Source organism: Lytechinus pictus, chromosome 3 (genome assembly GCF_037042905.1).
Source record: "Lytechinus pictus isolate F3 Inbred chromosome 3, Lp3.0, whole genome shotgun sequence".
NCBI lineage: Eukaryota > Metazoa > Echinodermata > Echinoidea > Temnopleuroida > Toxopneustidae > Lytechinus > Lytechinus pictus.
In genome coordinates, this window is record NC_087247.1 from 16274725 (window position 1) to 16339565 (window position 64841).

Here is a 64841-nt window from a genome sequence, read left to right on the forward strand (position 1 = left end):
TGTATTCTGTAAAGTTCTCAAAATATCCCTTTTCAGGTTTGATTGTCAAAACCTATCAGCCAGCGCTGCGCGCTCGCATTTTGATTGGTGAGTAACGTAAATCTCAATAATTTCCTCTATAATGATAAGCAATTCTAAAACAAACTATTCAAAATCCCCCTTTCATGACATTGCGATTTGCGCTCTCATTAATTTGTTACAAATATATTAACCCATGCACCCTATTCATAATTACAAAGTGCTTAAAATGTCCAGTTTTCAGGAATTTAACAAATATCGAGCTGTCATTCGGCTTATTTGATTAATGAATACAAAAATAACATTCTCATGAATTCCTTATAATCAAATTGTCTTTTTTTCAGAATGGAATATCTCGCGCTTAGGAAGAAGAATAGAAATAAGTCATCATTTTCATCTGATAAAAAAAAGTCCTTAGAATGTCCAGGTCCTAGCTCAAAATAAAAATATTCATTTAGTAAGAGTGATATCCACTTCACAATTTTCCTATATAGTGCTTGAATTAGTGCTTAAATTAACCCTTTTTCAGATAGGAATATCAAATATTTTCTGCTCGCGCTTCGCGCTCACATTATTGATTTAGGATACCCAATTACCCATTCTTTTCATGATTTACAAAACATGAATAGAGTGACCCGTTTTTAGGTCTATTCTTTTTCGCTCACGCTTTGCGCTCGTATTGTTTAGTTATATGCCTATCCTGCCCATGATTATAAACTATGCTTAGAATTTCCATTTTTTTTAGGTTGGAATGTAAAAAATATTCAGCTCGCGCTTCGCGCTCGCTTTATTTGATTATTGAATATGTATCGCTTTATGGCTAACTACAAACAGTCCTCAACAAGTCCCTTTACGATCAGATAAGTATATATGCATTTTGTTCAGGATCGCAAACATTGCCCAGAATGTTCGATTTTCAGGACAAATACATGAAATTCCCAGAAAATTGGCTCGCACTATTTAAATATGGCTCATGAGATTACTACGTTTTAAAAGAATGACTGTTACGAAGAAACAAACAGAAATCATTTTTGAGTGGCCGATCGGGGAAAATATGGGTGAATTTTTTATTCGCCCCCTCCCCCTTATTGGCAAAAGCTGGATCCACCCCTGAAATTAGGCCTACTCCAGCACCCCCAGTCAAAATATCGTTCCCAGTGCCCTGTAATACGGCTCTTTGTATTGGTTTATTTGACCATGCAGATAATTACAAGTTAGCAACGAGACCTAGAGCTTTGAGACCTCATTAATACCTTGGTCACATTTGCTCTACGGCGGCCGTACGGCGGCCGTAGATACCTGAATTCGAGAGATTTCTGCGGCGGCCGCAGAAAATCTGCGGTGGCCGCAGGGTCGACGTACGGCGGATTCCTACTTTTTACAGACCGTAGGGGTGGCCGTAGAATTTTAACTCGGAGTTATAACATTTTTTCTTTTCTACGCTCGCCGTAGAAATTAGACTAGCCGTAGGCATGGCGTAGAACGGTCTACGGCGGCCGTACGTCGAGCGTACGGTGGCCGTGCGGCTGCCCTCGTGTTTTTCTTCCCTCCTTTCCCCTTCTCCTTTTGTGTTATCTGCTCGGGAGCCACCAGGCGCGTATTTAGAATTTTGCACCTCGGGGGCCCGAGCTATAATTTTGGCCCATATGCATGTGTACTTTTCAGAAAAAAAAATGGCGACCCCTCCTCGTCAGGCAAACAGGTGCCTTAAATGCATGTTGAATTATCTTATTTCATAATCACATGAAAAGGGGCAACTGCAGACCAATTTTTTAATAATGACTTGATAAAAAGTAATCTATCCATGAATATGATGTAATTTAAAGAACAAATGTGACCAGGAAGCACAGATATTGCCCTTTCACCAGCGGCTAACTTGGGTGAAATATGACGTTATTATCATTATCATTATTATTAGTATTATCATGGGGAGTTAAATGCTGATTTTTGTTGTTTCCTAGGGTGTAGTTCTTACTTAAGACTAACGCGTTTATTAACATCTTAACTTTATTTATACAAACAAGTTTACATGGTTAAGGGAGATTTATTTCATAAGTCCAAATAAATAATGCGAACGCGATTTTTTGATAGCTTGTGTATAGACCTGAAAATAGAATATTCTGAGAAGTTTTGTAAGCATGATCAGGATGGGTATCTCTCTATCTGTCAGGGCGAGCTGAAAATTGTCTATATTCCAAAATGACCCAAAGTTTGGAAATTCTAAGCATTATTGGTAATCATGAACAGGATGGGCACTTGAAAATTATTCGATCCGAGCGCGAAGCGCGAGTTGAACCTTTTTTTAATTCCGTTCCAAAACTAGACATTCTACGCAATGTAGGTAATCATTAGGTAATCATTAACAGGATGTCCATCTAACTAATCATTCGATGCGAGCGCGAAGCGCGAATCACCCCAAAGGTCGATTTGCCCCCCCCCCCCTTCCTAGGTCGAACATTACTGATCGTATAATATTCAGATCAGTGTCAAACATTAATTTGGCGACCCCCCCCCTTCCTAGGTCGAACATCAATTTGGCCCCCCCCCCCCCCACACTTGTATTACTCCCCCTTTCTCTTCTCTCCTTTTCTCTTCTTCTTGTTTCCTTCTCTCTTTCTTTTCTCCCTTTTCTCTTTCTCTTCTTTCCCCCTCCTTTTTTTTATCTCCCTTTTCTTTCCATTTCTTTCCTCCCTCTTTTTGGCGCCCCCTTTTTGCCTACCCGGGGGTCCGGGCCCCGAACCCCCCCCCCCCCTCCCTCCCAACCAGAATACGCGCATGGGCATGGTGCGACACTTTGAAAACTTTCTGAAATGAAATGTCTAATGTAAAATATCATGATGAGTGTGACAAGCAATTCATGGTATACTCACTGTCTAGTCCCCCTACGGCCGCCGTGAGGGCGCCTTGCGGCCACCTTGCGTCTGCCGTAGTATTTGTCAAAAACCTACGGCCAGCGCAGGGTCGCCCTAGGGCGACCGTACGTCAGGATTTCAAGGACATACGTCAGCCGCAGATTTTTTTTCTCCATAAATTAAAAAATACGCCGTGCGGCGACCGTAACATATGTGACCGCTAGAGTAAGTGGCCGTGGAAATTCTGAGGCGACCGTAGAATTGCTACTCGCCGTAGAAATTTTAGAATCTACGGCGGCCGTAGCAAATGTGACCAAGGTATAAGTCACTCACTTGTCGACTCCGTTCAATATATATATATATATAAAGGGAGAAACATTTTGGTTTCTATTAAAATAGACCTGTCGCCGGGATATGTAGACTCCTATGGCGGGCCAAGTGTCCGCCAGTATATTCCGTCGAATTCACGCCATTCCGTACACAAAATGTGTTTTTATTCAGACAAAAATAATTTTGTCATTACGCAGTGTAATAATGTTAACGAATTTTATTTTGTACATAACGAAATGAATTTCATCGAGACGAAATTCATTTCGTACCGTACGAAATGAATTTTGCGAGAACGAAATAGATTGCGCTGACGAAATGAACTTCCTGTGGTACGAAAAGTTTGTCGTTGCGATGCGAAGATCTATTTTGTAACCGAAATGAATTTTCCACCGGATACTTGGCGCGCCAAGTGTCCGATGGAAAATTCATTTCGTTTACAGAATCGGACACTTGGCGCGCTAAGTCCGCCAAGTGTCCAAAAAATTAGTTTCGTGTTCGAAACACAGAAATAAAAGGAAGGGAGTTGTACAGAAACTAAATCAATTGGAGACGGAAGAGTAGGCTATTCTCTATCAGCTACAGCTAAAGATGTGCTGGCACAGCGAAGCCTATCACCGGGGGGGGGGGGTGCCGAAGTCAACCATTTTTCATTTCATCTTGAGAGGTGGTAAAGAACAAGGCCTCAAAATAAGTGTCTTCCAAACCATAAAAGGGAAGATGATGAGCAATCAATTTATTTGGTTCTTTCTTTGAATCTGATCAGGAGATATGCGTACTATCTATCCTCAGTGAGAGTTGGGTCAGTTAAAGTGTCATTTCTTGACATTACAAACACCAAATGGGGCTAAATAACAGTTGGCCAATGTATCCAGAGTTAGAAATAAGCAGTTTCACCCTATGTTAATTTTTGTGTTACAGGTCACAAGTGGGTGTTCCATAAATCTGTTTGTAAAAGACTTTATGCATGACTGGTGACCATTTCTTCTTGGTACATGATAATAATTTGTTTCATTCCCTTAAGTGTTGAAATTAGAAGACATCAAACTTCAACAATGTCATTTTCTCTACAGGGGTTTAAATTCTCATATTTCACAAAAATTTCGTGATTCATTTACACATGTTTCCAACATGCATCATTTTGATACCCGCTCAAATAATCAAATATTCATCCCCAAACATAGAAAAATAATCTTCCCACACAACATTCGTTATACTGGCCCCAAAATATGGAACGAAATTCCGGATTACATAAAAAAAATCTCTATCGACAACCAGCTCTAAGTATAAAACGAAAAAATTGCTTCTGTCGTTTTATAAACAAAAAATAAACAAGATCGATTTCGAGCGGATTTTCAGGTCTCTCGCCCCACCTGCGACCTGGCCAAATTAACCAAAATTGAGCAAAATAAGTATTTTCCAAAATTGCCCCCCAAACCAGCCGTCTTCGCTCCGAGGGGTCTTCTAGCATCCAAATGGGTCAACATAACAAAAATAAACAAGATCTATTTCGAACGGATTTTCGGGTCTCTCACCTCACCCGCGACCTGGCCAAATTTACCAAAATTGAGCTTTCCAAAATTGCCCCGGAAACCCCCCCCAAACCAGCCGTCTTCGCTCCGAGGGGTCTTCTAGCATCCAAATGGGTCAATATACAAAAAATAAACAAGATCAATTTCGAACAGATTTTCGGGTCTCTCGCCCCACCTGCGACCTGGCCAAATAAACCAAAATTGAGCAAAATAAGTATTTTCCAAAATTGCCCCCCAAACCAGCCGTCTTCGCTCCGAGGGGTCTTCTAGCATCCAAATGGGTCAACATAACAAAAATAAACAAGATCTATTTCGAACGGATTTTCGGGTCTCTCACCTCACCCGCGACCTGGCCAAATTTACCAAAATTGAGCTTTCCAAAATTGCCCCGGAAACCCCCCCCCCCCCAAACCAGCCGTCTTCGCTCCGAGGGGTCTTCTAGCATCCAAATGGGTCAATATACAAAAAATAAACGATCGATTTCGAACAGATTTTCGGGTCTCTCGCCCCACCCGGGACCTTGCCAAATTAACCAAAATTTTGCAAAATAAGTATTTTCCAAAATTGCCCCCGAAACCCCCCCCCCCATGCAAACCAGCCGTCTTCGCTCCGAGGGGTCTTCTACATGAATGTTTGCTCTTTTTTAGAATTTTTAGTGTATGCAACAGCTTCTCTTCATGCAAGGCAATTCATACCATTAGTAATGGCAGGGATAGAAAGGGGTTTTTTTTCTTGCAAATTTAAATTATACACAGCTACGTGTGTTAAAGTATAGATGTCTACACTACCCCTGCCTGCCTGTCTGTCACTTCCTCTCTCTTCTCTTCATTGTTATCCCTTCCACCCCCCCCTTCTCTAGCCTCATTCCACCACCCCATCTACCCTCGTCTCCTCCCCTAGCTCTTCTTTCTTTCCCAATTTCCTTATTTTCTCTTCATTTTCCCCTCTCAATTTATTTCTCCCTCTTTCCCTTTACATCTTCTTCACCAACTTCAGTTTCCTCTTCCCCTTTTCCTTCTTCTGCAGTATCTCTTTCACCAGTCTTCATTTTTTTGTCTCTCCCTTCCTTTTTTCCCTCATTCCTATTGCTTTCTTCCTCATCAAATCCTCCTCTCTTTCTTCCTCCACATCCCATTCTCCCTCCTTTTCCCCTCTTCCTCCATGTCTCCCTCAATCTTCTTCCTACATCTTTTGTCCCTCTTCTCTCCCTCCTCCCCTCTTTTTCCTCTATCCCCTCATCCTCTCTTCACTCTCCTTATTTCACCTAATCTATTCCCACTTCACTTCTCGTCCTCCCATCATTCCTTCCAACCATCATCTTTCCCACCATTCTCTTTACACATGCATGTGATTTTATTGACTCCATCTCAACCTGTCATTCCTTCCCTGTTCATCAGTAATATCAAACATACTCATCGTGTAGCGTCAAAGCTCGAAGCGGGCTTCTGCTGGATCAACAACTACAACATGAACCCGTTTGGTCTTCCGTTCGGCGGTTACAAGCAGTCCGGCCTCGGTTATGAGAATGCCTTGGATACGATCAACCATTTCACCCAGGTCAAGAGTGTCTATATTGAGATGGGTGATAAAGACTGCCCTTACTAAATTACTGATATATTGCCAAGCCCACTTCACTTATTACAACTCAATGATTCCATGATGGTAGCTCAAGCAACAATGGCTCCTTTGGAAAATCTGCACATCATTTAGACAAAATCGGAAGCCAAGGGGCATTTCATGAAAAGTTCCAGTCCATGATTTTTCACTGACTACATTGCCCTTAGCCAATCAAATGGAAGGATTTTCAGTAGCTTATAACAATAGTCATTGAAAATTAATGACTATTTGTCTCATGAAATTCTCCCCATATTCGTATACCAACCTTATCCTTAATGGGCTATCAAGAAAACAAGACAAGACTGGAAAGCCCTTTTGTAACATAAACTCTGCATTTACATGTACATGTCTTCTTAAGAAAAAAGAATTGTTGCAGGAGCATTAGCCAATAAAAGGTCACCAAACCCCAGTACTTAGAACATAGACATAAGTATACTATAACCACGTTCTCACTCAGCCCAGCTCGCGAGTCATACCCGCGAGGCGAATCTAACTCACCTTTTTTCCCAATGTGAACGGAAATTATCAGCCCCGCGAGGCGAGTCTGACTCCCCTTTTCTGCAACAGCAAATAGGATCAGACCCGCGAGCTGGGGGAGACAGCAATATTTTGCAGTGTGGACAGAAAGCCGAGTCTACCCTAGCCTCTTGTCGAGGCCCTGGCGGCTGCTTCCCGAGTGAAGCGAGGGATTTCCTAATTCGCGAAGCGAATTAGGCCTGGCGCGAGCCTGTCTCGCGGCGCTCTGCTTCGCTATATCCCTTGCTTAGCCATGTTCGCTCGGAAAGCAACCGACAGGGCCTCGACAAGAGGCTAAGTCTACCCCGGCAATTGATTGCGACTTCCGGTTTATCTCGCACGCTTTATTCGAGTTTTGTTTTTCTACGCACGCAGTCCGTCCAGAGTACACTCTATTTTTTAGGTACCTCTATTTTTTGCAGTTTTCAGTCGTGGTTAATTTTCAAGGCAAGCACGCGCCAGAGTTTGTTTATATGTTTATTGCGGAGGATTGTGGGTAAGTGGCCCGGGTAAGTGGCGGAGCAGACGCGTGAGGTGAGTCTGCTCCGCGAGCTGGGGCTAAATGTGCACGCGAGGGAGAAGACCCCACGAGCCGAGGATGACTCGCGAGGATGCGCGAGCTGGGAGTAAGTGAGAACGCGGTATATAGAGTCTTATAGTTATGTAATCTTCATTATTGTTGATCATTTTATTATATATTTTTTAGTGTAACAAGTTTCAGTGAATGATAGTAACCACATGTTTAAACTTATCAATTTAAAGTTTATTTGCATATTTTTTATTAACTCTCCTGAGATAATCATACTCTCTTCAATTCAATAAAATTGAAGTGTTTCTGTCCACTGGTACTATGGTGCAGCCTGGGACTTACACGGGCCTAATAACAACTGGCAGGCAAAAGAAATTCATTCGAGCCAACCCAATTCTCAATTTGTAAATTTGATATTGCCGATTAACAATAATGAATGAATATGACTGACAATCTAACACTGATTCTAGGGAGGGTACCTACTGATCTTCCTTTTTCCAAATTGAAATGATATATCACCACTTTGGAACTATATTTTACTGGCGGAAGAATTAGGGCCATTTTACTCTCTCAAGTGAGGAATTTGATCCTGTCAGGTTTAGTCTTCATAAATGCCGAATTATTTTAAAATGAGCTGGTCGACGTACCCTTGTCAGACATATATCCAATTAACACTCAACCCTCGAATTTCCTCCATATTTGTTATGATTTATGTTTAAAGTGCCACTTTAACACACAAGTATATGGGAGATTATTTAGGCCTGTGATCCCTACGTGAGGATGATTGTGACGTAGCAACTCCGCAAAGAACACGGATGGATAAATGTCATCAAGAAAAAAAAATCAAAATAAGTACTTTTGGGGGTATGAATAATTTTGAAACTGGTCAAAAAGTGATCATGACAACAATCTAATAATGCAAATGAGATGATATATGGCATCATCGCAAATTCATAGCCGAGTACTGATACTACTACCATTCCAGGGAAGAGATTTCGCAAAACTATCATTCGTGAGTGAAAACCATAATAAAAATACAATTTTCTTGGGAGTAAGAGCAATTTTGTTGATATTTGCAGATACTGGTATTTCAAGTACATCACTTAGTGTACCCCTCCTCCAGAGTGAATCAGATTTGGATCATGGTTTTATATAATTGCCTTACAAAGCATGTATCAATTCAAGCATTTCATGCTTAACCTTCATTTAACACAGTGGCTGGTATTCTGATAACCCTGGTCATCTTCTTTATTCATAGCTAAGATAATACACAATGAATTCATTAAAATTCATTACATATTTGTACTTTCCTATTTTTCTAATTTCTCAACACAATCAGAATACCCCCCCCCCCCAATGTCTTTATGGTGAGAAAATGTTGACTAAATGCACCAGTAATAATTACCCGGAGTAAAGGAATCCAACTAAAATCAGACAGATACTTTTTTTTTGGTTTCATGGGAACATCATTTTATATAATAAACTACATAGGCGCATTGTAATTTCATGCAAACTATGGTATAATTCTGTCTTTCTAGGTCGTCATATGAAATAGACCAGTCACAAATTGAATTAAATCTGACCGATAAAAAAGTCCTGCATTTGAAGAAAAAAAATGTATTTATGGTTATAACAGTTGCTTATAAATGTTATTATTATCATTATCATTATTATTATAAATGGTGGAATTAATACCATTAATAATAATAATAACATTCAGATTCATTTTGTTCAGACTTCATAACATACCATTTCATCATTTTTTCATTTTTAATGAAGAATCTAATTCATTACTGTAGTAATCTTTGGATGATGATGAGCATTGTAGTAATCAAATGTCCTATAGCAGCAAGCTACATGTATAAACACACTGACATGACCACATTCAAAACGTACACTCATCAGCCACCTCCTGAAACCCTTTCTGTATATTGGTATCATTATGCTATTCACAATTATAGTGTTGTCAACCAGACTTAGTCATTTCTTTTTAACAAATGGGGTAGACAAAGAAAACAAGGTTCTTGCCTAATATCACGATCAATAAAATATTCAATACGATCTTTTGAACCCTTGATTACCTTTGACCTTATCCACATGAAAACATGTTTATTTGTACAATGTGTAAACACAAATAATGCAGAAATAAATAAATGAGAACAATTTGAACAAAAACTTGACCTTTTGACCACTAGGTGACTTTTGATCCCATCATCCTCATGAACACACATGTGCTATTACCCAAGTGTGATCAAAATTGATTTAGAAATAAGGAAATTAGAGCAAGGCGAACAAAAACTTCAAAACAGAATGGATATGACCTCATATCATTTGACGCCTAAATGACCTTTGACCTCCTCATTCTCATGGGCTTGCAAATGTACCAAGTATGAATTTAAGTCATGCAGAAATAAAGAAATGAGAACAAGTTGAACAAAAACATTTTTGTAACAGACCAACAGGAAAAGCGATCACTCGGACTCTGCCGAACTTCATTCAGGCGAGACAACAAAAAGAGGATCCCAAAATAATATTTTTGGAGGTGGAAATGATTTTAATAGATGTGTCATGTTTGATCCAAATCGGTTTACATTTCCTGATAAAATGATGGCTGTAAGGTGCCAATTAAAGGACAGAGCAAGATGATGGGGAAATAATTCATCACTAATGAAAATGCTGACTTTAAGAAGTGCATGAATTCAGAAAGTTTACTTTTACTTATCAATAATTCCCAACTCTCACATTATTGGTTTGACTTATTTCAAATATTTATATTTCTCTAAGCCATTTTTCCCTTTGGGAAATATATAAGAGTGAATCAATGGGTATCTAAATACCACATATTTCCAAAAGGGTGTTAATTGAACCCTCTCATATCATATGTAACATAATACATAGAGGAAGGGTTCTATTCAATAATATCCACATATTTACAGTGTATGGCTGTACTCTATCAGAATAATACAAATCACACAAGTTTGCATTAAAATTACATGAACTAGATATGGCACATTAATATATGTTCATCATATTCAAAGATTCCTGAGCACCATATTAACTTATCAATACTATTTACAACACATGTAAAAAAATTCATGGAATGAATTCAAAATAAACAACTCAATCTTATCACTTTAATGCTATGAGCTAGTGGTGTATACTAAGAACATTATATCACTGATATCTTACCATGTATGAGCAGGGAATCAATATACTACAAACATTTTGTTCAAATGTACGTAGTTTAATCAGAAATGTAAATTGGCATCTGTGGTTGAAAACCACAGTCTATATATTATCAATTACGCTTCATATTATCAATTACGTTTCAGAAATTTTACTTAACAATTCCTAATCTCACATTATTGGTCTGACTTATTTCAAATCTTTATCTTTCTTTATTGAGAAGGGATCCATGCACATCACACTACATTCCCAATCATCTGGTCCATGGCTAATTTATTTCAATAAACCAATAGATGATCTTCCTGAATAAAACAATAAAACATCCTATAGATATGCATGATTTATACACAACATTTGCATAAATTTCCACCATTGTTAATTGTTTCCATATGCACATAGATTACATTGATGAGGAAACCTAAGTTTACTTGAAATGATCTTTTTCTTAAAAATACAGTGAACTGGTTGTTCATAGCTTGACCAAGCCTGGCTACTTTTAAGGTGCTTGAGCATTAAGGCAAAGGTTAGAAACATAATTAAATTCATTGTATCTTGGGCCTTATTGGAAAAGCACAGTATTAAATGAGAAGTAATAATTGATAATTATTATAATCATGACAGTAATAATAACATTACCATCACTATCACCACTTCTACTACTACTACTACTATCACTACCACCACCACCACCACCACTACTACTACGACTACTATCTACAAATAAAAATTGGAAATGAACTACATTAATTCATTACGCTTCTTATTTTTATGTCCATTATTCACAAAAGTATATTAAAAACATGATTAGCATGTAAAAATGTCGTACCAAAAAAATGAATTGTAGTATTACTGTTTGAAGTGAATAATATAGTAATTAAAAAAATCTACACAAGTATATACATCGTGTACCAGATAAAGAATAATGAAACTAGGATTCTCAATGTTTAATCATAACTCAATCACAAATATGATTAATAAAAGATATAATTTCAAAGCTTATAGTCTCCTCTTTTATCTGATGTTACTCATACAATACCTACTTCATGCATGAGTAAAAAAACATTTTAAGAAAAACTCCCCCCCAAAAAACATTATCATGAAATAAATGTGTTTTCACAGATTGCCTACTGCAGCAACAGCACGGTTAACAAAATACATTATACATGGCTGATTGTCAACAAAACAGAGTGATATAAAATGTAAGTCTGACATTATACATGACTCAACATCAACAAAACAGAATTGATGAAGAACTGTAAGCATTCTTTGTGATTTATGAATAAATTTCGTATAAATTTAATAGCATAAATAATTTTCTGGTCAAAATTTCTAAATTCTGTGTAGAACATTGGTGAACCTCATGTAGCTCTCAGATGGAAAAAAAAATCAAAATCAGTAAACAAATACATATTTTTGTGAGTTTTTAAATATATGCATAAATAAGCATATTTAATGAGTTTCAAAATTCTGTGTTGAAATTTTGTATCCCCACCAAGAGCTTCCATTTAAAGGAAACAAAATTGAAATTTATCAACAAATGAAGGAGAAAAAGCATTTTTGTGATTTATGAATAAATTTTGCATAAATTAGCATAAATAATTTTCTAGTCAAAATTTTACAATTGTGAGTGGAAATATGGTGACTCTCATGTAGCTCTACCAGATGGATAAAAAAAAATCAAAATCAGTCAACACATAAAGAAGCATTTTACGTGAATTTTTAAAAATATGCATAAATTAGCATAAAAATTGTTCTAGACAAAATTCTGTTTACAAGTTTAGTGAACCTCATGAAGCTCTACCAGATGGAAGAAAAAAATATCAAATCGGTCAACAAATCAAGAATAAGAAGCATTTTTTATAAATTTTGAAAAATACGCATGAATTAGCATATTTAATGAGTTTCAAAATTCTGTGTACAAGTTTTGAATCCCCCGCCTAATGCTATCATATAAAGCAAACAGAATTGAAATCAGACTTGAAATGATGAACAAGAAGCATTTTGAAATTCGGTCAACAAATAAAGAAGAGGCATTTTCTGTGATTTATGAATTTCGCATAAATTATCATGAATAATTTTCTACTCAAAATTCAAAATTCTGTGTACAAGTTTGGTGAACCTCATGAAGCTCTACCAGATGGAAAAAAAAATCAAAACCAGTCAACAAATAAAGAAGCATTTTATGCCAATTTTTCAAAATATGCGTAAATTAATTTTGCATAAAATTAGCATAAAAATTGTTCTAGACAAAATTTCAAAATTCTGTGTAGACTTTTGGTGAACCTCTACCAGGTGGAAGCAAAAAAATTATAATCTGTCAACAAATAAAGAAGAAGCATTTTTTGTGAATTTTGAAAAATGTGCATAAATTAGTATATATATATGAGATTCAAAATTCTGTGTAGAAGTTTTGAATCCCCCACCTAGTGCTATCATATAAAGCAAACAGAATTGAAATCGGACTTGAAATGACAAAGAAATTGTGGACGGACGACAGACGCCACGCCACAAGCTAAAAATGTAAGTCTGACATTATACATGGCTGATCGTCAACAAAACAGAACGATATAAAAAGTAAGTCTGACAGCAAATCTGTGTCTTCATTGAATCAAGTTTTGAGACGTGATTTTCTCTTTGAAATTCAGATAACATGATCTACATGTACAAATTATATTTTGAGAGCTTTGCTTCAATTTTCTTTTTTTTCACTTATGCTGAATACTTCATGCATAAAAAGGAGTGGAGATTTTAATAAGTTTTCTTGTGATACTAAACTTGCTAATTAAACTTGTGATTAAATTATGATAAAACTTGTGATTAAATTATGATAAAACATTGATGATTATTAGTTTTATTTATTCATTTATTTTATTTTATTATTTTTTGGGGGATGCAATCTACAAATACATGTAACAACTTGAAAACCATTATAGTGATAGGTGAATTTAAAAAGATCAGGGTCCCGTCTAACAAAGAGATACGATTGATCCGATCAACCACAACTATGGAAAGCCAGCAACATCAACATCTAAAATGAATTATTGTTCAAAATACTTTCTAGATATGATGTATATTTATACATCCATCATTTTATTGAAAATTCAATGTGCTTCTCTTTGTTTACAGTGACATTGTGTAAATTTCCTGCAGAAAAAATTATGACATAGATGGATTTCCATACAGTTGAGATTCATCAAATCAATTGTAATTCTTTGTATTAAAGACGGGGCCCACTTGTGCTTCTTTTGTTCTTTCATTTGTTCTAAGGTCAAAAGGGAGGATTTACACCATCTACAATGAACATTGTTTACAGAAAAAAAATTTGCAATAAATCTATAGCAAAAATTTTTTTTGAAAGCGCAACTCACGTGGTTCCCAAATTCCACAAGATCAGGTAAATAGATTTCTGACCCAAAATTGCTCAAAAACGTGATTTCATGTACAAATCCAATACAAATTCTGTATGTAGCCAGAATTCATAAATGTATCATTATTATTCACTTTTTTGAGTAAAAGCAATATCATAACTAAAATAGTGTCAGCATCGAAAAAAACAATAAAAAACAAAACATAAGAAAAAACAAGGAAATACTTTTGCGATATCTTCTAAAGTACATTTGATGAGAATCCTGCGTAGTGTCTTTGAAAAGAAAATTAGCAGTCTTGGGGCTGTATTGAGGTAATTAGAGCAAATTTTTACTTTACGCCTGAATTAGCATAATTAAGTCTTATCATTTTGGAAACATTATCCACACAACCTTGTAGATTACATTACAACCTACCGCAATACACATTTTTGTACGGCTCACGTGATCAGCTGCTAATAAAAGGATGTGATTTTTTTTAAATCAAATTGAGTAAGAGAGAGTGAGGTGAGGGATTGCAAATATTGTTAAGTAGTATATAGGCAGTGAGTTGCACATTTTCAAAAAGAAATTAATTTGTGTCAAATATGAAACACAGACAGTAAAACAACATGGATGCAGAATGGAACGGGCAATTTGCTTAAAGAATCTATCAAAATGTCTAGATGACGGTGTTGTGTGCATGTTACTATGGCAACCATTGATTCTAGCGTTGGGTGGAGTAAATAGTGTCTAATTTCAGGCAAATTTCCTCATCAGTCCGTCTGTATTATAGTATCAAAAATATATCTCCTGAAATAACGGACAAGTCCTCTTAACTATGCTGAGTGATTGCCAACATATTTGATTGCTGTTGCTGATTGAGACAAGTATCTTCAAGTACAGGTTTATCAAGCAATGATTTTAGGTGACATGCAAATTTAAGTCTTATATTTTATCCTGAATGCAGACTGCTGACTTTAATCCCAGATCCAAGGCATGTACTTCAAGATAGCAAAACCTTTTTATTATTGATGATGGTAGGATCCTGAAGGGTTATTTAAAGTCATTCAGCACATTACATACTTCCAGACATACAAACAATTAATGAATCGTCTACTTTCCATTTGAATTACAATTTAAAGCCAGTCTTTAACTTGGTAAAAGGTCAGTAATATGAATTAGACTCCAGTATCATTTAACATTCTAATATTACCAAAGTGTAGCAGTCATTAATGTGTTAACGCCCATTAAATTCTAATTTTTTTGTCCATTGGGGTTTGAATGTAGAATCTAGTGCCCTCTCTCAGCTATGTTTTTATTTTTATTGAAAACAGCACTTTGAAAATCAACATCACAGAGTTAGTAATCGGATATTAGAAAGTTACTGATAAAGATCATATCCTGATATTTCAACCCATTTCATTCTTCAGGAGGGGTTGTATTTAAAAAAGACATAAATAAAAAGATGTTTAATTTTGATAGGGCACTCAATCAAATTAAATTTTGATGTAAAATCAGTAGATTTATTCAATAAAACACAATTTTAGTTCAAATCATAACCATTTTGAGGCACAATATGATCTAGTAATGAAGTGGAATAGTGGCATTCATTTTGGGGGGACTTACCAAAACTACCATAACTAAAGATTGGCTATAAGAAGGTTTTTTTTCTTCAAGATGGCGGACATCCAGATCTAATCACTGTTGATGATAGTGGTAGGTACCATCCCTAGATGTGGGTGTGTTAGGGTTGAAGCATACATGTAAACCTGAGCATCCACAATAACATCCTTCTCCTTCGCCATTTCTACGACAGAAAAAAGGTACCAAGAATTTTCATAATAGAATGTGTACAAACACACACAAAAAATAACAAGTGGAGCGCCTCTGGCAGTCTCACCTGCATCACACGATTTCAATATACATGTAGCAGCATTGCTGACTTTGAAAACTACTATAAATAATTATTCACAAAAAACACCATTCATATAATGATACAATACTACGTTCATTGACAATAAATGACATTTGACCTTGATTATGCGACCTAAGACTTGTCAGTGATACTTGATTACCCCTGTATCCACAGTTTATAAACTATATCTATAAACTTTTAAAGTTATGACAGCAATTTAATAATTACCTCCAAAATGGACAAAGTTCAATGACCTTTGACTTTAGTCATGTGACCTTAAACTCGCATGAGATGTTCAGTGATACTTGATTACTCTTATGTCCGAGTTTTATGAACTAGATCCATACACTTTCAGAGTTATGATGGTTATTCAACAAATACTCCCAACATGGCCAAAGTCCATTGGCCTTTGACCTTGGTCATGTGACCTAAAACTCGCACAGGATGTTCAGTGATACTTAATTACTCTTATGTCCAAGTTTTATGAACTAGACCAATACACTTACAGAGTTATGATGGTAATTTAACAAATACCCCGAACATGGCCAAAGTTCATTGACCTTAAATGACCTTTGACCTTGGTCATGTTACCTGAAACTCGCACAAGATGTTCAGTGATACTTGATTACTCTTATGTCCAAGTTTCATGAATCAGATCCATAAACATTCAAAGTTATGATGGTAATTGAACAGATACCCCCAACATGGCCAAAGTTCATTGACCTTTGACCATGGTCATGTGACATGAAACTCAGGCAGGATGTTCAGTAATACTTGATTACCCTTATGTCCAAGTTTCATGAACTAGGTCCATATACTTTTTAAGTTATGATGACATTTCAAAACTTAACCTTGGTTAAGATTTCAATGTTGACGACGCTGCCGTCGGAAAAGCGGTGCCTATAGTCTCGCTCTATGCAGGCGAGACAAAAATGGAATGGTTGGTATGTCTGTAAATGTGTTATTGAATTGAATGTTACTCTATCTATTGCATAAACTTGGTATGTAATCAACTTTTTCAGATCATAAACACACTTTCATCTCATTATAAATTAGGATCTATTTGAAATTTTGGACAGGCAATGTAGAGATACCATTTTGGTTAAATAATTACCACATGATTGTTCTGTTCGGTGTTCCTCGCCATTTATTTTCATATTTTCAGTGTCTATTTTGCGACATAGTTCTGTGAAGCAAACCTCAAAGAGCATCAAGAATGAAGATGGGCTTCGAAAGATTTACGACCTAATGACCAGGTAAGAAAGGGTAAAACGTACTGCTATGAATGACCTTACCTTGTAATCTATGAAGCAAACTGGTATAAGAAGAGCACTGCTATGAATGATCTTACCTTGTAATCTATGAAGCAATCTGGTATAAGATGAGCACTGCTATGAATGATCTTACCTTGTAATCTATGAAGCAATCTGGTATAAGATGAGCACTGCTATGAATGATAGCTTACCTTGTAATCTATGAAGCAAACTGGTATAAGAAGAGCACTGCTATGAATGACCTTACCTTGTAATAATAATATAATATATGTATATTTACCCAGGGAAACCGCTTCAGTTCTGAAAACTGTTCTTCCAGCGGGCCCTGCTATAATTATCTATGAAGCAAACTGGTATAAGATGAGCACTGCTATGAATGATCTTACCTTGTAATCTATGAAGCAGTTCATTGACTGGTATAAGAAGAACTTCAACAAATTCATCATTTCCTGTGGAGGGAGAGACAAGAATCATCTTTATCAAATGAGCAAGAACAGAGGGTTTTGTTGTTAGTTTGATGCAGGACTAATCACTAAAACGTATGTAGAAAATGATGAAATTCTTGAAATCGTAATTTTGGCATAAATTGCTAATTCATTTGGAATATATTTTTGTTTCTTTTCTCCAGTGATATGAATATATGTGGGGGGGGGGGGGGACATGAGCACACCTGGCATAAAATTCTTAACAAGTGTAGCGCCTCTGGTAGTCTCAACTGCATCACGCGGTTCAATATAGCAGCAGTGCTGACTTTGAAAAATACTATAAAATAATTATTCACAAAAAACACCATTCATATGATACAATACTATGTTCATTGACAATAAATGACATTTGACCTTGATCATGCAACCTAAGACTTGTCAGTGATACTTGATTACCCCTATATCCACATTCTATTAACTATATCTATACACTTTAAAAGTTATGACAGCAATCTAATAATCACCTCCAAATGGCCAAAGTTCATTTACCTTAAGTGACCTTTGCCTTTGGTCATGTGACCTGAAACTAACACAGGATGTTCAGTGATACTTGATTACTCTTATGTCCAAGTTTTATGAACTAGACCAATACACTTACAGAGTTATGATTGTAAAAAAAAACCAACATGGCCAAAGTTCATTGACCTTAAATGATCTTTGACCTTGGGCATGTGACCTGAAACTCGCACAGAAATGATCAATAATACTTGATTACTTTTATGTCCAAGTTTTATGAATCAGATCCATAAAGTTTTGATGGTACTTAAACAAATACCCCCAACATGGCCAAAGTTCATTGACCTTTGACCTTGGTCATGTGACCTGAAACTTGCACAGGATGTTTAGTGATACTTGATTACTCTTATGTCCATGTTTAATTAACTAGACCAATACACTTACAGAGTTATGATGGTAATTCAATAAATACAATGTACCCCTAACCTGGCCAAAGTTCATTGACCTTAAAGACCTCTGACCTTGGTCGTGACCTGAAACTCGCACAGGATGTTCAGTGATTCTTGATTACTCTTATGTCCAAGTTTCATGAATCAGATCCATAAACATTCAAAGTTATGATGGTAATTCAACAGATACCCCCAACTTGGCCAATATTCATTGATCCTAAACGACACTTGTGACTTGAAACTCAGGTAAGATGTTCAGTAATATTTGATTACACTTATGGCCAAGTTTCATGAACTAGGTCCATACATTTTCTAAGTTATGATGACATTTCAAAAACTTAACCTTTAATAGGTTAAGATTTTGATGTTGATTCCCCCAACATGGTCTAAGTTCATTGACCCTAAATGACCTTTGACCTTGGTCATGTGACCTGAAACTCAGGCAGGATGTTAAGTAATACTTAATCAACCTTATGTCCAAGTTTCATGAACTAGGTCCATATACTTTCTAAGTTATGCTGTCATTTAAAAAACCTAACCTTCGGTTAAGATTTGGTGTTGACGCCGCCGCCGTCGGAAAAGCGGCACCTACAGTCTCACTCTTCTACATGTATGCAGGTGAGACAAAATTGTGAACGAAAAGAGGTAGCAACAAATAGCATCATTTCACAACAAAATACATATCATCTAGCAAACTGTTTTGATAAAGGGATTAAATTTTGATAAATGGTACCAAAATTACACACAAAATCATAACAAGTGGAACGCCTCTGGCAGTCTCGCCTGCATTACGCGATTTAATATAGCAGCAGTGCTAACTTTGAAAACTACTATAAAATAATCATTCACAAAAACACCATTCATATAATGACATAATACCACGTTCATTGACCATAAATGACATTTGAACGGTGACTTAAGACTTGTCAACTACACCCATGTCCACATTTCATTCACTCTATCCATAAACTTTCAAAGTTATGATGGCAATTCAACAATTACCCCAACATGGCCTAAGTTTATTGACCTTAACTGACATTTGACCTTAGTTTTGTGACCTGAAACTCACAGGGGATGTTCAGTGATACTTGATTACTCTTATATCCCAAGTTTTATGAACTAGATCCATAAACTTTCAGAGTTATGATGGTAATTCAACAAATACCCCTAACACGGCCAAAGTTCATTGACCTTTAATGACCTTTGACCATGGTCATGTGACCTGAAACTCGTACATGATGCTCAGTGATACTTGATTACTCTTATGTCCAAGTTTTATGAACTAGATCCATAAACTTTCAGAGTTAGGATGGTAATTTAACAAATACCCCCAACACGGCCAAAGTTCATTGACCTTAAATGACCATTGACCAGGGTCATGTGACCTGAAACTCGTACAGGATGTTCAGTGATACTTGATTAACCTAATGTCCAAGTTTCATGAACTAGATCCGTAAATTTTCAAAGTTATGATAGTAATTCAACAAATACCCCCAACTTGACCAAAGTTCGTTGACCCTAAATGACCTTTGACCTTGGTCATGTGACCTGAAACTCGAGCAGGATGTCCACTAATACTTGATTAACCTTATGCCCAAGTTTCATGAACTAGGTCCATATTCTTTGTAAGTTATGATGTCATTTCAAAAACTTTTAACCTTCGGTTAAGATTTTGAAAATAATGTCATTTCAAAAACTTTTGAAAATGGTGTCATTTCAAAAACTTTTAACCTTTGGTTAAGAATTTGAAAATAATTCTCCTAACATGATCTAAGTTCATTGACCCTAAATGACCTTTGACCTTGGTCATGTGACCTGAAACTCAGGCAGGATATTAAGTAATACTTGATTAACCTTATGTTTAATTTTCATGAACTAGGTCCATATACTTTCTAAGTTATGATGTAATTTCAAAAACTTAACCTTAGGTTAAGATTTGATGTTGACGCCGCCGCCGTCGGAAAAGCGGTGCCTATAGTCTCGCTCTGCTATGCAGGCGAGACAAAAACTAATGCTAACAAAATCAAGAATTCAAAAGGAAAATTAAAAAAATAAATATTGATTAAAATAGAAGAGATGTTACCTGGATGAGCTACTGCACAGTCATTAGCATTGTCATTGCCATCAATCTAGTAAAAAAATAGAACAATAAAAAATTCAATGTCTGAGCCAATCATGCTGGAAAACGGTAAATCACTAATGAACATGTACTACCCATAATCTTGAGAACATTGTAAAAATGTCATTTCACATATGACCATTGCTACACCTGTGATGAAAGTAGAGAATCTATAGATTGCATTTCAGGCTGATGGGAACGTCAAAAATAAATTCAATAACAACTTAAAGGTCAAGTCCACCCCAGGAAAATGCTGATTTGAATAAATAGAGAAAAATCAAACTAGCATAATGCTGAAAATTTCATCAAAATCGGATGTAAAATAAGAAAGTTATGACACTTTAAAGTTTCGCTTATTTTTCTCAAAACAGTGATAATGCACAACTAGGTGAGTCAGTCGATGATGTCCATCACTCACTATTTCTTTTGTTTTTTATTGTTTGAATTATACAATATTTCATTTTTTATAGATTTGACAATAAGGACCAACTTGACTGAACCATATAGTATTAAACAATGCTAATTCCACATGTTCAGGGAAGAATTAATCGTTGTATCACTTGACAATGAGAAAATTAGAATATTTCATATAATACAATACAAAAGAAATAGTGAGTGGATGACATCATCGTCTCCTCATTTGCATACCAGCCAGGATGTGCATTATAACTGTTTCGTGAAATTAAACGAAACTTTAAAATGTCATAACTTTCTTATTTTACATCCAATTTTCATGAAATTTTCAGTGTTATGTTTGTTGGATTTTTCTCTTTTTATTCAAATCAACTTTTTGTTGGGGTGAACTTGTCCTTTAAGTATGGCTAGCCATAAGTAATTCTAATATCACTCTAAATTGCATGAGATAAAATTGAAATAAAACCAATGAGGGGGCAGGTTTAATGTGAGATTATTATAAGTACTTTCATACTTTGCCAAGAGATCATAGAAAATATCAAGTACCTCAAAGTAGGACTTCTAATTCTTGTTGTGTGCAAATAATTTGTAATTTAGGAAAAATTCACGAAAGAGCAGGGTTTATAGGTTGACTGAAGGATACTAAAGAATGTTCAAAAGGAACAGACTCAAAAGTCTAAATTTTTCTTCTCGGTAAAACTTCAATACGCAAGGAAATACTTTTCAGAAAATATAATTGGGATCATTGAAATATCTGATGCATCAATATAATCTCACTTTGTTAAAGCATCTGGAAAAGATTTATAATCCCACTTTGCCTACAATAGTTAGTCATCTAGCTGTCCATAGTCAAGTCAAGAGGCAAGAGCATTAAAAATTATCAAACTTACTTGAACATGAACATAGCTACACATAGATGATGATATGCCTGGGTCTAAAACTGTGCCTATAATAAAAACAAATAAAAAAAAAATCAATGACATTAAGATATCGTATGTTTGATTTTGCCAGCGCCATAATGAGGCTGCGATGAATGCAAGGAATGCTCCCCAGGGAGTGGAAATTGTGCAACTTTTCGTGCGGGATTGAAATGAATCCAATGACCGGGGTAATAATATGCTGTAACGCGCTTTGAGCCATTCTGGGAAAAGCGCTTTATAAAAATAGGCTATTATTATTAATAATAATTATTAAGGGTAAAAGAAATACTTTTAATAATCATCTCAAAAATTTCTCAAAGATACTTCTGTTGAAGACATATTCTGAGCTTTTTCTAAACTATTTTTCTTACTTTTTGAACAGAATACATAAAATTTACTTTTTGTTAACTGGACATTTTATAATCCACATATTACACACTACTTGGAAATGAATGATGCTACACATTCTGAAAATCTGTTTATTCAATGTGCAGAGAACACCTACTATTTTGCATGAAAACAGGTGTTTAGTATAGCCGGGGGGGGGGGGGGAGATGGAGGTGTTTCACAAAGATTTAAGTGTGACTTTAAGTCGCGCTTAGATTACCAGTAGTATGTGGAATGTACGCATTGGTGATATCATGCTAAGAGAACACACGCTACTGGGTATTAATCAAGGCCATTGCTCTGTAAATATCATGTAAGCATTTAAGGTCTGCCAAACCCGTTCAAATATGTTTAGAACACTTTCAGTCCCTGTACATAGTAATATCAGGTAGGTGTTTCACAACTATTCAGAATCAGCAGAAATCAACTCGAATGAAAGAAAAGTGAGGACAAATTTGGGGGGGATTTCAAATTCACCCGACTAGAGTTCAAATACTAGTGCGCATTGGCTCAGTTGGTAGAGCGTCTGCCTCACAATCAGGAGGTCGGGAGTTCAAACCCGGCCACATCAGACCAATGGACATTAAAAGATTGGAGTTGCTGCTACCCTGTTTGGAGCTCAACCATTCAAGGGATAGAGCCAAGTCGATCTCGTTATGCACAGTGGCTGCCAGGCTCACGATCAACTGGGCAAAAGTATTTCTGTTTCAGATTTCTATTTCGAACAATATGTTACAGATTTTGCATACTGTATATTAACCAGGCCACTCATCTCAGTCCCATTAAAGGCAAAATGAAGTGAGATTGAACAGTTGTGCTATGTTCTTAGATATTCCAGGGGTATTCAATCCACAATATACCCTGGTGAATGGGTACCCGGTAGGAAGAAATTCCTTAAATGCTTGAGCGCCTAGGTAGCCCAGATAACCTTGGTTCAGTACAGCGCATCATGATCAGTTTCTTGCAGAAGAATATTACGCCATGGCTGGGATTCGATCCATGACCAGACCTGCCAACCTCTGGGAATGAAAAACTGTATTCTGTGATAAAAAAAATGTATTTTTCCCAAAAAAAGTGTATTTCATAATAAAATGCTTGGCGCACTCGCTCATCGCGGCGCTCAAGCTGCATGCAAGCTAAAATGCGCACTGCTCTTGCAGATGAAAAAAAAACATTAAAACATGTGTATATCTTCACCCTGGTTTGAACAAAATGATTGAAAAAAAAAAACAAGTTACCTGAAATTACATTGATCTAATAACCATATTTGTGCACGTTTTATGAAAAAGAGACATATAGAGATTATTTTTCTCAATAAATTACGATTTAGTTAAAATAAATTAAAAAAACGTACTGGTTGGCAGGTCTGCATGACCCTCTATTTCAAATTCCAGAGACAAAATCAACTGGGCCATGACGTTTTAGGAGAGTATGAGCCGCATAGACAGGGAGGGGGGGGGGGAATTGACCAGCGTTAGGAGTAAAACAATTATTTCATTCTGGCAAATTCTCCTTGATTAGGAATATGTGTAATGGGGCTTAAAACTACAAGTCTAAAGTTGTTCTTAAAGGGAAATGAAACCTATGGAACAAATAGGCTTGTGTCAAAACAGAAAAATCAAAGAATAAGAACAAAGAAAGTTTGAGAAAAATCAGACAAATAATGAGAAAGTTATGAGCATTTGAATATTGCAATCACTAATGCTATGCAGATCCTCACATTTGCAATGCGACAAGGATGTGTGATGTCACATGTGAACAACTTTCCCTTTGATGGACTCTAAAATACCCCCAAAATGTCTCTTTTTGCTTTTTCTTAAGGTGATACAAACTCTTTATCCATGATGTATTTTTTTTAAATTTGTATTACATGCCCTCCTATAGAACGAACACATGATCTACTGATAGATGTGATAAAAGAGGAAGTTTAAGTGAAATATATACTAAAGTAATGGGGAGAGTTGTCCACAAGTGACATCACACATCTTTGTTGCATTGCCAATGTGAGGATCTCCATAGCATTAGTGATCGCAATATTCAAATGCTCATAACTTTCTCATTACTTGTCCGATTTTTCTCAAACTTTCGTTGATCTGTTTTTTTTATTTTTCTGTTTTCACACAAGCTATCTTGTTCCAAAGGTTTCATTCTCCTTTTTGCCTGCATTATGCTATTCAATATAGCAGCAGTGCTGACTTTGAAAAAGACTAGTGAATAATTATTCACACAAAAAAAAACACCATTCATATGATAATAAAACACTATATTCATTTACCTTTAATGACCTTAGACCTTAATCATGTGCTCTAAGACTAAGACTCTTGTGAAACAATAGGCGATACTTGATTACCCTTTCATCCTTGTTTAATGATCTAGATCCACAAACTTTAAAGTTATGACAATTCAACTAATATTCCCCCAACACGGCCAAAGTTCATTGACCGTAAATGACCTTTGACATTGGTCATGTGTTCAATGATACTTGATTACTCTTATATCTATAGTTTTATGAACTAGATCCACAAACTTTCAAGGTTATGATAGAAATTCAACAAATATTCCTGTAGGAGCTATATTTTATCATTTATAAGCTTTAAGTATACGCGGGTTCTTCCAACACAGAACAAGAACAGATGCTTGGCTATCGTCGGCGCTGTCTGATCTTTCATCGGGTAGATATTTGTGTACTTGCTGAAAAGATCAACAACTACCAGTATATAACGGAAGCCTTTTCTGGACGTTGGGAGCTCTGCAACATCGGCAAATACTTTCTGAAGAGGACGCTCTGTGGTGCTCAGTACTTGGGATTTGGCAATCTCATCAACTCACATGCTGCACTAGTTTGGCAATAGTTCACAATATCTCTGTGCATAAATGGCCAGTAACAAGAGGATTTGGCCCTTTGAAGTGTTCTTCGGGTACCAAAATGTCCGGCAGCGGGATCACCATGTAGCTGGTTGAGAACTGTTGAGGCCATGGAGCGTGGTACTACTGCTTGGAATGTAGCTTCACCAAGATTTTTTGTATCTGGCGATAGAGGATGTACTGCATCGTACTGGGAAAAAACTTTGACGAACACGTACACAATCTCCTTGAAGTACTCCAATGCTTCAGAGAAGCCGGACTCAAACTCAAGCCATTTAAGTGTCAGTTCTTTTGTAAGGAAGTTACATACATGTACCTGTGTTATGTCATCAATGCTAACGGCGTACTTCGTGATCCCAACAACATCAACAAAGTAGCATCTTGGCCAAGACCAAAGAACCCTACCAATGTCAGATCCTTCCTTGTACTATACTCCTTCTATCGACGGTCAAAGTCAAAGTTTCAAGTAAAGTGCGGAAGCTAAACGGCAAATTTTTCCTATGGTTCCTTTCAAAGAACAGAGTTACCAAGAAATTAAACAAGTGATAGAGACCCATAAAAACTAAAAACATATACTAGCATTATTAGAAAGACAAAATTTCCCTAAATCATAGTCTCTCAAAATGTAGAATTCTAGACCCTTTTGGAACATTGGAAGGTTCTAATGGCCAAATTGAGGCGGACATTACAGGACCAAAGTAAAAAATATAAAAAGAATAAACTGGGAGGACAGTCACATGTAAGTGAATTCAACTTATCAATCATTGTCCATCTCTCATACATGTATGTCCAAGGATATCCAGAGTTAAACTCAAATCATAGATTAGAGTTTGAATTAACCAGAGTTCAGAATTAGGCCCAAGTTTCATTGAAGCATTTACCTGGAGATACTGATAACACTGTTCCTGTATATCCCGTCTCTTCTTTCAATTCTCTAAGTGCTGTTTCCTCTAAGCTTTCATTTGGCTCAACTAATCCTGCAAATTGAAAGAATAATTACAAGATCATATGAGTAATTTTACAATACTGGGGAGGGAAAGTGTGACATCAGACTAAAAATATAAATTCTGTAATAAAATGCTCTGAACACACTGAGTTATCAACAAACATTCATGAGACATCCATATAACCAGAGGAGACAGTCCAAGCAGTCTCCAATGATATGAATATAATTCATTGTTTTATCTTATGTATGGGTCTCTATTGGCATTTTTATGAATTATACATGGTGTCCACCATAACAAATGTTACCTAAGTTAGAGAATTAGCTTATTTTCTTCATGCAAAAGTTTTTAGTTTGTGCTAACATATAATTATATCCTGCCAGTTAGACGTGGGTATGTTAATTTCTTCACAGATATTTCCTACCTCTGAAAATGCATGAAACATTTGTCACACAGTGTCCAAACGTAGACACCAAATTGAAAGTGGCTGCCACATTAAAAAAAATATATATATTTTTGGAATGATTAATATTCATCTGTTTTATAGACCTTTGTGCTATATATTTCTGTTATGAGTATTTATTTCAGATTACAAATTAACAGAACTAATTTGAAGTAACCAGAATTTATTAAATTTAGTAGATTTTGAAGGCAATTTCTCATTGTTTATCCATTATTCAAGGAGTTCTTCAAATTGAAGAAGTTTTACCAAGGTATCTCATTTGCTAGTCCATATTCTAGCTATGCTGTGGAACATTTGTTACCAAAATACAAGGTGGACACCAAGAGTAACAAATGTTCCACTTTTGGAAATCAGTAATTTGAAACCTTTTGTTGCAATGTATGCGCAATTTTTTTGCTATTCCCTGCATACCTGACATGGTAGCAACATAATTACAATGAGAACAAAATACATATATGAAATATGTTGATAAGTTGCATCACATGTATGCCCTATTTGGGCATGTCACATTTTGGTGTTCTCAAATTGACTATTTTTTGCCACAAAAAGCCTTGTCAAATAAAAATGACCTTGTCTTTAGGCCTAATTGTACTATCTCTACTAGGCCCGTTTCGGAAGTCCATTTTTGATGCACATGTACATGGCATGTTTTTCGGTCGTGTACATGTTGTAAACACAAACAGCCAGCTATGATAACTTGCATTGTCAGAATTTCCACTAATAATTCATGAACTGATAATTACAATACCCACATTTTGTTCACTTGATTTTTCTTTCTCATATACAGCAAATGTAAAGTGTTGAAAAATGACTGTAGATTGCTTTGATATCATAAAATCGCCAATCTCACTCGAAAGTTTGTGCGGGACATCGGAGATGACACTGACATAACCGCCACTCGATCGCTATCGAGGCATGGTCACTACAAACAGTGTACACTCCTTTCCCTGCACAACGGGGTAATCCCCCTAACTGGGCATGCTCCGAGCTCCAGCCTGGCCCGGCTCCCAGCATTATTTTATTTCTAGACATGGCCCTTGTCAATGTATCAATTTTCAGCAGTCTTGTGAGCAATCAAAATGTAGTGAAAAATGTAAATATGTCTACATAGAAATCATTGGTATCAGTGTTGACTGGTAGTCATTCTCTTGCTTTTCATATTTGGTAATTTCTCTTTCGTTCTAATTTATTCTGTTATTTTATGCTCTACCTTCAAAATTCAAATTCACAAATTTGATTCAAATTGTCAACATTGATTATCAAATGAACATAATTCCCAAGGATACCAATAACTTTTACATTAACATGTTTACATATAGTTTGTGCCTGTACATGTTATTTATTACTGTATTGTATCTTGTTCATTACAACAAGTAATATTAAAGGTCAAGTCCACCCCAGCAAAAGTTGATTTGAATAAGTAGAGAAAAATCAAACTAGCATAACACTGAAAATTTCATCGAAATCAGATGTAAAATAAGAAAGTTATGGCATTTTAAATTTTCGCTTATTTTTCACAAAACAGTGATATGCACAACTCGCTGACATGCAAATGAGTCAGTCGATGTTGTCCATCACTCACTATTTCTTTTGTTTTTTATTGTTTGAATTATACAATATTTCATTTTCTTACAGATTTGACCATAGGGACCGACTTGACTGAATCATATAGTACTAAACAATGCTAATTCCACATGTTCAGAGAGGAATGAATCACTGTTTCACTTGACAATGAGAAAATTAGAATATTTCATATTTCATATAATAAAATACAAAAGAAATTGTGAGTGGATGACGTCATCAGTCTCCTCATTTGCATACCAACCAGGATATGCATATAACTGTTTTGTGAAATTAAGCGAAACTTTAAATGCCATAACTTTCTTATTTTACATCCGATTTTGATGAAATTTTCAGTGTTATGCTTGTTGGATTTTTCTGTTTTTATTCAAATTAATTTTTTGTTGGGGTGGACTTGTCCTCTAATGAAAATATTATTTGTTCTTTTGTTAACAGGACCAAAAGAAAGACCACCAAATTGGTGATACATGCGCCACCCTGTATAAATATCAGACATAAATAAATTAATAAAGTTATTACGCATAAGGGATAATAAAGCCACTTTTCTTTCTACCTCTTTGGTTTGGGTCATAACACAGGAAACATGCATTTCTTTGATTGCCACAACTGGAGTTGACTCCTTACTGAACCCACTCTGAAAAAAGGGCGGGTCTACAGACCGCACCATGTGCTGGGCCCTTTGCATAAAAGTTGAGAGTTCATCAAGAGGGGAGAGAGTGAAAGAGACATAGGGAGAGAGAGAGGGTACAGACAGAGAATATATAGAGACACAGTCAGAGAGGGGGAAGAGAGATGGAGGAAGGGAGGGGGAGAGAAAAACAACCTGATCGGCATGGAGAAGGGAAGGGAGAGAGGGAATTACGGGACGGTGGAGACAAGAAAGATAGAATGATAGACGGCGGAGAAAAAGAAGTCAAGGGGAGGAGGGTTTAAAGGGTTGGGTGAGGGATGTAATTAAGATAATAGAGAGGGGGAGAGACGTCAAAACAATGACATCAAAAAAATTACGAGATGTCTTGAGGTCAACAAACTTTAAACCTCCAAAGAACACATTGATGTGAGCTGTACATGAATGCGAGTGAGTGTGTGGCTAAACTTGTGTCCAGAGGGAAATTTAAGCTGATCTTCTTGACTGTTTCACCAGGGAATTACGTACTTCGTGGTTACTTGTGAGTGAGCGCTGTGGCTTCTTGCACAAATACAGAACTTCAGGGTGGGCATGACAGTGGAATTTTAGTGATTAAAAGTTATGCAGCGTATGAGAAATTAGAATTATTGTGAGGCTGTGAGCTTGTTCACTTGTTTACAACACCCAGAGTTTATGCAGATGCTACCATGTACACGGTCATGGAATACCGTACACGTGCACTGACTTGACCGTGCGTGTACATGTGTACCCGAAATGGGCCTAAACTCTTCATCATGGGATCATAAGGATCCCTTAAAAAATTCAACACATTTGACCCTAAAATATATGAAATATCTGTTGGAAAATCTTTCCACTCTCATAAAAATACTTGTATCATTAAAAGGAGTTTAATAGTAAGTACTGGACCAACAGACCAAGTAGAGACAATAAATTAGTTTTCAGAGATTGAACTACCCCCCCCCCCCCCCGCCCTAAAAAAATAAAAATCTTATAAAGCAGATATATTTGGCATACTTACCAGCAGGAAATTCAATAGTATAGCATTTAATAGGTGGCCGAAATTGTTTGACGAGTACTATACAATCATAGTGGAGCAATCTATTGAGAATGGCTATCATAGCAACACCTGCAGTAAAAACAAAACAAAACTAGAATTATCACTGAATAATGATTATTACCCTCGCCCTATGCTGTTACCATGGCAACACAGTTTCAAACATACTTGGAAAATTAGTATTGCATGTCGATCTTGACTTTACCCAAGATGAACGTTTGTGTCAAGTTTCAAAAGTAACGTTTAAAAAAATCTGTTTTTTGCAATAACATGCTGTTACCATGGCAACACATTTTCAAACACATTTAGAAAAGGGAATTGCATGCTCTTACCCAAAGAACAATGTTGGTGCCAACTCTCGTCAAAAACTGGGGAAGTATTTTGATCTGCAAAGAGTTTTCCTGGGGTTTTGGCCATATGTAGTTATTATGGCAACATGATTTTGAACACATGCAAAAAACATGTGTTGCACATCTTTACCTCAAGACCAATGAGAGATTTCAAGTTCTGTGTTTGGTATTGAGAGCATGCAAAGGCTGCTGAATCGTGCTCCAACACCGAGCTAGGTTCAGAAGTACGATACCGATCGCGATATTGATAGCTCATGATGTCATGCCTCTGCACTGCTGATCATCTCAACTTCACGTGAGAAGTCTCGATGATGAAAGTGAAATCGGTGAGAAATCCTATTGTACAGAATGCAAAGGGTAAAATCACTGCAAGAATCAGAAAAAATAAATACCATTTTTCATTAAAATGTATAAAGCTGTAATGATTTACTCATATTAACTATAAAAGCTAATTTAAAAGGATGTTTCATCCTGTTCGCCGCCTGTTTGTGGGCTTCAAATCAACAAAACATGTAAACACCGAACTTAAAATTACAATTTTCCCTGTGGGTAGGTGTTGGTGAAAGGATAAATTACCCGTAGTTCATCAACACTAGCTGTAATGCTCGGTTTAGCAGATGACATTCACCACTAGCACTCAAAACAAACTGCTGAATATATATGTACACCTGTATGTCATATTTTCCATGGTCAATCCCAACATCAGCATCAATTCAAGTATGGTGTCACAACACCAACACCAGATTGTAACACCATACTTGAATCACCCAATGAGTGAGCAAAATTTCATGAGAATTGGTTGAAAACTGATAAAGAAGTTTGAACCGCAGGATTTTTACCCAAATTCAGCCATATAATACTTTGTTACCATGGCAACACGATTCTGACACACGCGAGGAGATGTTTTGCACATCTTTACCTCAAGTACCTCAAGACCAATGTCGGTGCCATATTTTATGAGAATTGGTTAAGAACTGAGGAAGTAGTTCCAACCACAAGATTTTTTTACTTAATTTTGCCATATAATATATCGTTACCACGGCAACACAATATCTGACACACACAAAAAAATGTGTCTCGCACATCTTTACCTGAAAGCCAATGTGTGAGCCAAATTTCAAGAGAATTGGTTGAAAACAGATAAAGTAGTTTGAACCGCAAGATTTTTACCCATTGTTACCATGGCAACACAACTTCCGACACATAAGAAAAATGTGCCTTGCACATCTTTATCCTAAGACCAATGCATGATCAAAATTTCATGAAAATTGGTTAAAAATTTAGGGAATAGTTTGAAGCGCAATATTTGCAACCAACCGAAAGACCACACACTGATTCCTATACAACCCATTCAAACTTTGTTGTATAGGAGAGAAACCCCCAAGGAGAGAAACCCCCATAGTCCGGGTTATAATTGAGCAAGGTGCCACAAGAAAAAGGAGAAATTTTCATATAGTGCTTCTAGACCAGTTTTTTACGCTGAATATGAATATATGAGGTAACCAGGCTGTATCCTGAAAATTAACCCGTGAGGGCGCTTTTTTCAAAATGGCCGCCAAATTTTCAGAACATTTGAATTTTCGTACATAGATTTTGACATAAATATTCCATTGCCACAAAATTAGTGTCATATGAAAGACAAATAAATTTTCTACAATTTGGTACTATTTATAGGGGATAAGTAGGTCATTTGGCTGAGATTTTAAGTAGAAAACTGCATTTTTTGTCATTTTTTCCCCAAAATTGTAAATTTTGCAAATACATGATTTTACATAATTCTGAGAAAAATGAATGAATTACCTTGAAATGTTCCAGAAAACTTTATTGATATACTATTATAATGTGGATGAAATTCCAACTCTGTATCATTCTTCTTAGCAAATTTATAAGGTATCAAACTTGAATACTTCAATTTGAGAAATGTCGCTTTTTGTATGCATTTCCATAGACTAATACGTATAACATGTACTGTACATGTATAATATGTATAATGTATAGTTTAATAAAATTTAAATGCAATTATCTCCGCTATTTAACCACTTGGAGAGTTAAGAGTAGGCTTTTCTCTATCAGCTACATAAAACAAAATGTTGGCACATCAAGGCCTGACCCTCTCATGGGGTGGGGGTGTCGAAGTCACCCCCCCCTTGCCCTTGGCTATATCATGTTGTTGTATATTGCCTATTTGTTGGAAAATCTCTGTTTTTTGGAGCACCCATTGAAGCAAAAACAGGCATTTCTGCTATACAGTACAGTCACTTTGAATTCCTTTGAAACCACTTGGAGAGGAAAGATTATATAGGCTTTGTTCTACCAGCTACATACAAAGTGGCACATCGAAGCCTACCACTCTCGGGGGGGGGGGGGTGGTTTGCTTAATATTGCCAATTTATTTGAAAATTCACAATTTTGGACCTAACATTGAGGCCAAAAATCGTTTGTGCTTTGTTGTACACCCCATTTTATTGATTTGAAACCACTTAGAGAGGAAAGAGTAGAGTTTGTTCTACCAGCTACATATAAATAAGCACTGGCACATTGAACCCTAGCCCTCTCATGGGCTGTCTAAGTCAGCCCCCCCCCCCTCTATATCATGTATATTGCCGATTTATTGGATATTTCTCCATTTTGGATCACCCATTCAGGCAAAAGCGCGTTCCTACTATATAGTACAGCCAATTTTATTTTTTTGCAATGAATTGGAGAGGAAAGATTAGGCTTTGCTCTATCAGCTACATATCAAGAAGTGTTGGCAAATCAAAGCCTATCCCATTCAGAATGTTCAGGGGGCTGTAGAATTTACCCCACCAATTTTCGGTAATTGACTATCTATTGGACAGTCACAATTTGCATCACCCATTGAGGCAAAGGGCGTTTCTACTACATAGTACAGCAAATTTCTTTTCTAGCAATGACTTGGAGAGGAAAGAGTAGGCTTTGCTCTATAAGCTACATATAAAGAAGTGTTGGCAAATCAAAGCGTATCTCCTTCAAGCGGCTGTATAAGTTACCCCACTAATTTTCGGTTTTTGGCTATTTGTTGAAAAGTCACCATTTTGGAGCCCCCATTAAAGGAAAAAGGCGTCTCTGATATATAGTTCTGCCACTTTTATTGCCTTGAAACCACTTAGAGAGGAAAGAATAGGCTTTGCTCTATCAGCTACATAATTTTGTGCTGGCAAATAAAAGCCTACCCCCTTCTGGGGGCTGTCGAAATCACCCCCTCACCCCTTTGCGTTATTACCTATTTATTGGAAATTCACCTTTTTTGAGCCCCCATTGAGGTAAAAAGACATTTCTGATATAAAGTTCTGCCACTTTTACTGCCTTGAAACCAATTAAGGAGGAAAGAATATGCTTTGCTCTACAAAGAAGTGCTGGCACATTGAAGCTTACCTATCTTGGCGGCTGTCAAATCACCCCACCCCTCTTGCATTATTGCCTAATTATTTGAAAATTCACAATTTTTGAGCCCCCATTGAGGCGATATGCACTTCTGCTGTATAAAACACCCAATTTCATTTTCTTAACACCACTTGGAGAGGAAAGAGTAGGTTCCCATCTTTCAGCTATATATAACGAATTGCTGCCATATCGAAACCTGACCCACTTCAGGGGACTATATAGATGTTACCCCACCTTTTTTACGATTTTTTTCCAATTAATTGGAAAACTCGCCATTTTGGAGCCCCATTGAGGCAAAAAAGTGTTTCTGGTATATAGTAGAGCCACTTCTTTATATGTAGCTGTTAGAGGAAAGCCTACTCTTTCCTCTCCAAGTAGTTTCAAGGCGGTAATAGTGGTAGAACTATATATCAGAACCGCCTTTTTGCCTTAATGGGGGCTCCAAAATGGTGAATTTTCCAATAAATAAGCAATAATGAAAAAGGGGTGGGGTGATTTCAACAGCCCTCTGATGGGGATAGGCTTTTATTTGCGAGCATGTCTTTATATGTAGCTGTTAAAGCAAAGCCTAGTTTTTCTCTCCAAGAGTTTTCAAGGGTGAAAAAAGGCAGAAACATAATCAGAAATGACTATCTGCCCCAATGGGGGCTCCAAAGTGGTTATTTTTTCAATAAATAGGCAATAATGCAAAAGGGATGGATGATTTCGACAGCCTCCTGCTGTTTGCCTGCACTTCTTTATATGTGGCTGATAAAGCAAAACTTATTCTTTCCCTTTAAGTGGTTTCAAGGATTTAAAAGTGGCAGAACTATATATCAGAAACGCCTTTTTTCCTCAATGGAGGCTCCAAAATGGTGAATTTCAAGGGGGGGGGGGGGGGTAATTTCGACAGTCCCCTAAAGGGAGTAGGCTTTTATTTGCCAGCACATCTGTTTATGTAGCTGATAAAGCAAAACCTATTCTTTACTCCCTAAGTGGTTTCAAGGCAGTAATAGTGGCAGAACTATATCAGAAATGCCTTTTTGCCTAAATGGGGGCTCCAAAATAGTGAATTTTCCAATAAATAGGCAATAATGCAAAAGGGGTGGGGTGATTTCAACAGCCTCCCGGAGGGGGTAGGCTTTTATTTGCCAGCACTTCTTTATATGTGGCTGATAAAGCAAATCCTATTCTTTCCTCCCTAAGTGGTTTAAAGGCAGTAAAAGTGGCAGAACTATATCAGAAACGCCTTTTTGCCTAAATGGGGGCTCCAAAATGGTGAATTTTTCAATAAATATGCTATAATGCAAAAGGGATGGGGTGATTTCAACAGCATCCCGGAAGGGGTAGGCTTTTCTTTGCCAGCACTTGTTTATATGCAGCTGATAGAGCAAAGCCTACTCTTTCCTCTCCAAGTCATTGCAAGAAAATGAAATTGGCTATATAGTAGAAACGCACTTTTGCCTCAATGGGTGATTCAAAATGGTGTAATTTCCAATAAATAGGCAATATACATGATATAGAGGGGGAGGGGTTGACTTAGACAGCCCCTGAGAGGGATATTTTTCGATGTGCCAGCGCTTCTTAATAATTTGTAGCTGATAGAGCAAAGCCTACGCTTTTCTCTCAAAGTAATTGCAAGAAAATAAAATTGGCTGTATGATATAGAAACGCCCTTATGCCTCAATGGGTGATCCAAAATGGTGAAATTTCCAATAAATAGGCAACATACATGATATAGAGGAGGGGATGACTTAGACAGCCCCTGAGAGGGCTAGGGTTCGATGTGCTAGCGCTTATTTATGTAGCTGGTAGAACAAACTCTACTCTCTCAAATTAATAAAATACTATTTAAGCACAAACGCTTTTTTGCCTCAATGTTGGGTCCAAAATGGTGAATTTCCAAATTCATTGGCAATAAGCAAAAGGGGGAGGGGTGACTTCCCCAGCGCCCTCCCCCCCCCCCCCCCCGAGAGGGGTTGGCTTCGATGTACGTGCCACTTCTTTTGATATAGCTGGTAGAACAAACATGACAAAGCTTACTCTTTTCCTCTCCAAGTGGTTTCAAAGTAATTAAAGTGGCTGTACTGTATAGCAGAAATGCCTTTTGCCTCAATGGGTGCTTCAAAAAATAGTGATTTTTCCAACAAATAGGCAATATACAACAACATGATATAGCCAAGGGCAAGGGGGGGGGTGACTTCGACACCCCCACCCCATGAGAGGGTCAGGCCTTGATGTGCCAACATTTTGTTTTATGTAGCTGATAGAGAAAAGCCTACTCTTAACTCTCCAAGTGGTTAAATAGCGGAGATAATTGCATTTAAATTTTATTAAACTATACATTATACATATTATACATGTACAGTACATGTTATACGTATTAGTCTATGGAAATGCATACAAAAAGCGACATTTCTCAAATTGAAGTATTCAAGTTTGATACCTTATAAATTTGCTAAGAAGAATGATACAGAGTTGGAATTTCATCCACATGATAATAGTATATCAATAAAGTTTTCTGGAACATTTCAAGGTAATTCATTTATTTTTCTCAGAATTATGTAAAATCATGTATTTGCAAAATTTTCAATTTTTGGGAAAAAATGACAAAAAATGCAGTTTTCTACTAAAAATCTCAGCCAAATGACCTACTTATCCCCTATAAATAGTACCAAATTGTAGAAAATTTATTTGTCTTTCATATGACACTAATTTTGTGGCAATGGAATATTTATGTCAAAATCTATGTACGAAAATTCAAATGTTCTGAAAATTTGGCGGCCATTTTGAAAAAAGCGCCCTCACGGGTTAATTTTCAGGATACAGCCTGGTTACCTCATATATTCATATTCAGCGTAAAAAACTGGTCTAGAAGCACTATATGAAAATTTCTCCTTTTTCTTGTGGCACCTTGCTCAATTATAACCCGGACTACCAAGTCGTGGGGCGGATATGACAGAGAGGTCAACTCGATCACTGCAGTTTGTAGTGGCTTGAGCTATAAAGGAGTAAAGCATGCCACGTACAAACAGGATGGCCTTGGCAAAGCAAAACAAGGACAACCTCTCTCCATGTCTAATAAGATGCAAGTGATGCTAACACGCCTACCTATATGGGCCTTGCCTAACATAGCTAATTGCATATCGGTGAACCATTTTACTAAGATTGAGTGAATCGGAGCTTTTAGATATAAATGTATTATAAAAACATAAAACAATCCAACACAACTACAGTGTAGGAATCTTCATTTTCATGTATACAAATATTTACAGGCCATTCATAAGAAGTAAAGGATATAAACCGAACTACTTACTTAGCGGGGGGAATAAATAAGTGATACGCTTTCTATACTTATAGTGACATAACTACATCTCAAAAACAGTGCCAAGAGAAAAAAAAGTGTCTTTAACAAGACAAACATAGACAAAGAGTTTAGAGCGTGATCGATTCATCACGGACGGACATTTGATAGAGTTTGAAGGCTTGTAACAAATTAGGAATAAGATGAACAAGGTTCCTTTGTGTTTTATAGAGAAGGGTAGGACAAAGTATGCAGAATGATGAAAAAAGTTTTTTGCCATGGTTACCTACAAACATAGATATCCAGTAAATGTGCCATATCATGGACAGACATGATAGAAATGTGGTTTTCAGAATTTTTATACATTTTTATTGTTTCTATCTAAACAGCTTAACATTGACCAATAATTGTTAATGCAACTAACACTCAGGTATGTTAGCTTCTATGTTCAGCATATTGAATTCTTAACCAATATCAAACTTCTGACAGAATTGCAAATATTTTCCATCACAGACGGACATCTCGGACGGACACAATTAAAATACATTGGAAGTACCTTGTAAGAAGTTCTTATTACTTTTTTGGGGAACAAATGCTATTGTATTGATGATTAGTACATTTTTTAATATGATTAAACAGTATTAGTTGCACAATCAAGTTGCTACAACTTGATTTAAGTTGTAGCAACTTGATTTCTATGCTAGATGCACAGTATAATCTAGACATATGATTGCTTTAAACACAGCTCTTGTCAAAATCAAATGTAAAGAATGTCCGAATGCATATTGTCTTCTTTTCAAATTATAGAATACTAATAGGTACCAAATCAACATCTAGTTGATCAATGATCATGTTGATACAACTATTTTTATGATATATCATGATGATACATGTTAATACATTTTTAGGCATTAATTTCCAAGAGCAAAGATGTTTTTTAGGTCCATTAACTAAATCCAAAAGATTCAAATGTTGATGATCCTTATGCTTGTTTGGTGGATCAAGTATGTCCACAACACTTGTCAGAGGCTCTCTTCAAATTCATCTTTTGTCCATATTAAAGTGGAGACACCCCATAACATCATCCGTGATTTGATCATGAATTCAAACCTATGACATAACCCCGCCCCCCCCCCTCAGTGTTATTTAGGGTACGCCTATGCTCGTTCCCTCACTTTGAAAGCACCCCCCCCCCTATCTCCTGTCTGCCAAAATTTCTAAACCCCCCTTTCGCGGGCTTTTCCTGCCTTGGAGACCCCCCTAAATCCGGAACACTGCTCAATGTACCCCCTATCTCAGGTGAGCTCTCATTCCAACCCCCTATCTCAGGACAGACAACCCCCCCCCCTTCATCTCAGGTGAGCTCTCATTCCAACCCCCTATCTCAGGACAGACAACCCCCCCCCCCCTAATCTGCAGGTAAGCTGTCATTACAATAGAGGTTCCCTGATGTCATGATGGAGGACAAAACAATAGCAAAACCATGAAAACAATGACTTTTCATAGTTTGATGCACAGGTTTTTATTGTTTGTACTCCAATGTGGCTGCTTGTGAGAACCCTCTATACCTTAGGAAAGATTTTTAAATTTCTCAGGAGTCCAAAGCGAGAGAGAGAAAAAAAAAAAAACCTTTTAAAAGAAATCTCCGGATGAAAAGTCAAATACACCCCCTTTTTTCACAATTCGCGGGCCGGACTTGTCCCGCGAAAAAGTACCCCTTTACCGGACATTTTGGGAACACGCATGCGGTCCCTCCGACCCTGGAGTGGGGGGGCCGGGGACATAACTATTTATATACTGAAAATATACCAGATTGTGACCACATACTATACTTACAGTCACTGGCTCCTTCTTTCTTTGGTTTAGTTGTTCTTTCAGCCACTTCCCAGGTTCTCTCTCTTCCTCTAGGATCCATGTATGTTACTCTCTCTAATGACAACCACTTTTCTTTGTGAATGGTCTGTTAATGGAAACAAAAACATGGGTGACATAAGTCAGACAATATGGCCCTATAGCAATTTAGGCCTGTGCCTTCAATTGAAACGAGGGCTAAGATGAATAATTATTCACAAACGCACCATACATTGATAATAAAATACTAACTGAAATATATGTGCAAAGTGATCGGTGATACTTGACTGCCCGTAGATCTTAAAGTTTCATGCAATAGATCAATATACTTTCAAAGATGTCAAAAACTTAACCTTGTTTATGATTTCAATGCTCATACCCCCACATTGTCAAAGTTTATTGACCCTAAATCATGTGACCTCAAACTCATGCAAGACGATCAGTGATACTTGATTAATCTTATGGCTAAGTTTCATGACTACATGTAGATGGATCTATATTGCAAAGTTACGATGACATCTCAAGAAGAAAGCAATTTGAACAAAAACTTGACCTTTTGATCCCTAGATCCTCATAACACCTATGTGTGTTATTACCCATCATATGAAAGAAGTATGAACATAATTGATGTAAAAATAAAGAAAATAAAGAGCAAGTTGAACAAAAACTCTTAACATTTTTTGTAACAAACAAATGGACTATTAACAGACTAACAGTCAGACCAATGGACTAACAGAAAAAGTGATCAGGAGGTCTCTGCCGAAGTTCGTTCAGGCGAGACAAAAACAATTTCCCAAACTGAAGACCAAAATAGCTTTTTAACACCAAGTAGCAATCAATATCAATCATAAGGAAGACAAACAATAATTTGCCAAACGGAAAACAAAAATAGCTTTAACACTATAAAGTAGCAATCAATATCATTAAGCTGTACTCAGATTGAAAAAAAAATTCTTTAACACACATTTGATTATGCTTTGCTCTAGTTTTCATCGTTTTAGTGAAAAGTAATCAAACTAAGTATGTTAATACAGTATGCCTAATTATGCATCACATATATATTTTGTTTAGAAAATGTGAAGGGAAATAAACCATACATCCTTTTTTTATTCGTATGGCACTCTAACTCAATAAAATTGTTAATATCTATCCATAGCAATGGTACTTCAGAACAAAAATTACGCAAATGAATAAAAGGGATCTAAAAAAGAAACCCTGAACTTACAGGCCTGAATTCCAATAGAGATATTAGCAATAGGGGTTTGAACCAAGGCCTATTCAGACTTTCTGTATTGCTGTGCTTCATTCAGTATGTACACTGAGAAAGGTTCAATAATACTTGTACATGTACAAAAAAATTCCATCTGCATGCCATTGGCAAGGAGCACTAAATCATGGCAACAACCATACATTTAGTGCCCTTTGCCAAAAGTGAGTGGAATGGCTCAGAAAGACCCCTCAAAGAACTCTGAAAGACTGATGGATATTTCTTGTCTTACTGGTCTAGAGATCTTTCAATGGACTTTCTGAGATCTTTTATGCAACAAGTGATCTTTCAGAATTCTTTCCATGGACTTTGCCTGGTCTTTCAATGATCTTTCAATGATCTCTCATGAGTTTTACAGTGATCTCCGCAAAAATCTTGAAAGACTGCTGAAAGAACACTGAAAGACCATTTTCCTGTAAGACCGTTGTAAGACTGTTTTGAACCGTTTCAAAAAGTTTTGGAGCCCATGAAGACCACGAAGACCACTGAAAGATTGGTCAGGACTTGTGTAAGACCTCAAAGACCATTGTAGATTCATCGAGAGACCTCTGAAAGATCAACCAGAATTTATGGTCTTTCAAAGGTCTTTCAGCGGTCTTGTTCTCTGTGGAATGGGGGTTTAAGACTCATGAGAGATCATTGAAAGATCATTGAAGGACCAGGCAAAGTCCTTGGAAAGAATTCTGAAAGATCACTTGTTGCATAAAAGATCTCTGAAAGACCACTGAAAGAAATATCAATCTGTCTTTCAGAGTTCTTTGAGGGGTCTTTCTGGGCCATTCCACAGAGATGACAAATTTCAGTGATCTTGGAGACTGCTGTAAGACCTTGCCAATTTTTGGTCTTTGAAAGGTCCTTCAAATGTCTCCCCTCTGTGGAATGGGGGCTTAAGGCACACATTAACCTTAGGTTAAGATTTTGATGTTGATTCCCCCAACATGATTTAATTTCATTGACCCTAAATGACCTTTGACCTTGATCATGTGACCTGAAACTCAGGCAGGATGTTCAGTAATACTTGATTAACCTTATGGCCAAGTTTCATGAACTAGGTCCATAAGCGATTATGAAGTCATTTAAAAAACTCAACCTTCGGTTTAGATTTGGTGTTGACGCCACCGCAACCGTCTGAAAAACAGCACCTATAGTCTCAATTTGCTATGCAGGTGAGACAAAAAATGAGAGCAAATTGAACAACTTGAAAAAAGGAAGGACTTGACTTTTTGACCCCTAGATGATCTTTGACCACAATATCCTCATCCATACACATGTGGTATTATCCAAGGATCATATGTATCAAGTGTGAACATAATTAATGAAGAAATAAAGGAATATTATCAAGTGGAACAAAACTTGACTTATTGATCCTTAGATGACCTTTGACTCCCATCATCATCAACGGCACACATGTGGTATTGGCCAAGGATCATTTGTGCCAAGTGTGAACGCAATTGATGAAGAAATAGAGGAATAAGCTCAAGTTGAACAAAAACTCACCAAAGTTTCAAAGGGTAGGCAGCTTTGGGGAACCTTCATTTCAGCTATGTGTACCATTGTGTATACATTCATACAGGCCTGCATTCATAGTATCTTACCCATTCCTAAGTCAATGAAATATTCTTATTTGTTTGAGTCATCATTAATACATCCGATTTCAATAAGCATAATTTTATTTTGAATGACAAATTTTGTATCCCAGGTAGAACGATTGATGTGAATTAATTGGCCTTCTTAATAGTGCATAACCCCAGAAAATATAAAATATGATAAGTTATACCTCTTGTTTGAGAAATACACTCTTGGATGGTGATGCATTCTGGTCTGTTGACATTCTTGCAGTAAATATTTTTCCTGTTGTAGTGGTTTGCTCAGATGATAGACCAAAATATGCTCTCCTGCAAAGATACAAATCTAAATTAAATTATTTTCATTCTTATCAACTCTTAAAATTTTTGTTGGTATACATGTAGATAAATACTGCACTGCAACAAATCATCGAAATTCTGACTTGATTCAATTTGGAATTCTTTGACAATTTCTTTCTGAAATAGGTTTTAATTCATATTCTAGGCCAGGAATATTGGTTTTAACATGGAAATTTATGCTAACAGGATAGGACCAGGAATATGTCTAGAATTACTAACTTAAGAATTACAAAGTCCTAAGAAATCCTCCTTGAGTATTATCCACAATCTATTTTTCTATTCAATGGTTTTAAGGGTCAAGTAGGACATTGGGACAAGAAACAAGGAGAGTCAGTGGTCAAGTATGTCCAAACATCCATTATGGCTTCAAAAAATGGAGTCTAAATGGGCCATTCCAGTCAGAACGCAGGTCCCTATGCTAATGAGCAAATATGCCAGATTCATCTAAATCCTCTCATGGCTGAATCCTCATGAATCTTGAGACTTTCTTTCTCTAGGAATTAACCTACTTTATCCTCAAGTCAAATTAAATATCATTGCACAAATGGACAGAGTAACTGTTTCTCTTTCATATTGGTAATTTATTTTGTATAAAATATTTTGATAAATAAGTGAATTTCAGGCCTGAAAATGTGCCTCAAAAGTGAATTTTCTTCCTGTTTTCTTATGCAAATTGTTTTAAGTCTCAAAGATATCTATCACTACAAAGCTGAATTTCTGTACTTTCTCACAACTCTTGGATTGCGGCACCTTTTATTCGGATCAAGATCACACTTTTCCAACCAAGTTAAAAGACAAGATTTTTTACATTTTGGAGTGGTATGAAATCCAGAGTTCTGATTGGCTGGATAAGGCTTCAAAACAATAAGCACGGGTAATTTGATGAGATTACCCCATAAAGAAAACTGTTGGAATTTGAGTGGGTGTGTGGTCTCTTTGACCAATCAGAGTACAGTAAATATTCTTGTTTTCAAGCTGCTTAATGTACTTGGCCAATAAAAAGTGTGATCTTGACCCAATCAAACCAGTTCTTATTTTGAAACCTACACCATTTTAAAGCATACATATTCAGCTTCATCATGATATAAAAATCATTTGGGCTCAAACAAAAATAAAGGGTTAAAATAACAACTTCTGTCAGGTAAAATAATTATATTGTAGCATATCTTAGATCAAAGTTTCACCTACATTACAAAAACTTTAAATAAATTCAAACACATGACCTTAAAGAATGATTCTTCTTCTTTACAGTGATATGAAAATCATGAAATTTGATGTATATTTAGAGCAGCCAATGACCGAACGAAAAAGGTGTTTTGGTCCACATCAAGCTCATTAAATATGCAAAACATCTCTAATCATGAATATCATCTTGGATGAAAGAAGCCACTTTTCGGGGACCTGCCTAGTGACTGATTCTTGTCATCATCATCATCATCCGTGAAAGTACTGTCCAACAGGTTGGTGTATCGTCCTGCTTGTAGAATTGTGCAGGAGTATGTACAGTGCTGTGGAAAATCTATTCTACGTGCGGTTAAATAGTCAGCGGACTTGATTTTCTGCACCTAAGTCTTGAAGCTGGCTACTGAAGTGCAGTTAACTGTAATGGCAGGGAGAATATTCCAGTCTAATGGCATCAGGAATAAAAGTTTTCTGATGAGAAGTAGTGCAAGCATGTGGGACGTGTAACCTCATCTGATGAACATGAAGCGAGGTAGAAGTAGCGGCCTGGTTGAAGTACTGTACCGTTGGTACATCAACACTTGAGTTTACCAGGCGATAAACCATCACCACCTTGCACTGGGCTCTTCTCTTCAAGGGTGGGCCACTGTAGCTGTTGTAGCATATCGTCGCTGCACCATCTCCAGCTTCCTGGTGTTGTCCTTGGTGAAGGGGTCCCAGACTTCACATCCATATTCTAGGACAGGTCTGAAGAGATTTGTAACATAGTACCTAGACGCTTCTTGGGCACGAGTGCAGGTTACATTGCAAAAGGCATGTGGAGAGTTGGCTTTCTTGTAGACCAATAAATGGGTCTATTTCTGTCAGGGATATGCTCCGCTGAGACTTCGTCTGGCTCCACGTCATCCCCTCCGTCAATAGACCAATGACGGCCATTGGGCTCATAACGGTGGAGCAAACAACCGCCGCCTAACTACAGCGTCTATGGAGAAAGGATACACTTTTGCACCCTCCTCAATTACTCCTAAATTTTGCTTTTTGACGGGGTAAAAGGGAAGAAATATTAAAGATAAATTTATATTAAATACATTCAGCTTACCACCTTTCCGAAAAATATGCTGGTAAATAGCAAATTTGATGACAAAACAGATCAGGATCATCATCGCCGTCATCAACGCAGCTACAGCTGAGCGTACGTACGCTCAGCTGTAGCTGGCAGCGATCAAAGAAGAACCTGGCTGATCCCGATCTGTTTGCAAGGAGCCCAGGACTCGTTCGTGTAATATTAGGCAGACATGGGTACTTTCTAAAATGGGGTAGAATGGGGTCGCAATAGCCACTCCAAATAAAAGGGGGAAAATAAATTATGTACTTATATTCTACCTCGATTATAATGGATGATGATCTATCCTGACACAGAATCCTGACATCGAGGCACAAACTGGACCCTAAAAAAGGAAAAGTTAGACCTCTAATAGAGGCTCTGTGTCACGTTCATTCTCGGTATCGATCGGCCATTTTGTTTTCAATTTTGAAGAATGAACGGGACAAAACTTTTCCTTTTTTGAGGGTCCAGCTTTTGCCTCGATGTCAGGATTCTGTGTCACGATAGACCTTCATCCATATAGGTTAGTGCATAATTTATTTTTCCCCTTTTATTTGGGGGGTCATTCCATCTGGATTCACCCAGTGGTTGCACCCGACCGTCTCAGAATTCGTTGTAAATTGGTACACATAAAATTCACCATGGCCCACGCACAAAACAAAAAAAATAGTCCAATTGGTCCGTCCGTTCTCGCGCTACGGCCCGCCCTTTTCTCCTTGTTTTGACAAAAATGGGCGTGACCCTCAACTTTCAATGGCCACTGCGTCGTAACGTGTTGACCAATTTTCATGAAACAGGTACCATTTATTAGAAAATTCAGAGAGGAATCCAAAACATGCATCAAATAATGTATTGGAGCGATTTATAAGGTCATGACCTTTGACCTTTACTTTGAGCTTGAGTTTGACCCCCGGACAAATAATTTTTTAACTTGATTTTCGTGTATGTTAATTATTTGTATGATATTGACAAAATATGTTAAAACCAATGATGATATTTTATGTCTTCACCTTTTAAAACTCTTCCAAAGATACCATGAAATTTCACTCTAGTCCCACATACTAATATTCATGTTAGTAAAAGTGTTTACCAGTTACATGATTTCTTCCAATCTTAAGTTACAGTATGCATGCACATGAAAAGAAATTAAGCTCATCAGTTCACAAATGAAACATTAAACATTTATGCTCATGAATAGGTATCTGTTTAGGCATTTTGATGTTCAGCAATATATATCATATATATATATATATATTCTTGTTAGTAAAGTGTTTACTTTTATCATCAAATTGTTGAGTATATGCCTATTTACTAACAAGAATATATATATATATATATATATGACATATATTGCTGAACATCAAATTGCCTAAACAGATACCTATTCATGAGCATAAATGTTTAATGTTTCATTTGTGAACTGATGAGCTTAATTTCTTTTCATGTGCATGCATACTGTAACTTAAGATTGGAAGAAATCATGTAAATGGTTAACACTTTACTAACATGAATATCAGTATGTAGGACTAGAGTGAAATTTCATGGTATCTTTGGAAGAGTTTTAAAAGGTGAAGAAATAAAATATCATCATTGATTTTAACATATTTTGTCAATATCATACTAATAATTAACATACATGAAAATCAAGTTAAAAAATTATTTGTCCGGGGGTCAAACTCAAGGTCAAAGTAAAGGTCAAAGGTCACGACCTTATAAATTGCTCCAATACATTATTTGATGCATGTTTTGGATTCCTCTCTGAATTTCCTAATAAATGGTACCTGTTTCATGAAAATTGGTCAACACGTTACGACGCAGTGGCCATTGAAAGTTGAGGGTCACGCCCATTTTTGTCAAAACAAGGAGAAAAGGGAGGGCTGTAGCGCGAGAACCGACGGACCAATTGGACTGATTTTTTTTGTTTTGTGCGTGGGCCATGGTGAATTTTATGTGTACCAATTTACAACGAATTCTGAGAGGGTCGGGTGCAAAATTGCACATTCATTGGGTGAATTGGCATGGAATGACCCTGGGGTGCTATTGTGACCACATTCTACCCCATTTTGGAGAGTACCCTCTGCCTAATATTACACGGACGAGTCCTGGGCTCCGGCCCGCTTTGCGGGCTGGAGCTCCCTAGGTTAGCCTACCGCTAGACCAAAAGCTTCGGTATCTGTTATGTTGTTCCGCTGAACTCTGTTGGCTCCACTCACCAATTACAGAGAGAATTTTTTTTATAAAATTCAAATGTTTCAAAACAGACGGCTGCCAGCTGTCTAGCTTACCGCTACCTCAAGTGATTATCGTGCAGGCTCCACTCCACTTCACTACCGCTGCACTACGCTACACCTCCCCAAACATCAAGGTCCAAAACTTGCTCGGATACTCCGAGTGGCAAAGGTGGGAAAAATGCATATTTATTGTAAAATCCTACACCGAAACTAGCTTAAAAATAACAAGAAGCTTGATTTCTCACTCTTCATCCTAATTTCACTCCATACCCATCCTCTGGCTAACCCCAAAATTGGTGATTTAGAGCCAACATCGAGTTCCCCACACGTATAAATAATTCGCTGCCGATTTCAAAACATCGAAAAGACTTTATAACATAATTACTAGACCGAAAGCTGAGTGCGCGTTCAACACAAAACAAATCCGGGTTCGATTCCCAAGTGGTGCGCTAGTGCCCTTTGGTAAGGCATTTATCCTCATTACCAGGTCCCTCGGAGAGGACCTTAAACTGTCGGTCCCCTGGTTGCTTGCTCACAGGCATTCGTGCTTTCTTAGCAGTCAGGTAAAAAACCTCGATATAACGATATATAACAAATGAGATTAGGCTCCGCCTACCGCTATAATTTGAAGACAAAAATAAGCCCTCATTGATATTCATGAGCATGAAGATATTCATAATCCGGCCTTTTCATTGGATAAGAGCATCATTAATACGTGATTTCCCCGATTCCTGGTCATCGGTACTAGTGGTACCATTTAAAAAAAATATTTATTTATTTGACCTCATTACGTCATCTAATTTATTCATTCTGAAACTTTTCTTTCACACAAATAATGGACCTACGGGGGGCACTTTTCTAGGGTAAAAGGGGGCACTGATTCGAGAAAGGGCACTTACAAGAAGGCGAGGGGGCACTTGCTAACACATAAAACGGGCCCTCAGATGAAAGGGGCACAGAACACGTCAGGGGGGGCATTTTTGGTTAAAATTGGCAAACAAGGAAGAGCACTTGGTAACACCTAAAACAGGTCCTCCTCAGGTGAAAGGGACACAGTACATGTTCGTGAGGGGGCATTTTTCTTGCATTAAAAAAAACACTTTTTCAGTGCTTCAAAAAGGAGGGATCGCTGCCCCTGCATACAAAAAATATTTTCTTCCAGTTTAAAGTATTAACATACACATAAGAAAAAAGATAAGCAAAATCCTCTGATAATGTGATATTTTTTCTGGCTAATTAATAAAATTCACCACTAACCAGAGAATGCCTTCATGTCTTTCTTTCATTTGTATTGATATAGTATTGTACAGAGCTAAAATGAAAGGGATTTGGAATTGGCAAAATTCAAAATGAGTTGGAGATCGAGAGAGGGAAAGGATTGATGAGAAGGGGGTTGAAAAGAGATGAGAAAGAAATGGAGGGGCACATACGAAGAGATAATTTAGAGGGGGTAAAAGAGCTAGAATGGTGGGAAGTAGGAACAAAGGAGTGGAAGAGAAATAGGACGAGATTTATGGAAAGCAGGAAACATATAACAAGTGGGAAAAGAAGAAGGAAAATTATGTAGGAGAAAGGTGGCACAAAAGAACTTAAGTGGGAAAATGATTAAATGGAAGAACAGAGTAAGAAATGCTAGAGAATAAGGGGGAAAGGAAACCTTGTATTAAACTTGATAAAATGAGGCCTGTTTCATGAGGAGTTACAAGTATGGTAACTACAATGGTAATCAGAGCTCAAAGTGAGTTTTAGACCTTGATGTTCAGGCAGGTGTATGATGGTGTAGCGTACCCCAGGGAGCTCCCTGGGTTAGGTGTAGCGTAGACCAAAAGCTTCGGTCTCTGTTATGTTGGTTGTTCTGCTGAACTCTGTTGGCTCCAATCACCAAAATACAGAGACCGAAATTCTAGCTCGATCTTAGACCAAAAGCTTCAGTGTCTGTATTTTGGTTGTTCCGCTGAACTACGTTGGCTCCACTTACCAATACATAGACTGAAGAGTTGTTGGCCCGTGGCTATAGACAACGTATAAAGTGAACTAACTTTTTATAGGTCGAGATGTAAAACTGTTTTTAAGCGAAATTTACAGTTTCATGGTTTCCATTATCAGGGAAATATAAACAACTTATATAATTGCGTACCTTGGACCGGAGTTATTGAAAAAATTTCTCTGGATGATTGAGAAATCTTTCATCTAAGACATATTCACCTAAGCTGACGGTTTTTCTTGCAAGTTGCCATCTTGAATGACATCATTATCCTTATTATTACTTTTCAATGTCTCGATATATTGATTGTCGTCTGCTACCTGTGATCGTAGCGGTTTTGCTCGCATATGGAGCAGATCGTATAATATCGAAAGCAATATCGATATCACATTCGTAAATTGTTGACGCCCTCTCCGTTCATTACTTCGTTGGTAGACATCTCATATTTTGGCTGCCATTTCGGGGGTGATTCTCGAGACCAAGACAAGTAAACATCTCATCTGTAAAGTATATTTTCATACCTTTTGATCTATTTTTTGCATATTTCGTTTATTTGTTATATATTCAAGACAGTAGTTAGATAGTTTCTAAATCCTTAGACTGTAAATTCGATTACAAAAAAATATTGAAGTCTGGACAGTTAGTTGGCGAATTGGTGGAAGTGATAACACATGCAAGCTCACACTAACGAACTACCGTCGGTGAATGGGGATTACAATGAAATGTCAGAAATTGTTAAGGAAATCCCCAGAAACGATGGTTATTCCTGTCTAGTGTCTAGCTTGATCTGTACAGGGGACTCTAACTCAAAGGCCATATGTTTTTAGTTCGGATAAAACAGGGAAGTGAAGTTGCGCGACAGCCGAAGTCACTGTCTTTTCCCCTTTTAAGTTAAATTTTCCCCGTTTTGGTGCATTTCAGGCCAAAACGGAATAATAATCTTTAATTTGGTACAGTTCTTTAAATATTTTTATGAAATAAAGACAAAAATAGATGAGCCCCGTCAGGGCCAGGGGGATTTTGCATTGTTAACCCCCTAATGGTGGCTGCACGATAGCGAGCCGTCTGTGTACGAGGAGAAATTAATTTTTTTTTAATGTTTAAAAAACTCCTCGAAACAGACGGCTGCCAGCTGTCTAACAAGTTAGGTGTAGCGTAGTGTAGGAGTAGGACACTGTAGCGGCCACTCATTCAATGAACAAGGTTATGATATAACCTTGTTCTCAGTTACATCTCTACATGTATGTGTGGCAAAATAAGGTTGACAATGTTTGGATTATTTTCTCTTTTTCTTTTGGACAAATGCTTGATTTTTTTACACTGTCAGTTCCCATTACAGCTTTTCATTAAATAACTTGGCTCTTAAGTAAATTTGATTCTTTAAAGTATTTTTTCTTTATTAAAAAAGAGCTTGAAAAATGAAAATTCTCTTGCCATATTACTTTCCACCAATAGAGGGCGTACACAAAAATATGCCCAAAATTCAAGTTTTTGAGCGCTCAGGGGCCTGTTGCATGAAATGGTCTTTCGTAGAACCATTCTACGTAAGAACGAGATATCGCTCAACTGTTTCACAAAGCCGATTTGGGCGATACGAAGAATGGTCCTACGTAGGCATGATCTTCTTTGCACACCGCCCGCCACCGTCGGCATTGAGAGAAAATATGCGTTTACGGCAAGCCACACTGACATATCACCTTTAAACATTTTGGGGGTTGCACACTGATGCATTTTATCTGGGATGGCGCCAAGTTATTTTTTATATGGGGGCTAGTTGTCATCACTTTCAGGTCGTCTTTTTTGCACGGCAAGACCAAAAAACAGATGTCATTTTAACTTCTCCGGGTATTATGTCCGGGGGTAATGTAGGCCCAAATATTTTTTTAATATGTTTTCTTTTATTCTCCGTCCTATCCCCACACCATTTCCATTATATATTTTGAAATATCGAAATGGGCGGCACTATCTCTCTGACCCCTCATGCTTTCTCATTATACATGTAGATAATCAAACAACATGAAAACAAATTATGTAAGATAAAAAACGTGTTTATAACGTTCAGCAAAAAAAAACCACGATACAAAACTAAAATGTTATTGTTAAACATGGTAAACATGGTAAATCATTCATTAATTTTTATTTCATTTTCATTATAATTATTTTTTTTTTGCTGAGATTAATTTTAATCAATGAAAATTGATTGTCGGATTTGGGCTAACTTGAGATGTGAAACAGTGAAACAAAACAAAAAATCTGCAGTAACAAAATAGCTAATTGCACAATTATTACAAATGAAGATAAGCTAGTTCATTAAAGAAAAGATTATGGAAAGTCCATACGAAGAGGCGCATTTTAAATTGTAGGGTAGCTAGGCCCCTTTCGGCCCCTATGTAACGTTAAAACAATAATGTGATCTCTACTCCTCAACTTCGAAATGTTGAACATATATATTTTTTTTATTCTTAAACCTTATATTCTTATATAAGCTTCCATAAATTAAGTGATCAATGACCAACGTTTATGATCATTGTAATATTTAGCATTATTTCTGTAAATAGTATTTTTTCCATTGCGGATTGCACACATTTTTCTATGTTTTAATTGTTATTGCAAAGCACTACTTTATCCACTAGGACATGTTTGCAGCAATTTTCATATTTTCCTTGTCTTCGGTTACTTATCATGCAACTGAGGTATGTTTATACTCTAAACACTCACATTTGTATTTCTTGCGTTATATCTGACAAATAAAATAAATAAATTAGATTTTTCACAGGCAGCCTCTCATATTTTCATTTTTTGTCTCATACAATCAGACACTGTTGATTTTGTTTACTCCATTCAAACCCTATTTTTACCTCAACAGATAACATATTAACGCATAATTTGCAAAATCATCATTATATGTATGTATTCTATAAAAATCAGTATATTGAACTAATAAAATGTCGAAATTAATTAGATAAATCAATTTTTATGTCGGACAAGGGTCTCTTTCGTTGAAATATCAATGAAAGGTGTCTCTAAAAGAACACCGTGTTCTAAATAAGGGAAATAATGAAAATTTCGATTTTATCCAGTAGAATCTTGAAAGTTTTTTTTCTCTTTTTACCTCATAAAGTACGCTCCATACATCAATTTTACAATCAGTAATAAATAAAACTATTTGATCCCCTTTTATTGAAATATATGATTTTATGAAAAGTCGTCATTCCGAAATAAAAGGTTCAGGTGACGATGAAGACTAAATATTTTTCCGATACTATCGATATCAAACGATGTCGCGGACTTGAAAGACAAAATTGCCTTCGTGAAACGGAAAGCGCTGATTTGTCGTCAATCTTCCTATTGTAGTGTGGCCGAGTGTTCTAACATGTCTACCTCACAAATCAGTCAGAAACAAGCAAACTCATATTATATTGAACTAAACTAAAAAATAAAGATGTTGACCAAAATGAAGTCTAGTAGTGCTCTGCTTTATTGGTCTGCAATGTAGACCTCACTAGGCATTGCCTTCACAAATAATACATTCAAATGTATTCAAAAATAATGTCACATGATAAATTCAACCAATAGAGAAACAGAGAATGGGAGAACCCAGAAAAGTGGAAGAACCAAGGGTGAAAGGTGAACGAATGAGGATGAGGTAAGATGATATGAATGAAGAAGAATGTTCTGAATGTAAATGAGAAAATAACAATAGAAACATGTGAAGCTGTATGGAGTTGGAATGGCAATGGAATGATGTGATGAAGAAACTAAGGAATGAGAGAAACAGGTGTGTGACAGAGGCATAGAAATGGTAGTGAAGAGAAGTATGGAAAGCAAAGTGTGAAATAAACAATTATATTAAATAAGGCAAAATTCAACTCTTACATAAACTTCCTTCTTCACTAAAAATGTCCTCATTTTTATAAGTTTCAAATTGATACATTTTTTTTTTAATTTGTCAAAAGTAGTTTTCCGAAAACTTTTGGATTCACAAAATGAGGATGAGTACTTTCTTTGATGAAGGAAATTCATAAATATATATATTTTTAAGCATTATCTGCAACTTTTGCAACTGTCAGTAAAACAATTTTTTTCTTTTCTTTTTTCTTGGTAATTTGAAATTTGCCAAAATGAAATTATCCAGAAAGAACATTAATCATTTTTTCCTTATTTTACAAATGAAAACGTTTTACTTGTTTATTTGAACAAAATATAAGATTAATAAATGCTGTTTTTTTTTTTCTGTCAGTTGCAATAGAAATACAAGAACATGAATTACATCTGTATTTCTTTCATTTCAATAAATGCAAATTTTTAAACATAAATGTATATATACATGGCAAAGTTGTTTAGTCACTTTTCAATATACATGTTGCTGACACAGCAAGAAATAACTTTTTTTTTTTTTTTTTTTTTTGCCTGTTATCTATAAAGCACAATATACAGTAATCTGTACGATAACTAGAACTGAATAACATCAAAGTATTCTTTTTATACAAATATTTTCTTTTGCGGATTTAAAATGAAATCCTCAGATCACTAAATTGACTTTCTCTTTTTTTTTTTTTTTTTTTTCTTTTTTTTTTAAAAGAAACTTCAGAAATATGTTTAAATGTGCTTGAATATGAAAAGAAAACATACATAATACTGAACTTTTCTTTTCTGTTAAATAAAATATACATCACATGATCTTTTATTTGGAAAATTTCAAAATGAAAGAAAATATCAGTTTCTATTAAACTTTTGAACTGTTCTTGTTATTGTTCGCAAAATTACAAGTTGAATAACTTGGTTCTTTAAAAACACTAACTACTAAAGGTATTGAACTGCATCAACTTGTACAATCTGTAATTGGTAACCTAATATAAAAGTGAAAAAAGACAATTTTTGTTAAAACCTTGTATATCAAAATCGTCCAATATTTTTGTACATGTACCAGATGACTTGGTAGAATGTATACAAGCAAAATATATAATTTCCGTACTGTGCAGGGAAAAAAAAATTAGCCCGTTATGTAAAAAGAGCATAAATGGTTTTGTAAAAGTACGAAAATATTGATGCATTTATGAAAATACATGATACACATGCAATTAATTCAAATGTCAGATAATATACCATGAAAAATAGCACAAATTTCAAACGATTGCTCGTTCAAAATGTTTTAAAATATTCAACGCTCCGAATGTTCATTTTCTTCAAATGTTCTTTACAGTTCGGTTGAGATATTTCCTCATTTAGTAGTTGATTTTAATTGATGATTATTTTTCATTAAAATTATACTACTTTTAAATGTTGAAATAGAATATATTTGTTGATTCTTGTTACAACATTTCACTATCTTCTTTCTTCTTGGAAAAAGTTCCTTGGTGTTCAAATTTCTATATCATCGCGACGTTGACTGTTGAAGATTACGTTTTCAAATAAGTTCAGTCTCTTGAATATTTTGATGCTTGATATTTCTTCAAAAAAGTTAAAAATGTTCCAGTTCGAAGATTGAAGCATGGGAATCATTAAATTTTGGATGATTTCGCTGAATTTACTCTTATTGTTGCTATTTCTTTGAAAGGTTAAAATTATAAATGTCACAGTTCTGTTGAATTAAAGCTGAAATCAATCATCATTTTTCAAAGTCGCGAAATCTTGTTGGTATTTTTACTCTTCGTCCATAACGCGTAGTTGTGATGTTCTCATCTGGTGGACGTCCATGGGGTTGAGTTTGTGGGGCATTATGGTGTCTGACATCGGATGGACCTGGGGTTTGGTTAGGAAGACCTGGTGTGCGCTCATCAGAGGGGTTTGGTAGTAGTTGGTCATCTGACTGATTCCGGTCAGTTCTACGAACTTCTCGCCTCGGCTGGATGGGCTCTGACCATGATGGTTGGTCAGATGTAGACTGGGGGTGAACATCTGGCGATGACAATTCTGACCATGAAGGTTGGTCAGATGAAGGAGGACGTTGGGCATCAGGTGTAGAGCGAGACTGCCCTGACCATGAAGGTTGGTCAGATGAAGGAGGACGTTGGGCATCAGGTGTAGAGACAGACTGCCCTGACCATGATGGTTGGCCAGTATCTGTCGTCAGTTGTGGTTTGGTAGTTGACCATTCGATGAAGGAAGTTTGAGGATGAGATTGAGAACTTGAAGGAGGTTGTGAGTTTGAAGGAGGTTTTGAATTTGAAGGAGGGATGGTTGGATGAGTTCCACCTTCTTTACTAGACTCAGGTTGTTGAGGTAGTTTCGATCTGAAGAGCTTCAGTCTGTTGTGATGCACTACCTTCTGTATTCTCTGATTATGGATGTCTTCAATACGATAGTTCAAACCATCTTCTGAGGAAGACATAATGGAAAATGGTCCGGTCCAGTTTGGTTGTAGCTTGTGTCTGGCATTTGCTGGGTCATGAAGCCAAACTAAGTCTCCAACAGAGTACTTGATGGTACGAGTCTTCATGTCGTAACCTACTTTCTGCTGCTTTTGGGCAAGTTCAGATTTCTGCTTGGCATAATGAAATGCTTTCTTAAGACGTTGTTGGAGATCCATAACATATTGTTCTGGTGAGGTAGTATGTTGCTGTGCTGGAACTGGACATGTTATGTTCACTGGAACTCGAGCTTCTCTTCCATGAAGAAGGAAGTAGGGACTAAGTCCTGTTGTGGAGTGGACACTTGAGTTGTATGCAAGTTGTAGTTGAGGGAGGTGAGAATCCCAATCTCCACGTTTGTCAGCGACATATCGTGCTAATTGTTCTTTGATCACACGATTTGCTCGTTCGACCATTCCAGCACCTTGAGGATGGTAAGGCGAAGATCTGGATTTGCGAATTCCAAGTTTCTCGCAAAGTTGTTGTACGAGCCTTGACTCAAACTGTCGACCTTGGTCAGTGTGCAGAGTTTCTGGCACACCATGCTCTGTGACGTAGTCTTCGAAGATGTGCTTGGCGACCGTCTCGGCAGTTTGGTTCCTCATAGGGTAGATGTTGACATATTTTGTGAAGTGGTCGATGATGACTAGTATGTAGCGATATCCACGGCGAGAAATAGGGAGTTCAGCGATGTCGGCGAAGATCATCTGAAAAGGGTGATCAGTCGTTATACTTCGTAATGGGGCTTGGTGTTTTGGATTTGGTGACCTGAACGACTCGCATGCCATACAAGTAGAACAATGGTTGGTAATATCTCGTCTCATGAATGGCCAATAACATGTGGCTTCTGCTCGATGAAGTGTGCGCTGAATTCCGAAATGGCCTGATGAAGGATGTCCATGGAGTTCTTCGAGTACTTTAGGAATGAGCTTTTGAGGTATGACTGGTTGAAGTATTGTTGTGCCAAGTCTATCATATTTCATACGATAGAGTATGTTTCCCTTAATTGTCAGACGAGGGTATTCCCAGAGTAGTCGTCTCGTACGGGGATTGAAGCGACGTATTTCTCTGACAGATGGTCGATATCCCAACTTGACATACTCCATGACTTGGTTGATGTCTGGGTCTTGTTCTTGGCGTTCTTGCAACTCAGATTGCTGATCGGCTAGAACAAAATTTTCTGGTTGCGTCTGGTTAGTACTTTGGGACTTGTGTTCAGTCGATCCCTGAGTAGTGTAAGACTTCATAGTAGACCTTGTGTGAACTACATCACAACTGGTTTGGTCTTGATGTAGGAGATTGGTTTGGTTATCTCTTGAGTGGTTGTGTGGACGTCGAGAGAGTGCGTCAGCATTCTGATTGGAGCGTCCCTTGCGATGTATGATCTTGAAGGAATAGGCATCCAATTCTACTATCCAGCGTGCACGTCTACCAGTTGCATCGTCTTGGATTGGTACTTTCATGTATCCTAGAAGTGGTTGGTGGTCTGTGTATACTGAGAAAGGCTGGCCTCTAAGATAGTGGCGGAAGTGTCGTACAGCTGCGACAATGGCCCACAATTCTCGATCGTATGTAGACCATCTCTTCTGACTTTCTGATAGTTTGTGGCTGTAGTAGGCTATGACGTGTTCTCTTCCATCTTGGACTTGGGAGAGAATAGCTCCAACAGCATCACTAGAAGCATCTGTGGCTATGTTGAATGTCTTGTTGAAGTTAGGAAATGCTAGTATGGGTGGATTGGTAAGTGCCATTTTCAGTTTGATGAAGGCGTTTTCACAGTCGGCATTCCAGACGAATTGTGTTCCTTTGTGCGTCAGATTGGTAAGAGGTGTGGAAACTTGGGCAAAGCCTGGAATAAATCGACGATAGAATGAAGCAAGGCCTAAGAACGATCTGATTTGTGAAGGATTCTTGGGTCTTGGCCATGCTGCAACCTTGGCTGTGTTGTTTGGATCTGGAAGCACTCCTTGTGTACCAATTACATAGCCAAGATAGGTGACTTTCTTCTGTAGAAATTGGCATTTGGTAGGTTTCAACTTCAATCCAGCATCTTTGAAGCGCTGGAGGACTTCTTGGAGGTTTTGGAGATGTTCTTCAAAGCTTCTACCCATCACAATACAGTCGTCGAGGTATATGAGACAAGTCGACCAATGCAGACCATGTAAGACAGATTCCATAAGACGCTGAAATGTCATTGGTGCATTTACTAAGCCGAATGGCATGACATTAAAATGATATAAGCCAGTACCGGTAGTGAAGGCTGTCTTCTCTTTACTTTCTGGGTCAAGTCTTATCTGCCAATACCCGCTTGAAAGATCCATGACACTGAAGTAGGATGACGAAGAGAGGGCGTCAACAGAATCATCTTGACGAGGTATCGGGTGAGAGTCTCTGATTGTGACGGCATTGAGAGCTCTGTAATCGACACAGAATCTGTATGTGTTGTCCTTTTTCTTTACCATCACTATAGGACTCGACCAAGGACTGTGGCTTTCTTCGATAATTCCACGTTCAAGAAGATTATCTACCTGTCTCTGAATTTCACATCGCATGGTAGGTGATGTGCGATAAGCTCTTTGACGGATGGGTGTGTCACTTGTTGTGGTTATCTTGTGGTACACATCAGCCTGTCCTATATCGTCTTGAGATGAGCTAAACACATCAGCATAGGAATTTAGAACTTGCTTGGTCTTGTCATACTGTTCCTTGGTAAGGTCTGATTTGGAAAGCATGTCATCTACTGGTAAGATTGGCTTTGCCTCTTGGGTAGCTGCAATCACCTTATCGAAGATCTTGTATTCTTCTTCTGGATCACTGGTCAGTGAGTGGAAGTGACCAAGGGTGGTGTTCACAGTAAGATCAACCTTTTCTTGAGATGTATTGACCAGTCTAACAAGGATGAGACCGTCTTGGGCTGTGTTCACTGATCTGGCACCAGCTACAGGATGATATTCTTGTAATGTTGGCTCAAAGATACCATCATATCCTTGCGGGATAAGGTCTGGTTGTTGAGGTTCTAGTCTGCCTTGGACATGTATCTCACTCATTGCTGGTATAGAGACTTGTCCTACCAGTGTAACATTGCACTTGAAAGGGGCTTGGTAACGGTGCTTGTCGACTAGAGGTATCGTTACACCTGGCATGGTGAACGTAGTAGTGGAGAGTACTGCGTCGTTTCTCCAAAAGAAATCCCAACCTATGATGACAGGGTGGCTTATTCCTCTGGCGACCATGAACGTATGTCGTCGTGAAGTATTACCAAGATGTAGGATGATGTCAATGGTACCGATGATGTCTAGAAGCTGTTTGGTGACAGACGTTGCTGCAATAGTGGATTTCACTAGAGGGCTCCTCTGAGACTTTGGTATTGAGTCATAGAAATCACTGCTGACAAGGGAGGTGTATGATCCGCGTCTAAATACGCCAAGACATATGTGTTGTCTAGGATTACAGGGATGAAGGGTGGTTGTTGCGGCAAACACTCAGATTCATTTTCTTTGTTTACTTGGGCCGTAGTTGTGGGAGTTGATTAGTGACCCGCATCACCAACTAGAGGTAGTTTCCCTGGTAAGTTCTATCAGCTTGGTCGTTGAAGCGAACATTCCGTTGCCTTCTGGGCGGAGTAGGGGGACGTCTACTCGGCATATCTGGTCTGAAGGAGGATGACTGTGAGTGCGACGAGTATCTTGTCGGACTGGATGAGGGCGACAAGAAATTCCTTCTAGGTGAGTCTGATCGATGGAGGGAGGAATCATGATAAGAATAGGGATATGATCTATGTCGTGATCTCTCTTGCTGGTAAGTATGCTTATCGTGGTAGTACCCATATCTTGTCGGACTAGATGAGGGTGAACGATGTCCATGATATGGCCTTTCATCACGACGGGAGTATCTAGTCGGACTCGAGTATGCTGACCGACGATGGTATGATCTATCATCACCACATGAGTACCTATTTGGACTTGAGTATGGTGACCGATGATAATTTCTGTCATGTGGTCTTTTCTCGAAGGAGGAAGGAGATCTTGAGCGACCTGACATCGTGAGTGTTTCAATCTTTTCCTCTAGGGAGGCAATACGCTGCATGAGTGCATCGTTTGAGTTCTCAGACTTGGATGTAGCAGCCACTTGAATCTGAGTACTATCAGGCTGACCCAAAAGTGTTGCTTGTTCTATGCGAACTGCAGTATTAACGGCTTGCTTGAAAGATTCGACACCGTGTTCATATAGCTTTCTCCTCAGCTGTAAGTCTAAGCCTGCCATGAAGCGACGAAACTTCTCTCCATCTTGAGCTTCCTCATCGTACTTGGGAAAAGCTTCACCAACTAATGTTGAAATAGCTGCTGCAAATACTTCAATAGGTTCTAGGGGCTGTCTAGTCCGTGCAGTAACACAAGAACGGAAGTTTGTTAGGTATGTTGTTCTGCCAAATATTTCTGAAAGAATTGTCTTTACTTTCTCAAAGTCTTTCTTATCAGAATCAGGAATATTTTCCCAGACAGTAAATGCTGAACCTGAAAGTCTGGAAGGAAGTAAGCTATGTTTCTGAGCATTACTACTGCCTACTGATTCAACTGCAACTTCAAATCTTTTCACCCATTGGTGAAAATCTTGACCTTCTCCAGTGAAAGTCTCTGGTAATTCAAGGCGAAACATTGCCATGATGAATTAAGACTACCAGACAATGCTGTACATGTTTATGTAAATGAAGAAGGGCGATCAACTTTCATTAACAGCATAAAAGTGTCTTAATGAAGGAGGGAGCTTACTAATCATGCAAAGGATGAAAATACTATCTCATAAGTTGCATACTAATAAATAACTGGGGAATAAATGATGAAGGATGACATCAAATATATGTGATATCTGACAAAATGGTGGTAGACTTACTCAAATATGTAGACAAATTTACTCCGCTAAAATTTAAGATGAAGGGAGAAATCAAGGCTTGAAGCAGGTTGCAAAATGCTTGAAGTACTAAACCCACGATGAGTAGTATATTGAAGTCTATGCACATGAAGTAGGAGGCAAATAGCTTTACTGAAGGAGGAAGAGCTAACTTGTCAGTTGAAGCAGGGTGAAATTAGCTTGGTAGGGCTATCACTGGCTGCAAACTCTGCCTGAAGTTAGGGAGACACCGCTGCTACCAGTTTGTAGTGTGGCCGAGTGTTCTAACATGTCTACCTCACAAATCAGTCAGAAACAAGCAAACTCATATTATATTGAACTAAACTAAAAAATAAAGATGTTGACCAAAATGAAGTCTAGTAGTGCTCTGCTTTATTGGTCTGCAATGTAGACCTCACTAGGCATTGCCTTCACAAATAATACATTCAAATGTATTCAAAAATAATGTCACATGATAAATTCAACCAATAGAGAAACAGAGAATGGGAGAACCCAGAAAAGTGGAGGAACCAAGGGTGAAAGGTGAACCAATGAGGATGAGGTAAGATGATATGAATGAAGAAGAATGTTCTGAATGTAAATGAGAAAATAACAATAGAAACATGTGAAGCTGTATGGAGTTGGAATGGCAATGGAATGATGTGATGAAGAAACTAAGGAATGAGAGAAACAGGTGTGTGACAGAGGCATAGAAATGGTAGTGAAGAGAAGTATGGAAAGCAAAGTGTGAAATAAACAATTATATTAAATAAGGCAAAATTCAACTCTTACACTATCTCGGAAGGATGGTCCGACCCACCCAAGGGTTCATTACATGCCGCCGCGCACAGAAAAATCAAGCCATAGAAGTCGTGTGTTGTGGACCCAAGAAGTGAGATCCCAGCACGCGCGACCCACTAGTTAGAAATCCACTGCCAAACGCGGTTCATGGTGCGAGGTTAGTATACTAATATTAATAATACTAACCTCGCAATACGTGTGAGTGGGTCCGACCTAGGACGTTCCTACGTATCGCTCATCTCGTCATGCAACAGGCCCCTGGACCTTGGTCAATACAAAACTGTCAAAAATCATTCTTACTTTTAGTTACTAATGAAAATTGAATTGCAACTGTATGGAAATTAATAATTTTGGTCACAAAAGTGATGTTAATGATTTTTTAAAGTGTGTGCTCAATACAGCATTATACTAGTCCTACCTGAACTGTAGATTCTCCACAGACAGGATGGTAGCACCTTAGCGGTACAGTGAAGTGGAGTGGAGCCTGAGGCTGAAGTAGCCTATCGCATACCGGGCCGGTAGGCCTAACGTGTTAGTCTGATCTGCATATCTGTCCGAGAATTACTGGCCGGTCACGGTGACATGAAAATTACACAGAAAACTTACCTTCCTAAAATACAAGAACACCAACTGAGACGTGCCTTCGACTCTAGCTCTCTGACGTGCTGCACACGTGTTCCATAAACATAAACACGAACAACAGATGAATGAATAAATATTGCACGATTCATGGCGCGCGCAATTTTTTCCCCTATAATTTGCTTTGTTTATGGGCGGGGCTCGATCAGCGCGCGCTGAAAGAATTAACGGCCCGATATGTATAAAGGTAGGCCTTGAGGTAGGCATAGAAGGTAGGTAAGGAGTAGGGGAAGGCGGGGTAAGTTGTGACAACTTTTGCATTTTGCATGTTAGAATTGAAATAAGTACCTTGCCTTTAAATTTGATTCTTGGGAAATATTTTTCACCTATATATAACTTTCTACCCCCACAATGAAATTCATGGTGACCTTTGAAAAAAACGATGTCAAATGGCTCAACTTGCCCCATATGTGGGGTAAGTTGTGCCACCTTCTGGGGTAAGCTGAGCCACAAAAACTATGTACAAAATGTATGCGGGAAGAAGCAGTATGTCAATTTTTTTATTTCAAGTCTTTTCACTTTTTAAATCTCTAAATTCTAACATCCTCTAAAAGTAAAAGAACGATCATGTGAATTTGCACCTTTCTGCCTGCATATCAATGGCTTTTCAAGTTTTCTTTTATTTTTGTTATACATTACCATAAGAATTACCATGGCTCAACTTGCCCCATGTTGGCTGGCTCAAAGTACCCCAGTCCGAACTTAATGCGATATTTTCACATCCACACACTTCTTATGCATCCATCATGTAAAAGACTATGACAAGAATGAAGATCCATACCTGGACTAACAATATTGTTCTTATTTCTTTATTATATTTAAAGACGTGTGTGGGTAAAAAGCACTCATCTATTTTACACCCTTTTTTACTTTTTTGGCGGAAATTTGTATTTTCCCTCTAAAAAAGTACTTTTTAATGTTTCAAAGTCGAAAACAATGTGGTTGGGTAAATTAGGGTTATGTAATGGGTCATCAATACATGACACCACCACAATGTCTGACTCATTCATTATTGGCCTGGGGGTGGTGGCTCAACTTGCCCCTATGCTCAACTTACCCCGCCTTCCCCTACGTATTTAACTCTATGGTAAGGACACGGTACGGGGGATTATACCACAAGGATTATGGATAATCCACCCCTTTGATCCACACCCCCCCCCCCAGTATTAAGTGGGTGTGGCCTGTGTTATCATCTCCAAAATAATTTACTGTTTGTGCATGATTCATGATCATGATGATTAAGGAGGACGTAGAGGGACGTAGATCAAAGGTAAAGTCCACCGAAGAAAAATGTCGATTTGAGCATAATGCTGAAAATTTCATCACTAATGGGATGTAAAATAAGAAATTAATGACATTTTAAAATTTCGCTTATTTTTCACAAAACAATGTCTGTGATATAAGCACAACTCACTGACATGCAAATGACACAGTTGATGACGTCCCTCACTCACTATTTCTTTTGTTTGTTATTGTTTGAATTATATAGGCCTATATACAATATTTCATTTTTACAAATTTGACAATATGGACCAACTTGACTAAACCATACTAAACAATGCCAATTCAATATGTTCAGGGAGGAATTGTTTCACTTGACAATGAGAAAATTTGAATATTCCATATTTCAAATAATAAAATACAAAAGAAATAGTGAGTGGGTGCACTGCATCATCAGTCTTCTCATTTGCATACCGAAATTAAGCAAAACTTTAAAATGTCACTAACTTTCTTACTTTACATCCGATTTTTATGAAATTTTCAGTGTTATGCTTGTTGGATTTTTCTCTTTTTATGAGTAAACTTTTTGTTGGGGTGGACTCGTCCTTTAATAATGATGTTGTAGTATTGATTGTTGTATTATTGATGACCATCAGCACCATCTTTTTTTCAGAATTTTCTTGTTTTACTGAATGACTCCATTCTTTATCTTAGAAACTGTTTAAGGGAAAAGAACGAGATCCAGTCTGAATAGCTAGAACAACATTGCTCATGCATGCTTATGTATTTATGTCTGTCTTTAAATTTACCCCTCTCCGCAACCAAGAGCTTGCTCGATTCGTTTATTTGAATCAGAAACATCCCGGGAGACATCGTTACAAGGAATTTCGAAATGACGAAAAAATATATAGACACAAATTTGTGAGGAAAAAAAATCACGAAACGTGTGGGACAACCCCGGGGGACAACTCGGCCCGCGGTCCGAGATGTCCCGAGGTCCGAGTCGGTTCCGACCCCGTTTATTTTACCACCCATTTGAATATCACTTCATTTTTGTTGATATTATCAGGTTTACGATGTAAAATAAGTGGTAAAGCAGCTCTTCTGGGAAACTCACTTATCTCCCAATGTGTGAACTGATCGAAATTAGTCTTGTTTTAATTAAGGTAACATAATTTGTGTTGGACAAGTACCCGATCAACGTACTTAATTTTGTTAAATTGTATTTTGAGTAATTTCACAGGCCAGGATTTTCTATGAGGGGGCTCGGAATAAAAGAGTGAATCGTTCTAGTAAAATTATATGATAAGTTCCGTAACTCCCCAGGGCGGATCCAAATTTCGACATTATGGGGTCAGAAAAAAGAAAAAATTCCTCTTCATGTTCCCCGATCGGCCACTTAAATAAGTAAAGCGAGGGCAAGCTCTAATTTGTGGATGTTTCATAAATGCAGACCTAAACAGTGAACGCTCAGAGCAATTTTTGTATTGGGGATCAAGATGGGCATCTTGGCAATCTAAAGGCCCTAAGAAAACAATATTAATGCGAGCGTGAAGTGCAAGTAAAGCTGAAATTTGTATACTGACCTGAAAACAAGAAAAAGGGCCTGCTTAGGACTGTTTGCAGTGACTCATGAGAAACATGCATATCTCATCAATCAGTGGCGTAACAGGCGGGGGGGCAAGCTGCCCCCCTGGTGGATTTCACCGGGAAAATTATAAAAAAAAAACGAGAAAAAAGAGAAAAGGGAGAAAGAGAGAAAGGGAAAGGGAAAGAAAGAATGAAAGAATGAAAGAAAGAAGGAAAGAAAGATAGAAAGAAAGAAAGAAAGAAAGAAAGAAAGAAAGAAAGAAAGAAAGAAAGAAAGAAAGAAAGAAAGAAAGAAAGAAAGAAAGAAAGAAAGAAAGAAAGAAAGAAAGAAAGAAAGAAAGAAAGAAAGAAAGAAAGAAAGAAAAAGAGGAAAGGGGGAAAAAGGGGAAAAGGTAAAATAGGGAAAATGAAAGGAAACTAAGAACATGGTCGTGAGGAAGTACAAAATATCCTGAAATACTGGTACATTAGCATGATTAGCAGGAGAGGGATATAAAGATATGACTCAATGGCACGGACAGGAAAGGCGGGAAAATGGGAGAAAGTGGTAGAAAGAAACGGGAAATGAAGGTAGAGCCAAAAGCTTAATTGAAAAATCAGAATAGAGAAAAGGGACAAGAAAAAAGAGAAAAACTTAATAACACGACCGGGCTGCCGAGGCTTGAAAAATATAAAGAACGGGAAGAAAGGTGGAAGGCGTCTATATACGCTTGCTAAATTTTACAAAAAAATCCTTAGCCAAGGGTTAGCCAAGGGCTCGTTATATCCCCCGATATTCCGTCCTAACCTAAGTAAAGCTTTACGCTGCATGGCTAGATTTACCGTAAAAAGCCTCTCAATGTTTGCTTTGGCAAAATTTCTAAAGTTACTA

The 64841-nt window shown here is 37.3% G+C and overlaps 1 protein-coding gene across 1 annotated transcript; it reads right to left on the reverse strand.

Moving 5' to 3' along the window:
• Positions 1 to 9919: 9919 nt before the first annotated feature.
• LOC129257725 (ADP-sugar pyrophosphatase-like) lies at positions 9920 to 42550 on the reverse strand. The gene is made up of 8 exons (XM_054896117.2): positions 41833 to 42550; positions 38774 to 38897; positions 29864 to 29971; positions 26090 to 26185; positions 21927 to 21982; positions 20587 to 20632; positions 17500 to 17562; positions 9920 to 15731 (listed from the first exon to the last, which is right to left on the reverse strand). The coding sequence occupies exons 1-8, from the start codon at positions 41884 to 41886 to the stop codon at positions 15619 to 15621; spliced, it is 660 nt and encodes a 219-aa protein (XP_054752092.2). The 5' UTR covers positions 41887 to 42550; the 3' UTR covers positions 9920 to 15618.
• Positions 42551 to 64841: the final 22291 nt, after the last annotated feature.

Coding starts and splice junctions, on each gene's coding strand:
- LOC129257725 (XM_054896117.2), bottom strand. CDS start 41,886: ATGTCAACAGACCAGAATGCATCACCATCCAAGAGTGTATTTCTCAAA. Junction 21,983..26,089: donor AGTGTTATCAGTATCTCCAG/GTAAATGCTTCA, acceptor TTTTTATTATAG/GCACAGTTTTAGACCCAGGC. Junction 15,732..17,499: donor ACTGCTTCATAGATTACAAG/GTAAGATCATTC, acceptor TTTCTGTCGTAG/AAATGGCGAAGGAGAAGGAT.